The sequence below is a fragment of the Triticum aestivum genome, chromosome 5A, assembly GCF_018294505.1.
Source record: "Triticum aestivum cultivar Chinese Spring chromosome 5A, IWGSC CS RefSeq v2.1, whole genome shotgun sequence".
NCBI classification, from domain to species: domain Eukaryota; kingdom Viridiplantae; phylum Streptophyta; class Magnoliopsida; order Poales; family Poaceae; genus Triticum; species Triticum aestivum.
The window spans coordinates 36,481,844-36,553,932 of NC_057806.1; the positions used below are offsets into that span (position 1 = coordinate 36,481,844).

Consider the following 72,089-nt stretch of genomic DNA (forward strand, 5'->3'; position numbering starts at 1 on the left):
CTCCTGGATTTCCATTCCGCGGGTCTTGAGGTTGATCAGGAACATGGTGAGGAACTAGGCGATTCTCTCCTCCGGATCGGACAAGGACAAGTTGATGAGCTTCATGGAAACCCTAACAAGATCCCTCCAGAAACCGTTGGCAATCACTTGTGGCTGAACAAGGCTCGACCTGCTCTGGGGCTGGACCCGTGGGCTCGTCTCAAGATCTCTGATGAAGATGGTGGGCACCTGGCGCCGAAAAAGAGGGACATCCACCATGCTACGCCTTCCAGCCCGGTGTCTCCGCTTGCTTACTGGTCGCCGCAGGCTGACACGGCCCCTCGGCTGAAGACCATGAAGGCTTCGCTGGACCCTCCTTGTGTCATTTGAGTGCTCTATCCGCTCTGCCTTTGGCACCGCTCGGGTGATTTGTGTTATTCAGAGAACTTATTCATCCACCCCCCTAGTCTGTAGCTTTTCTACCTTTGCTTTCGAACTGCTCTTTGAGCTGCTGTATCAGAATATGTTGTGGTTTCGTTCTCAGCAATGGAACCGGGGAGATGTTCCCTGTTTTTCTAAAAAAATATTTTATATGTTATTATATATTATTTTTATCGTCATCATATATTTAACAGATACTTACATATGTAAGAAAACAATATCCCACATCTTATTAACTTATAAAAATAATTTCTTAACAAATAAAATCCTGGATTGTTTTGGCACGAAAATCCTAGTGACTGTGTATAAAAGCTTGGTAAGATTTAAGGACGAATGTAATAATATCACTTATTATTTAAATATATTTATAACAAAATGCTCAGCCCCTTTTTATTTTTTGATAACATTGCTGGCCCAACCCAACATTATAATTAGAATCAGCCCAGCAAAATCGTGTATTTTGAGAAAGTGCAAATGGCCTGTAATTTTTTAGGAAATAAAATAAACGGGTCGCATGGACGCTACATTATTTGTTCACCTAGCCCAGCTAATGGCTGTAATTCAAAAAAAAAGATCAAATTGACAGTAAATTCTACCGCGCAAAAAAAGACTGTAAATTCTAAAAAAATGGGTTAAATACGTGCCACATTTTTGAAGGTTGAAATGTGGGCCAATAGGTCGACGCCAACGCAAGTCGTTGTCAATTTAGTCAACAAATGATTCTGACATGTTAGCTGTTGGATTTACATCCAACGACCGACATCCATCTTCAATCTCTCGTCTTCTTCCTCCAGCGCCGCCCGGACCACCTCCCGCCTCCTGCTGCTAGCAGATCTGCTTAGCACGCTTCTCTATGAAGCGCTACTCCACCGTTGGCCAGGCCATCCCGCCACCCCTCCACACCTCATGTTCTTCTCCACCGACTACCTAACCACACTGCACTAGAACTAGTTAACCCTCGTACACCTCTCTGTCTGCGACTCTACTCCCGCATCTTCCCATCTCCGGCTCATTGTTGTCCGGGGCCTCGCCGTCGTCCACCACCTTGGATGCGCTTGGTGTGGCGTGGTCAACGTGGTCAACGAATGACACCATCAGAAGTAGACTGTGCGTGGAGAGGCGGACAGCTGGGTCCACGGACGCACACAAGGAAATGCCTCCTTATTATGCGCAAAATAATGATTCCTCCACCTGACATCTGGGACCCACCGGAAGGGCCTATGTATTTCATGAAAATATGCCCCCCGCTGACATGTCGGACCCACCAGCTATCTTCGCACGCAAGGAAGTGCCTCCTTATGAAGCACAAAAAAATGAACATTCCCCCTGCCAGCTGGAACACAGCATAGAGGGAGGCTGACTTGTGGGCCTACCAAGTTGACGGGGACGGAGCGCTTTGTCAACTTAGTCAATATGAACGATTCTAGCTCCTGTTACCATACGATGTTCATCCAACGGCCGTAGTGCTTCTTCAACCTCTGGTCTAATTGCTCCAGCCGCCCAAACCAGCGCCGGTCGTGCCGCGTGCTCCTGCCTCCCGTGGCCGGCTGTGATGTCGCGGAGGCCTCACCGCCCCCTACTACTCCCACCGTTGGCCAGGCCATCCCTCTACTCACCCACACCCCCTGTTATTCTGCGGCGACAGCAGCCTCACACCGCAGCCGAACCAGTGAACCCTCATACTCCTCTTCGCGTGGGCATCCACTGCTGCGTCTTCCCCGGCTCCGAGTCATCCCCTTCCTAGTCCTTGCCGTCGTCCACCGCTGTGGTGCTCTCGGCGTGGCGTGGTCAACGTGGTCAAGGAACGACTTCCATCGGACGTGGACTGTACATGGAGAGGCTGACAGCTGGGTCCATGGCCGCAGCAAGGAAGTGCCTCCTTATTACGCGCAAAATAATGATTCCTCCACCTGATAGCGGGGACCCACCGGACGGGCCACCATATTTCACGAAAAAACGTTTCCCCCTGACTGCTGGGACCCACAAGCTACATCTTCGCACGCAAGGAAGTGCTTCCAAAAAAAACGGTTCGCCCCCCTGACTGCTGGGACCCACCAGCTACATCTTCGCGCGCAAGGAAGTGCGTCCGACAAAAAGATTGGCCCCCTGACTGCTGGGACCCACCAGCTACATCTTCGCACGCAAGGAAGTGCGTCGAGGCAAAAAAAAAACAATTCCCCCCTGACCGCTGGGACCCAGCAGCTACATCTTCGCATGCAAGGAAGTGCGTCCGGGCAAAAAAATGATTCGCCCCCCTGACTGCTGGGACCCACCAGCTACATCTTCGCAGGCAAGGAAGTGCCTGACAGTCGGGACCCATCTGGTCGAAGCGTACGTAGCGTTGTCATTCTGGCCGCGAACGTGTACGTACATATATACTGGTCGATGTAGAGGCGCGCACGTGTCATAGTAGAGGCACGCACGTAGCATGTACACATACGTACAGCGGCCAGAGTGCAAGAAAGAAAATACGGCCACGTACGTACATACGGGCAGGGTCTCGAACGTGTACTCGCGCATACGTACGGGCGGGGCTCGTGTACATGGCTGGGTCGGAATGGAGAAACAGCGTCGTCGTCGTGTTCATGGGGAGGCAACGGAATGCGTCATGTTCATGGGGAGGCAACGGAATGCGTCGTGTTCATCCGGAGGCAACGGAACGTGTGGGAGCCAATCGGCTGGGACGGAACGGAATGCGTGGTCGTGTTCATCGGGAGGGCTTGGATGGAACAGGTGATGGAAAGGAGGCCTGGCGTACCGCACAATGGAGGAAACGGACCTCCTATGTTCGGAACGGGGTCCTGTTGATCGGGAGGGGTGTGGCGTACCGCAAAACGGAGGAAACAGACCTCCTACGGTCGAAACGGGGGTCCTGTTGATTGGGAGGGGTGTGGCATACCGCAAAACGGGACTCCACGGGATATTGTTCATCTCCACCGTCGACCTCCTCCAGCCTCCACGGGCTCCTGTTCATCCAGCCTCCACCGCGCGCTACTCCACCGGCTACTGTTCAACCACCCCTCCACCATCTACTGTTCTTCCAGCCATCCACACCACGGGGTCCTGTTCAACCACCCCTCCACCGTCTACTGTTCATCCAGCCCTCCACACCACGGGGTATTGTTCATCCACCCCTTCACGGGCACCCCTCCATCGTCTACTGTTCATCCAGCCCTCCACCACACCACGGGGTCTTGTTCATCCAGAGGCAACGCCACCGCTCACTGTTCATCCAACCCCCCCCCCCCCCCCCCCCGCAACGCTCACTGTTCATCCCAGAGGTAGCATCGATCGGCTTCAGTTAGCAGCAGTAGTGAAGGAATCGCTCGATCGGGTTCAGTTAACAGCCATCGATCGATCGCTCGGGTTCAGTAATGCGTAGCCTGCAGTGCAATCACTCGGGTTTAGTTAGAGCCCAACGCCTCGCTCGGGTTCAGTTAGAGCCAACGCCTCGCACACACACGCGTACGTGTACGAGAGAAACGCGCATCGCTCGGCCCCCGACCTCCCACCGTAACCGGGAACTCCCTGAAATTTTCCTCCCCCTTGCTTCTACCACAGTTTTTTTCGTCATGGCGGCCCAAAGAATGTCATGCAGCTACGCCTCCGGCCCGCCCAGGACGAAAAGCCCATTTTCTGTCATGATTTTTTGTCATAGAAGTAGGAGCCCACCACATCTATGATGATACCGGGTTTTGTCACAATTATCGTCATAGAAGTGTCATATGTATGACAAAAAAAAATTTCGTTCGGCCCAAAATGTCACGGATGTGTCTTTTTTTTGTAGTGTTCGATGGTCCATCAATCATCTACAGCAATGTTGTTTAGGTAGAGGCCTTCCTCCCCGGACAGATCTTTGTATTCGGCGGCTTCGCACTGTGGGCCAACTCGCTTGGCCATCTAGAGCAGATCGATAGCTGCGCCCCTGGCCATCAAGTCAGATTTGGAAGCTTGAACTACGTCGCTGATATCCATAGAGACTTGATCGTCGATGGATTAGCGCCCACAGCAGTCACTCCCTGCCACCGCGATGAACATGACTTAAATCTGTCATCGGACCACGTTCAGGGGATAGCGCCTGTAACCGCTTTGGCCCTAGATCCGGAGCAGATCGCACCATCCGAGGACCAGAAGCTCAACCCCGCCATGGAGGCTGCAGACTCAGCGGCGTTGGAGCCGCACACAGACCCAACCTCAAACGGGGTCAGTGTCACTAGAACCTCGGATTCATCTCTGGCCATAGGTTTCGAACCATGTGCATCGATCCGCGGTCATTGAGCCTGATCAGGCGCCGATGTTGAATTCAATGCCATGGACATCTTTTGGCACTCGCCTTTAGGTGATGTGCTAAACTCATTAAAAACCCTCTCCTTAGCAGGGGACGCACAGCCGAATTATGTCTAGTTCGAACTGGAGGCTGATGATGGAGAATTTTGCTTCCCACCTACCCCCACCTAATAGCCACTGTCGAAGACTTAACCAACATGCTCGATTACAACTCCGAAGACATCGACGGTATGGATGACGATGCTGGAGAGGAGCAGGCCGAAAACCTGCCGTTCACCGGACGTTGGATGGCCACCTCCTCATACGACGTATACATGGTGGATGCACCAAAAGAGAATAGCGGCGATGACAAGGAAGGTCCAGTTGAGGATGAACCTCCTGAGATACAACCAAAGCGCCGGCGTCGGCGGTGCCGCTCTAAATCACGCCGCAGAAATGACAGCAATACCAGCACAGGAGACGATAACACTCCGGACGGTGCCGAAGACAGAGAAGACCCCGACGAGCAAACTGCCGAACAGGATGATCGGGAAGATGGGCAAGTTAGCCCTGATGAACAGGCCATACACGAAGACTCGGAGGACAGTAATTATCTTCCGCTCTCCAAGGATGAGGTGAGCCTCGGCAACGAGGATTTTATCATGCCTGAGGAACCTCTCGAGCAGGAGCGCTTTAAGCGCCGGCTAATAGACACTGCAAGGAGCCTGAAAAAGAAGCAGCATCAGCTTCAAGATGATCAAGATCTGCTCAATCATAGATGGACTGATGTCCTGGCAGCCAAGGAATACGGCCTCAAGCGCCCAGCCGAAAGTTACCCGAAGTGCAAATTGCTACCTCAGTTCGATGATGAGGCACTGGAGCCCGTACCATCATCATGCAATGCGGCTGACCGACCACCACGTGGTCGGGACAAAGCGGCAACTCAAGCCGAACACTAGCCCGCCCCACCTCACCGTAAAGACAGAGATAAAACAGCTCGGGGACATACATATGACCTACAGCAGGACTTGGACAGTAGAGCAGGTCAGAACAGATCGATCTATGGATCACGGGGACGTGCCCCGACACGCGACAACGACTACCTAGCCGGACGCGGCAATCATACTCATGCCCGGGCCGAGAACCATAGACGGACTCCATCCGAGCTACATCGTGACGTGGCCCTATATAGAGGCGCCGCACACCCCCTTTGCTTCACTGACGAGGTAATGGAGCAAGAATCCCTGGAAGGGTTTAAACTCGTAAACATTGAATCATATGATGGGACAACAGACCCCGTGGTATGGATCGAGGATTTTCTTCTTCACATTCATATGGCCTGCGGTGATGATCTCCATGCCATCAAACACCTCCCACTAAAACTCAAAGGACCAGCCCAGCACTGGTTGAACACTCAGCCTGAAAACTCCATCGGTAGCTGGGAGGACTTGGAAGGGGCCTTCCTTGACAACTTACAAGGTACATATGTTCGACCACCGGATGCTGATGACTTACAGCCTGGAGAGTTAGCCAGGAAACTCTGGACTAGGTTCTTAACTAAAAAGAACCAGATCGTCGACTGTCCGGATGCTGAAGCCCTGGTGGCCTTTAAACACAACATCCAGGATGAATGGTTCGCCCGACACCTCGGCCAAGAGAAGCCGAAGTCCATGGCAGCCCTTACGACACTTATGACCCGCTTTTGCGCAGGCGAAGATAGCTTGCTAGCCCGTAGCAATAATAATACAAGCGAACCTGGCACTGTGGAGGCCAGAAAGAGCAACGGCAAGCCCCGACGCAACAGACACAAGCGTCGAAACAACGGTGATAATACCGACGACACGGCGGTCAACGCCAGATTCAGTGGCTCCAAGTCCGGCCAGCAGAAGAAGCCGTTCAAAAGGAACAATTCGAGCTCATCCAACTTGGACCGCATACTCGATCGTCCATGCCAGATTCATGGCACCCCAGACAAACCAGCCAATCATACCAACAGAGACTGATGGGTTTTTAAACAGGCCAGCAAGTTAAATGCCGAGAACAAGGAGAAGGGGTCGCAAAGCAAGGACGATGACGAGGAGCCCCGACCACCGAACACAGGGGGACAAAAGAAGTTTCCCCGCCAAGTTAAAACGGTGAACATGATATACGCTACCCACATCCCCAAGAGGGAGCGCAAGCGCGCGCTCGGGGACGTCTACACGATGGAGCCAGTCGCCCCAAAGTTCAACCCATGGTCTTCCTGTTCGATCACTTTTGATCACAGGGACCATCCGACCAGTATCCGTCATGGCGGTTCAGCCACACTGGTCCTTGACCCAATCATTGATGTATTCCACCTCACGTGAGTCCTCATGGACGGCGGTAGCAGCCTGAACTTGCTCTATCAGGATACAACACGCAAAATGGGCATTAATCCCTCAAGAATTAAGCCCACAAAGACTACCTTTAAAGGAGTTATACCAGGTGTAGAGGCCCGCTGTACGGGCTCAATCACACTAGAGGTTGTCTTCGGATCCTCGGACAACTTCCGAAGCGAAGAGCTGATCTTCGATATCGTCCCCTTTCGCAGTGGCTATCACGCACTGCTCGGACGAACCGCATTTTCTCGATTCAACGCGGTGCCACACTACGCTTATCTCAAGCTCAAGATGACCACGCGGCGTCATCACAGTCAATGGAAATACGGAACCCTCCCTCCGTACCAAGGAGCACACCGCTGCTTTAGCAGCAGAAGTACAGACCGACCTTCTCAAGTAGAACCTTAATTCGGCGGCCGAGCTCCTGGACACTGTAAAATGAGTTCGGACTACTTCCAAATAACACAGCACAGCTCATCAAGAGATCGACTAGCAATTCGTCCTCCGTCCCAGTCCCGACCAAGTGGCGGCGTTCGTACCACGTGTACATAATTACACACTCAAAATACCATGGGCATAGACGGAGGCATAACTAGATTGTAATCCATAATACGGCTCGACTCCTCCCTGGACACACATACTTTCACTTTTTCCCTTTTCCCCTTTTTCAGATTTCTTTTCCACAGGCCTTTCCTGATAGCCTGCTCACCGGTCCTTTTGAAAGGATAGGTACGCCAAGACGGCAAGAAGCACTCACGTATAAGGGAATTCCTGGGTGGTCTCTTTAACAATCACTCTACCTATTTTTAGGACCCGACGTAGCTCTCCCTTGGTTGGGGCATGTTAAATTGCCCTGTTGCTTATTGCACTACTTGTATAAAAACGCTTTGACGTATTAATCAAACTATGATGGAAACGGTTTGTGGCCCAACTTCTGCGGCACCAGCTTACTACCCCCTTTCCCCCTTTTTGATATTCTTATCAAATTTCACCCGTACATTTTGGTACGCTTTAATCTGCTAGGGGCTTCATTGCGCCCCATAATACGGCAACAAAGTCCGAAGACTTTTTATAGTATAGTTCGGCACCCCGAATTTAGCATTATATGCATTGGCTCCGAATCATGTCTTTGGCCAATAGTTGGGTTGCCCGGCTCCTGTGCTTACTACCTTACGTTCCGCTATATCGGCTAGGGTAGTAAAGGGAGAACTACTACGATTGTGTACTGGTTCATCCGGATGAGCACCTCAGTAAGCCGAAAACTGACTGTCATGATGCGGCGTGAGCCGGTTAGCTCTTCGGAGCTTTCAAATCTTTAGCAATTTTTTCTGCATTATGCAATGAATCGGTTCTTATCCGATCAGGTGTTTACAACACCCTAGTCCGGAGTAAATGCTAACTAGGGGTTGCGCCTATATTTTTACTGTCAAACTCCTATGGCTAAGTGAGGATGATAAAGCCATATAATCCGATTGCCTAGTTCGTTGTGCTAATCACCTCCTTCAAGGACCAAACACTTGGATCAAGAGTGTTTGGATTCCATCCCGAACACCCCCGTACTACCTATGTGGGGGCTGAAGCTGACGAGTGGCCAATTCTTAGATTTCATAAAAACGGTCGCACAGGAGGTAAAATTATAATAAGCACTATATTACATAATTGACTTTGTTCCACAATACAGGGCGAGATAATATGAATGTATTCATTCAAATATTACATCTTTCGTACATTGCTCCGCCACAATGCGGGTGTTGGTGTCAAAACCGGCGGATCTCGGGTAGGGGGTCCCAAACTGTGCGTCTAGAATCGATGGTAATAGGAGACGGGGACACGATGTTTACCCAGGTTCGGGCCCTCCCTATGGAGGTAATACCCTACTTCCTGCTTGATTGATCTTGATGAATATGAGTGTTACAAGAGTTGATCTACCACGAGATCGTAATGGCTAAACCCTAGAAGTCTAGCCTGTATGACTATGGTAATGAGTATATCCAATCCGGACTACGCCCTCTGGTTTATATAGACACTGGAGAGACCTAGGGTTACATAGAGTCGGTTACATAAGAAGGAATCTTCATACTTGATCGCCAAGCTTGCCTTCCACACCAAGGAGAGTCCTATCCGGACACGGGTACAGTCTTCGGTCTTCATGTCTTCATAGCCCATCAGTCCGGTCCATGGATAACAGGCCGGACGCCCAAGGACCCCTTAGTCCAGGACTCCCTCAGTAGCCCCCGAACCAATCTTCAATAACAGAGTGTTCGGCACACAAATTGTCTTCGGCATTGCAAGGCGGGTTCCTCCTCCGATGACCTCCAAGTATTGTATTCGGCCGTTGATCAATGTCGCTCCCCTTGGCTTCTGCACGTCAAATAACTTCGTCTTCCACGTGTCGAGCGAATGCAGAAGGTCAGGGTATTTTTGCAAATAGCACCCCATCCAGGCAAGGAAGAGCACCTATTTAAAGAGATCGGATCTAAGATCCATTCAACTGTTGGAAATATGCCCTAGAGGCAATAATAAAAGATTATTATATTTCCTTGTTCATGATAATTGTCTATTGTTCATGCTATAATTGTATTGTCCGGAAATCGTAATACATGTGTGAATACATAGACCACAATGTGTCCCTAGTGAGCCTCTAGTTGACTAGCTCGTTAATCAACAGATAGTCATGGTTTCCTGGCTATGGACATGGGGATGTCATTGATAACGGGGTCACATCATTAGGAGAATGATGTGATGGACAAGACCCAAACCTAAGCATAGCATAAAGATCGTGTAGTTCGTTTGCTAGAGCTTTTGCAATGTCAAGTATCATTTCCTTAGACCATGAGGTTGTGCAACTCCCGGATACCGTATGAGTGCTTTGGGTGTGCCAAACGTCACAACGTAACTGGGTGGCTATAAAGGTACACTACGGGTATCTCCGAAAGTGTCTGTTGGGTTGGCATGAACCGAGACTGGGATTTGTCACTCCGTATGACGGAGAGGTATCTCTTGGGCCCACTCGGTAATGCATCATCATAATGAGCTCAATGTGACCAAGGGGTTTGTCACGGGATCATGCATTATGGTACGAGTAAAGTGACTTGCCGGCAACGAGATTGAACAAGGTATTGGGATACCGACGATCGAGTCTCGGGCAAGTAATGTACCGATTGACAAAGGGAATTGAATACAGGATTGATTAAGTCCACGACATCGTGGTTCATCCGATGAGATCATCGAGGAGCATGTGGGAGCCAACATGGGTATCCAGATCCTGCTGTTGGTTATTGACCGGAGAGGCGTCTCGGTCATGTCTGCATGTCTCCCGAACCCGTAGGGTCTACACACATAAGGTTCGGTGACGCTAGGGTTGTAAAGATATGTATATGAAGTAATCCAAAAGTTGTTCGGAGTCCCGGATGAGATCCCGGACGTCACAAGGAGTTCCGGAATGGCCCGGAGGTAAAGAATTATATATAGGAAGTGCAGTTTCGGCCATCAGGAGAGATTCGGGGGTCACCGGTATTGTACCGGGACCACCGGATGGGTCCCGGGGGTCCACTGGCTGGGGCCACCTATCCCGGAGGGCCCCATGGGATGAAGTGGGAAGGGGAACCAGCCCATAGTGGGCTAGTGCACCCCCCTTGGCCCACCCCCTTGCGCCCACTTGCCTTGGGGGGCACTCCACCCCCCCTTGGCCGCCGCCCCCCTTGAGAGATCCAATCTCCAAGGGCCGGTGCCCCCCCCAGGGGCCTATATAAAGGGGGGGATGGAGGGGGCAGCCGCACCCTTGCATCTTGGCGCCTCCCTCTCCCGTGCTACACCTCTCCCTCTCGCGCAGACGCTTGGCGAAGCCCTGCTGCGGTGACAACTGCATCCACCACCACACCGTCGTGCTACTGGATCTTCATCAACCTCTCCTTCCCCCTTGCTGGATCAAGAAGGAGGAGACGTCATCCGCTCCGTACGTGTGTTGAACGCGAAGGTGCCATCCGTTCGGCGCTTGGTCATCGGTGATTTGGATCACGGCGAGTACGACTCCATCATCCACGTTCTAGTGAACGCTTCCGCTCGCGATCTACAAAGGTATGTAGTTGCATCCGATCACTCGTTGCTAGATGAACTCATAGATGGATCTTTGTGAAACCATAGGAAATTTTTTATTTTCTGCAACGTTCCACAACAGTGGCATCATGAGCTAGGTCTATGCGTAGTTCTCTTTGCACGAGTAGAACACAATTGTTGTGGGCGTAGATGTTGTCAACTTTCTTGCCGCTACTAGTCTTATTTTCCTTCAGCGGTATTGTGGGATGAAGCGGCCCGGACCAACCTTACACGTACGCTTACGTGAGACCGGTTCCACCGACTGACATGCACTAGTTGCATAAGGTGGCTGGCGGGTGTCTGTCTCTCCCACTTTAGTTGGAGCAGATTCGACGAAAAGGGTCCTTATGAAGGGTAAATAGAAGTTGACAAATCATGTTGTGGCTTTTACGTAGGTAAGAAAACGTTCTTGCTAGAACCCTATTGCAGCCACGTAAAACTTGCAACAACAATTAGAGGACGTCTAACTTGATTTTGCAGCAAGTGCTTTGTGATATGATATGGCCAAAGTTGTGATGAATGATGAATGAAATATATGTGATGTATGAGATCATGTTCATGTAATAGGAATCACGACTTGCATGTCGATGAGTATGACAACCGGCAGGAGCCATAGGAGTTGTCATTATTTTTGTATGACCTGCGTGTCATTGGAAACGCCATGTAAATTACTTTACTTTATTGCTAAACGTGTTAGCCATAGTAGTAGAAGTAATAGTTGGCGAGCAACTTCATGGAGACACGATGATGGAGATCATGGTGTCATGCCGGTGACAAGATGATCATGGAGCCCCAAGATGGAGATCAAAGGAGCTATATGATATTGGCCATATCATGTCACTATTATTATTTGATTGCATGTGATGTTTATCATGTTTTGCATCTTGTTTACTTAGAACGACGGTAGTAATAAGATGATCCCTCATAATAATTTCAAGGAAGTGTTCCCCCTAACTGTGCACCATTGCGACAGTTCGTTGTTTCGAAGCACCACGTGATGATCGGGTGTGATAGATTCAAACGTTCACATACAACGGGTGTAAGACAAATTTACACATGCAAACACTTAGGTTATCTTGACGAGCCTAGCATGTACAGACATGGCCTCGGAACACGAAGGACTGAAAGGTCGAGCATGAGTCGTATAGAAGATACGATCAACATGGAGATGTTCACCGATGTTGACTAGTCCGTCTCACGTGATGATCGGACACGACCTAGTTGCCTCAGATCATGTTTCACTTAGATGACTAGAGGGATGTCTGTCTGAGTGGGAGTTCATTAATAATTTGATTAGATGAACTTAATTATCATGAACTTAGTCTAAAATCTTTACAATGTGTCTTGTAGATCAAATGGCCCACGCTAATGTTGCCCTCAACTTCAACGCGTTCCTAGAGAAAACCAAGCTGAAAGATGATGGCAGCAACTATACGGACTGGGTCCGGAACTTGAGGATCATCCTCATAGCCGCCAAGAAAGATTATGTCCTAGAAGCACCGCTAGGTGAAGCACCATTCGCAGCAAACCAAGACGTTATGAACGCCTATCAGTCACGTGCTAATGATTACTCCCTCGTTCAGTGCGGCATGCTTTACAGCTTAAAACCGGGGCTCCAAAAGCGTTTTGAGCAACACGGAGCATATGAGATGTTCGAGGAGCTGAAAATGGTTTTCCAAGCTCATGCCCGGGTCGAGAGATATGAAGTCTCCGACAAGTTCTTTAGTTGTAAGATGGAGGAAAATAGCTCTGTCAATGAACACATACTCAAGATGTCTGGGTTGCACAACCGCTTGACTCAGCTGGGAGTTAATCTCCCGGATGACGTGGTCATTGACAGAATCCTTCAGTCGCTCCCACCAAGCTACAAGAGCTTTGTGATGAACTTCAATATGCAAGGGATGGAAAATACCATTCCCGAGGTATATTCAATGCTGAAATCAGCGGAGGTGGAGATCAAAAAGGAACATCAAGTGTTGATGGTCAATAAAACCACCAAGTTCAAGAAAGTCAAGGGCAATAAGAACTTCAAGAAAGACGGCAAGGATGTTGCCGCGCCCGGTAAGCAAGTTGCCGGGAAGAAGCCAAAGTATGGACCCAAGCCTGAGACTGAGTGCTTTTATTGCAAAGGGAAGGGTCACTGGAAGCGGAACTGCCCTAAATACTTAGCAGACAAGAAGGCCGGCAACACTAAAGGTATATGTGATATACATGTAATTGATGTGTACCTTACCAGTGCTCGTAGTAGCTCCTAGGTATTTGATACCGGTGCTGTTGCTCATATTTGTAACTCAAAGCAAGAGCTGCGGAATAAGCGGAGACTGGCGAAGGACGAGGTGACGATGCGCGTCGGGAATGGTTCCAAGGTCGATGTGATCGCCGTCGGCACGCTACCTCTACATTTACCTACGGGATTAGTTTTGCACCTCAATAATTGTTATTTAGTGCCAAGTTTGAGCATGAACATTGTATCAGGATCTCGTTTAATTCGAGATGGCTACTCATTTAAATCCGAGAATATTGGTTGTTCTATTTATATGAGTGATATGTTTTATGGTCATGCTCCGATGGTCAATGGTTTATTCTTAATGAATCTCGAACGTGATGTTACACATATTAATAGTGTGAATACCAAAAGAATTAAAGTTGATAACGATAGTCCCACATACTTGTGGCACTGCCGCCTTGGTCACATTGGTGTCAAGCACATGAAGAAGCTCCATGCTGATGGACTTTTAGGTCTCTCGATTATGAATCATTTGACACATGCGAACCATGCCTCATGGGCAAAATGATCAATACTCCATTCTCCGGAACAATGGAGCGAGCAACCAACTTATTGGAAATCATACATACTGATGTGTGCGGTCCAATGAGTGTTGAGGCTCGTGGAGGATATCGTTATGTTCTCACTCTCACCGATGACTTGAGTAGATATGGGTATGTCTACTTGATGAAACACAAGTCTGAGACCTTTGAAAAGTTCTTATGATCAGATCGTGGAGGAGAATATTTAAGTCACGAATTTGGCACACACTTAAGGAAATATGGAATCGTTTCACAACTCACGCCGCCTGGAACACCTCAACGTAACGGTGTGTCCGAACGTCGTAATCGCACTCTATTGGATATGGTGCGATCTATGATGTCTCTTACTGATTTACCACTATCATTTTGGGGATACGCTCTAGAGACAGCCGCATTCACTTTAAATAGGGCACCGTCTAAATCCGTTGAGACGACACCGTATGAATTATGGTTTGGGAAGAAACCTAAGCTGTTGTTTCTAAAAGTTTGGGGATGCGATGCTTATGTCAAGAAACTTCAATCTGAAAAGCTCGAACCCAAGTCGGAAAAATGCGTCTTCATAGGATACCCTAAGGAAACCATTGGGTATACCTTCTACCTCAGATCCGAAGGCAAGATCTTTGTTGCCAGGAATGGATCCTTTCTAGAGAAAGAGTTTCTCTCGAAAGAAGTAAGTGGGCGGAAAGTGGAACTTGATGAAGTATTACCTCTTGAAACGGAGAGTAGCGCAGCTCAAGAAAATGTTCCTGTGGTGCCTGCACCGATTAGAGAGGAGGTTAATGATGATGATCATGAAACTTCAGATCAAGTTCCTACTGAACTTCGTAGGTCCACAAGGACACGTTCCGCACTAGAGTGGTACGGCAACCCTGTCCTGGAAATCATGTTGTTAGACAATGGTGAACCTTCGAACTATGTAGAAGCGATGGCGGGCCCAGATTCCAACAAATGGCTGGAAGCCATGAAATCCGAGATAGGATCCATGTATGAAAACAAAGTATGGACTTTGACTGACTTGCCCGATGATCGGCGAGCGATAGAAAATAAATGGATCTTTAAGAGGAAGACGGACGTGGATGGTAATGTTACCATCTATAAAGCTCGACTTGTCGCTAAGGGTTATCGGCAAGTTCAAGGGGTTGACTACGATGAGACTTTCTCTCCTGTAGTGAAACTGAAGTCCATCCGAATCATGTTAGCAATTGCCGCATACTATGATTATGAGATGTGGCAAATGGACGTCAAAACGGCATTACTTAACGGCTATCTTAAGGAAGAACTATATATGATGCAGCCGGAAGGTTTTGTCGACCCTAAGAATGCTAACAAGGTATGCAAGCTCCAGCGATCCATTTATGGGCTGGTGCAAGCATCTCGGAGTTGGAACATTCGCTTTGATGAGATGATCAAGGCGTTTGGGTTTATGCAGACTTATGGAGAAGCCTGCGTTTACAAGAAAGTGAGTGGGAGCTCTGTAGCATTTCTCATATTATAGACATACTTTTGATGGGAAATGATATAGAACTTTTGGACAGCATTAACGCCTACTTGAATAAGAGTTTTTCAATGAAGGGCCTTGGAGAAGCTGCTTATATATTAGGCATCAAGATCTATAGAGATAGATCAAGATGCCTCATCGGTCTTTCACAAAGTACGTACCTTGACAAGATATTAAAGAAGTTTAATATGGATCAGTCCAAGAAGGGGTTCTTGCCTGTGTTGCAAGGTGTGCGATTGAGCGCGGCTCAATGCCCGACCACGGCAGAAGATATAGAAGAGATGAGTGTCATCCCCTATGCCTCAGCCATAGGTTCTATTATGTATGCCATGCTGTGTACCAGACCTGATGTAAACCTTGCTGTAAGTTTGGTAGGTAGGTACCAAAGTAATCCCGGCAAGGAACACTGGACAGCGGTCAAAAACATCCTGAAGTTCCTGAAGAGGACCAAGGATATGTTTCTCGTTTATGGAGGTGCCGAAGAGCTCGTCGTAAAGGGTTACGTCGACGCTAGCTTCGACACAGATCTGGATGACTCTAAGTCACAAACCGGATACGTGTATATTTTGAATGGTGGGGCAGTAAGCTGGTGCAGTTGCAAGCAAAGCGTCGTGGCGGGATCTACATGTGAAGCAGAGTATATGGCAGCCTCGGAGGCAGCATAAGAAGTAGTCTGGATGAAGGAGTTCATTACTGACCTAGGAGTCATACGCAATGCGTCGGACCCGATGACTCTCTTCTGTGACAACACTGGAGCTATTGTCCTTGCGAAGGAGCCCAGGTTTCACAGGAAGACCAGGCATATCAAGCATCGCTTCAACTCCATTCGTGAAAGTGTTCAAAATGGAGACATAGAGATTTGTAAAGTACATACGGACCTGAATGTGGCAGATCCGTTGACTAAACCTCTCCCTAGAGCAAAACATGATCAACACCAAAATTCCATGGGTGTTCGATTCCTCACAATGTAACTACACTATTGTCTCTAGTGCAAGTGGGAGACTGTTGGAAATATGCCCTAGAGGCAATAATAAAAGATTATTATATTTCCTTGTTCATGATAATTGTCTATTATTCATGCTATAATTGTATTGTCCGGAAATCGTAATACATGTGTGAATACATAGACCACAATGTGTCCCTAGTGAGCCTCTAGTTGACTAGCTCGTTAATCAACAGATAGTCATGGTTTCCTGGCTATGGACATGGGGATGTCATTGATAACGGGGTCACATCATTAGGAGAATGATGTGATGGCCAAGACCCAAACCTAAGCATAGCATAAAGATCGTGTAGTTCGTTTGCTAGAGCTTTTGCAATGTCAAGTATCATTTCCTTAGACCATGAGGTTGTGCAACTCCCAAATACCGTACGAGTGCTTTGGGTGTGCCAAACGTCACAACGTAACTGGGTGGCTATAAAGGTACACTACGGGTATCTCCGAAAGTGTCTGTTGGGTTGGCACGAACCGAGACTGGGATTTGTCACTCCGTATGACGGAGAGGTATCTCTTGGGCCCACTCAGTAATGCATCATCATAATGAGCTCAATGTGACCAAGGGGTTGGTCACGGGATCATGCATTACGGTACGAGTAAAGTGACTTGCCGGCAACGAGATTGAACAAGGTATTGGGATACCGACGATCGAGTCTCGGGCAAGTAATGTACCAATTAACAAAGGGAATTGAATACGGGATTGATTAAGTCCATGACATCGTGGTTCATCCGATGAGATCATCGAGGAGCATGTGGGAGCCAACATGGGTATCCAGATCCCACTGTTGGTTATTGACCGGAGAGGCATCTCGTTCATGTCTGCATGTCTCCTGAACCCGTAGGGTCTACACACTTAAGGTTCGGTGACGCTAGGGTTGTAAAGATATGTATATGCAGTAATCCGAAAGTTGTTAGGAGTCCCGGATGGGATCCCAGACGCCACAAGGAGTTCCGAAATGGTCCGGAGGTAAAGAATTATATATAGGAAGTGCAGTTTCGGCCATCGGGAGAGATTCGGGGGTCACCGGTATTGTACCGGGACCACCGGATGGGTCCCGGGGGTCCACTGGGTGGGGCCACCTATCCCGGAGGGCCCCATGGGCTGAAGTAGGAAGGGGAACCAGCCCATAGTGGGCTGGTGCACCCCCCTTGGCCCACCCCCTTGCGCCTAGGGTTGAAACCCTAGGGTGGGGGGGGCGCCCACTTGCCTTGGGGGGCACTCCACCCCCCCTTGGCCGCCGCCCCCCTTGAGAGATCCAATCTCCAAGGGCCGCCCCTCCAGGGGCCTATATAAAGGGGGGAGGGAGGGGGCAGCCGCACCCTTGCATCTTGGCGCCTCCCTCTCCCCTGCTACACCTCTCCCTCTCGCGTAGACGCTCGGCGAAGCCCTGCTGCGGTGACAACTGCATCCACCACCACACCGTCGTGCTGCTGGATCTTCATCAACCTCTCCTTCCCCCTTGCTGGATCAAGAAGGAGGAGGTGGCATCCGCTCCGTACGTGTGTTGAACGCGGAGGTGCCGTCCGTTCGGTGCTTGGTCATCGGTGATTTGGATCACGGCAAGTACGACTCCATCATCCACGTTCTAGTGAACGCTTCCGCTCGCGATCTACAAAGGTATGTAGATGCATCCGATCACTCGTTGCTAGATGAACTCATATATGGATCTTGGTGAAACCGTAGGAAAATTTTTATTTTCTGCAACGTTCCCCAACATCAACATCCCGTGGAGAAAAATCCCCAAAGACCACTAGGAGAAACCATTCCAACATGGCTAGCATTCCTAGTTCCTCCTTCGACTCAGAGAGAGGAAAGTGGGAGAGGTGCTCAGTGGCCCACAGCCAATTAGATAAGCTGCAAACGCAGGGATTTCTTCCCCCTGCAGATCTGGTCCCTGTTCGAGCAGGGCTAGCCTCCCTTAATGGTGAGACCCAAGCGGGGGACTTTCCCAATCCATCCGGGGGGAGCGAGTTTGTTTCGTCCCTTATTTGCTAAGGGGAGTTGGGTTTCCAATCCATCCATTCCTCTGGGGGCTTCTGGAATACTATGGCCTTCAGCCGCATAATTTTACTCCTGCCTCCATTCTGCATATTGCGGGATACGTCGCTTTGTGCGACCTGTTCTTGGGCATTGAGGCCCATTTCGAATTATGGAGAAAGTTGTTCTGTCTGGTCCCGCGCAATCACCAGGGGTCAATATTTGAAGTGGGCGGAGCCCAAGTATGGCGCGTCGCTGGTACCGGATACCTGTCCAGTACACCAAGGAAGGCATCTAGAGAATGGCCTTCCGAATGGTTCTATATAGAAGACGTCGCTCTTCCCGACCCAGTTCGCAAGGGTCTCCCGGAATTTGCAAGCGTTCCATTGAAGAAACATCATGATATGTCTCCAACGTATCTATAATTTTTGATTGCTCCATGCTATATTATCTACTGTTTTGGACTATATTGGGCTTTATTTTCCACTTTTATATTATTTTTGGGACTAACATATTAACCGGAGGCCCAGCTCAGAATTGCTGTTTTTTTGCCTATTTCAGTGTTTCAAACAAACGGAATATCAAACGGAGTCCAAACGGAATGAAACCTTCGGGAACATGATTTTCTCACCGAACGTGATCCAGGAGACTTGGTCCCTACTCCAAGGGATCCAAGAGGCGGTCACGAGGGTGGGGGTGCCCCCCCTAGGGCGCGCCCCCCTGCCTCATGGGCCCCTCGGTGCTCCACCGACGTACTCCTTCCTCCTATATATACCTACGTACCCCCAAACGATCAGATACGGAGCCAAAAACCTAATTCCACTGCCGCAAATTTCTGTATCCACGAGATCCCATCTTGGGGCCTGTTTCGGAGCTCCGCCGGAGAGGGCCATCATCATGGAGGGTTTCTACATCATCATAGCCCCTCCGATGAAGTGTGAGTAGTTTACCTTAGACCTTCGGGTTCATAGTTAGTAGCTAGATGGCTTCTTCTCTCTTTTTGGATCTCAATACAATGTTCTCCCCCTCTCTTGTGGAGATATATTCGATGTAATCTTCTTTTTGCGGTGTGTTTGTTGAGACTGATGAATTGTGGGTTTATGATCAAGTCTATCTATGAATAATATTTGAATCTTCTCTGTATTATTTTATGTATGATTGGTTATCTTTGCAAGTCTCTTCGAATTATCAGTTTGGTTTGGCCTACTAGATTGGTTTTTCTTGCCATGGGAGAAGTGCTTAGCTTTGGGTTCGATCTTGCGGTGTCCTTTCCCAGTGACACAAGGGGCAGCAAGGCACATATTGTATCGTTGCCATCAAGGATAACAAGATGGGGTTTATTTCATATTGCATGAATTTATCTCTCTACATCATGTCATCTTGCTTAAGGCGTTACTCTGTTTTTAACTTAATACTCTAGATGCATGCTGGATAGCGGTCGATGAGTGGAGTAATAATAGTAGATGCAGGCAGGAGTCGGTCTACTTGTCTCGGACGTGATGCCTATATACATGATCATACCTAGATATTCTCATAACTATGCTCAATTTTGTCAATTGCTCAACAGTAATTTGTTCACCCACCGTAGAATACTTATGCTCTTGAGAGAAGCCACTAGTGAAACCTATGGCCCCCGGGTCTATTCTCATCATATCAATCTCCATCACTTTATTATTGCTTTGCTTTTTTACTTTGCCTTTTACTTTTCACTTTGCATCTCTATATCAAAAATACCAAAAATATTATCTATCATCTCTATCAGATCTCACTCTCGTAAGTGACCGTGAAGGGATTGACAACCCCTAATCGCGTTGGTTGCGAGGAGCTATTGTTTTTGTGTAGGTACGAGGGACTTGCGTGTAGCCTCCTACTGGATTGATACCTTGGTTCTCAAAAACTGAGGGAAATACTTATGCTACTTTGCTGCATCATCCTCTCCTCTTCGGGGAAATCCAACGCAGTGCTCAAGAGGTAGCAAGAAGAATTTCTGGCGCCGTTGCCGGGGAGTCTGCACAAAAGTCAACATACCAAGTACCCACCACAATGCCTATCTCCCGCATTACATTAGTTGCCATTTGCCTCTCATTTTCCTCTCCCCCACTTCACCCTTGCCGTTTTATTCGCCCTCTCTTTCCCAATCACCTTCTCTTTTTCCGTTTGCCTTTTTATCGCTTGCCTTTTGTTTGCTCGTGTGTTGCGTTGCTTGTTTGTCGCGATGGCTCAAGATACTACCAAATTGTGTGACTTCACCAATACCAATAATAATGATCTCCGATTGCTCCTCTTGCTAATACTGAATCTTGTGAAATCAATACTGCTTTGTTGAATCTTGTTATGAAAGATCAATTCGCCGGCCTTCCTAGTGAAGATGCCGCTACTCATCTAAATATCTTCGTTGATTTATGTGATATGCAAAAAAAGAAAGATGTCGATAATGACGTTGTTAAATTTAAGCTATTTCCTTTTTCGCTTAGAGATCGTGCTAAAGCTTGGTTTTCGTCTTTACCTAAAAATAGTATTGATTCTTGGAACAAGTGCAAAGATGCTTTTATCTCTAAGTATTTTCCTCCCGCTAAGATCATCTCTCTTAGAAATGACATTATGACTTTTAAGCAACTTGATCATGAACATGTTGCACAAGCTTGGGAGAGAATGAAATTAATGATACGTAATTGCCCTACTCATGGTTTGAACTTGTGGATGATTATACAAAAAAATTATGCCGTATTGAATTTTGCTTCTAGAAATCTTTTAGATTCGGCCGCGGGAGGCACTTTCATGGAAATAACTTTAGGAGATGCTACTAAACTCCTAGACAATATTATGGTTAATTATTCTCAATGGCATACTGAAAGATCTACTAATAAAAAAGTGCATGCGATAGAAGAAATCAATGTTTTGAGTGGAAAGATGGATGAACTTATGAAATTATTTGCTAATAAGAGTGTTTCTTCTGATCCTAATGATATGCCTTTGTCTACTTTGATTGAGAATAATAATGAATCTATGGATGTGAATTATGTTGGTAGGAATAATTTTGGTAACAACGCGTATAGAGGGAATTTTAATCCTAGGCCTTATCCTAGTAATCCTTCTAATAATTATGGAAATTTCTACAAGAACTCTTATGGAAATTTTAATAAGATGCCCTCTGAATTTGAGAGTAGTGTTAAAGAGTTTAAGAATTCACAAAAGAATTTTAATGCTTTGATTGAAGAGAAATTGCTTAAAGTTGATGATTTGGCAAGGAACGTTGATAGGATTTCACTTGAGGTTGATTCTTTAAAGCTTAGATATATTCCTCCTAAGCATGATATCAATGAGTCTCTCAAAGCCATGAGAATTTCCATTGATGAGTGCAAGGAAAGAACCGCTAGGATGCATGCTACAAAAGATGCCTTTATTAAAGCGTGTTCTTCCAATTCCTATGAAAATCAATATGAAGATCTAAAAGTTATTGATGTGTCTCCTATCCAATCTTTGTTTTGCAATATGAATCTTGATGAAACTGAATATGATCTTCCTTTACCTAGAAGGCGTTCCAAAAATTCGGAGTATTTAGATCTTTATGATGAAATTGATGAAAGTGGGATTGAAAGAAATAAAACACTAGATTTTGCTAAACCCACTATATTGAATTTCAAGGAATTTGATTATGAAAGTTCCTCTTTAATTGATTGTATTTCTTTGTTGCAATCCGTGCTAAATTCTCCTCATGCTTATAGTCAAAAGAAAGCCGTTACCGAACATATTGTTGATGCCTTGATGCAATCTTATGAAGAAAAACTTGAGTTGAAAGTTTCTATCCCTAGAAAACTCTATGATGAGTGGGAACCAACTATTAAAATTAAAATTAAAGATCATGAGTTTTATGCTTCGTTTGATTTGGGTGCTAGTGTCTCCACTATCCCCAAAACTTTGTGTGATTTGCTAGATTTCCGTGAGTTTGAGGATTGCTCTCTAAACTTGCATCTTGCGGATTCCACTATTTAGAAACCTATGGGAAGAACTAATGATGTTCTTATTGTTGCAAATAGGAATTATGTGCCCGTAGATTTTATCGTTCTTGATTTAGATTGCAATCCTTCTTGCCCTATTATTCTTGGTAGACCTTTCCTTTGAACGGTTGGTGCGATTATTGATATGAAGGAAGGGAATATTATATTTCAATTTCCACTAAAAAAATGGCATGGAACACTTTCCTAGACAGAAAATAAAATTGCCATATGAAACTATCATGAGAGCCACTTATGGATTGCCTACCAAAGATGGCAATACCTAGATCTATCCTCGCTTCTATGCCTAGCTAGGGGCGTTAAACGATAGCGCTTGTTGGGAGGCAACCCAATTTTATTTTTAGTTTTTAGTTTTTTGTTTCTTTTTAGGAATAAATAATCCATCTATCTTCTGTTTGGATGTAGTTTTGTGTTTTAATTAGTGTTTGTGCCAAGTTAAACCTATAGGATCTTTTTGGATGATAGTTATTTGATCTTGCTGTAATTTCCAGAAACTTTTTGCTGAGTGCCCAATTATTAATCACCAGAACGTGATAAAATACTGATTCCAATTTCTGCTGATCAATAAACAAATTTCCTAGGTCTTCCTATTTTGGCTGAATTTTTGGAGTTCCATAAGTTTGCGTTAGTTACAGATTACTACAGACTGTTATGTTTTTGACAGATTCTGTTTTTCGTGTGTTGTTTGCTTATTTTGATGAATCTATGGGTAGTAAAATATTTTATAATCCATAGAGAAGTTGGAATACAGTAGGTTTAGCACCAATATAAATAAATAATGAGTTCATTACAGTACCTTGAAGTGGTCTTTTGTTTTCTTTCTCTAACAGAGCTCACGAGATTTCTGTTGAGTTTTGTGTTGTGAAGTTTTCAAGTTTTGGGTGAAATCTTTTGATGGATTATGGAACAAGGAGTGGCAAGAGCCTAAGCTTGGGGATGCCCATGGCACCCCCAAGATAATCCAAGGACACCAAAAAGTCAAAGCTTGGGGATGCCCCGGAAGGCATCCCCTCTTTCGTCTACTTCCATCACTTGGAGCTTTATTTTTATTCACCACATGATATGTGTTTTGCTTGGAGCATCTTGTATTATTTGTGTCTTTGTTTGTTAGTGTGCCACAATCATCCTTGCTGTACACACCTTTTGAGAGACCCATACATGAATTGGAATTTGATAGAATACTCTATGTGCTTCATTTATATCTTTTGAGCGTTATAATTTTGCTCTATGTGCTTCACTTAGATCTTTTAGAGCACGGTGGTGGATTTGTTTTAAAGAAACTATTGATCTCTCATGCTTCACTTAGATTATTTTGAGAGTCTTAATAGCATGGTAATTTTCTTAATAATAATATGCTTGGTGCTCAAGATCTGTGAAACTTTCTTTTGAGTGCGTTGAATACTAAGAAAAGATTGATGCTTGATAATTGTTTTGAGATATGAAGATGGTGATATTAGAGTCATGCTAGTTGAGTAGTTGTGAATTTGAGAAATACTTGTGTTAAAGTTTGTGATTCCCGTAGCGTGCACGTATGGTGAACCATTATGTGATGAAGTCGGAGCATGATTTAGTTATTGATTGTCTTCCTTATGAGTGGCGGTCAGGGACGAGCGATGGTCTTTTCCTACCAGTCTATCCCCCTAGGAGCATGCGCGTAATACTTTGCTTTGATAACTTCTTGCAATAAGTATATGAGTTCTTTATGACTAATGTTGAGTCCGTGGATTATACGCACTTTTTCCCATCCTTCCACCATTGCTAGCCTCTCTAATACCGCGCACCTTTTCCCGGTATCATACACCCACCATATACCTTCCTCAAAACAGCCACCATACCTACCTATCATGGAATTTCCATAGCCATTCCGAGATATATTGCCATGCAACTTTCCACCGTTCCATTTATTATGACGTGCTCCATCATTGTCATATTGCTAGCATGATCATGTAGTTGACATCGTATTTGTGGCAAAGCCACCGTTCATAATTCTTTCATACATGTCACTCTTGATTCATTGCATATCCCGGTACACCGCCGGAGGCATTCATATAGAGTCATATTTGTTCTAAGTGTTGAGTTGTAATTGTTGAGTTGTAAGAAAAATAGAAGTGTGATGATCATCCTTTTTAGAGCATTGTCCCAAGTGAGGAAAGGATGATGGAGACTATGATTCCCCCATAAGTCGGGATGAGACTCCGGACGAAAAATAATAGTAAAAAAAGAGGCCATAAAAAAAGAGAAAAGGCCCAAATACAAAAATGAGAGAAAAAGAGAGAAGGGACAATGTTACTATCCTTTTACCACACTTGTGCTTCAAAATAGTCACCATAATCTTCATGATAGAGAGTCTCTCATTTTGTCACTTTCATATACTCACTACTAGGGAAAACCTTATATACAGAATCTTAGCAGCAGCGCGGCATAAAAAGAGGCGGTGCTGCTAATTAGTAGCAGCGCGGTTACGGAAAGCGCACTACTGGTGCAAATTTAGCAGTACCACGTGATGATTAAACCGCGCTGCTACAAAAATCCACCGACAGTACACAATGACCTAAGATTACCAGTAGCGCGGCGTCAGGAAGCGCGCTGCTGCTAATTTCATAGTAGTAGCGCGCTTTTTTGTCACATCGCTGCTGCTAATTTTGAAATTGTGCACACAGTTGGCCCGTTTAGCAGTAGCGCGGGAGAAAAAGCGCGCTGCTGCTACGCTCTTAGCAGCAGCGCGCTTTTGCTCCCGCGCTACTGCTACGACGCAGCACCCACCACCTTTTTCCACCTCCCCCTCCCCATCTCCTCTCCTCCCTTTCCCCTACCTCCCACATCCTCCCTCTCTCACTCTTCTTCTTCCTCAATTCTTCTCCCCCCATTACTCTCCCTCTTCTACCTACCTTTCTCTCTCTTCATTACTCCTAGCTATAACTACACCACCTCCATTAATGCATCTCCTTTCTCTTTTTCCTTCCCCCTCCACTAGTTGAAGTTGTCTCCTCCCAAATTAGCTAGCTAGGTAGATGTAGCATTTAGTTAAGTGACGTATTTGCCCCCTAACTAGATCTTTCTTTGTCAAGAAGAGCTTTGTGCACTTTTGACCTCCCTACATCATCATCTCCACCGTGTGCTCCATCTCGAGATAGAGGTGATTAAAATTTCATGCTTTTGCAAAATGGAAATATGTTTATGTGTGTGTGATATGTTTATGGAAATTGTGTGTGTGGCATGAGTTGACGCCAAATTGTGCTTTTGAGTTGCCTATGTTTTGCCAAAATGTCGATTTATTTCCGTTTCGGCGAATTCCGGGAAAACTCTAGATCTATATGTCCTATTTTTAAGGAAGGTCATGCCGAATTTTTGTATGACTTTGATGAATGCACGCATTTTTATAATCAATTTGTTTATTATTACCGTGCAGAGTTGACGATGGTCAGGGGAACGATGGTGGACAGGTGGTTGCGGTCGGCGGTGCAGGACATGAAGGAAAATAACCGGACATAGGTTTTATGTCTGTGTCGAAAATGCAAAGGAATAGTTTGGCTTGACCCCCATGACGATGGTCGTGTCGAAGCACACCTGCTCATGACTTGTTTCATGGATGGCTATACTCGGTGGATAATTGAAGATGAGGATGACGATGTTGAGGATGCCGACGGGGCAGGCAATGATGACACGGGGCAAGACGAAGAGATGATCGATAATGGTCGCGGGGAAGAGGCCGGACATGGCGGCGGAGAAGGGGCCGGACATGGCGGTGGAGAAGGGGCCGGACATGGCGGTGGAGAAGGGGGCGTACATGGCGCCGGAGAGAACGACATGGACTCCACGCAGCAGAGTTCATCGGTACTAAGTTCAATCGTGCGGGACCCTCATGTTCAAGCATTGCTTTGCAAGGAGACGAGTACTGAGAGAGCTGCTTCTAGAGAGGAGGCTAAGCTGGAGAAACTGGTGGTAGACTCGAACACTCCATTGTATGATGGTTGCAATCATGAGGTGACCCGCTTGAGTTTCACGCTCCAACTCCTGAAGACGAAGGCTAAAAACAAATGGACCGACACTAGCCTCGATGAGCATCTCAAGTACCTAAAGGATGTTCTTCCCGCGGGTAATCTATGTCCTAGTACTATTGATGAGGCCAAGAAGATCGTGTGCCCTCTTGATCTGCCACACGTTAGATACCATGCATGCATCAACGATTGCATAATTTATCGGAAGGAGAACGCGAAAAAAAAACAAGTTGTCCGGTGTGCAATGCTTCTCGATACAAGAAGGCTGGGAAGAAATGTCCCCAGAAAGTGGTACGGTACTTACCGATCACTCCCCGTCTCCAGAGGTATTTTGTAGATCCCAAGGAAGCAAAGCTAATGCGCTGGCACGCGGAGAGGAAGAAGCCCGACGATGGAGATGATTCGAAGCTGAGACACGTCAAGGATGAAAGCCAGTGGAGAGCGTTGAACAGCTTCTACCGGTATTTTGGATGTGATGCAAGGAACATGGTGCTCGGCGTGTGTACCGATGGCATGAATCCATTAGGCAATTAGAACACCAACCATAGCACATGGCCCATGTTTGTATGGATGTACAACCTCCCCCCCTATTTGTGCATGAAATCGAAGTACATTCACATGATCATGCTTATTCAAGGGCCGAAACAACCAGGAAATAATATTGATTTGTATCTGAGGCTACTTCAAGAGGAGTTAGACACGTTATGGAAAACACCGGCCAAGACATGGGACGCCAGCAAAGGCGAGTATTTCAACATGAGAGCCGCGCTGATCACGACAGTGCAGGACTATCTCGGTTACGGATATGTGGCAGGCCAGGTGTGCCATGGATATTGTGGATGCATACGGTGCATGGATGATACAGCGTCTCAGCAGCTAACGTCAAGGAAAGATGGCGGGTCTGGGAAAATCGTGTACATGGGGCATCGAAGATGGCTCGGACAGGACGACCCATGGAGAAACCGTGGAGATCTATTCAATGGTCACGCTGAGCATCGAGGACCTCCACGTAAGCGGAGCGGTGCCGAAATCGATGAGCTGTTGAAAACTGGAAGGAGTGCCCCGCGTCGGGAAAGACGATGAGAATGGCGCCGGAGCCGCTGCTGAAGGTATGGAAGACGAGGTCTGTGTTCTGGGACTTGGAGTACTGGCACAAACTCGATACACCTCATTGCCTTGATCAAATGCATATATGTAAGAATGTCCCTGAGAGCTTGCTCGCAACACTGATGAACATGCCGGATAAGACCAAGGATGGGCCGAAGGCAAGAAAAGACTTGCAAGATTTGTAAATCAGGGAAGATCTGCACATGCCGCCCCGTAAAATCTCAGACGAGACAGAGATGGAGACAGAGGCACGGGAGAAGAAGGGCAAGAAAATAAAGAAAGAGGATTATTGCCCCCCTTCTTGCTTCACCTTAAGTCAGGCTGAGATCCATCAATTCTTTAAGTGCCTTATCGGAGTCAAAGTTAGTTCCGGTTACTGTGGCAAGATAAGCAGATATCTAGACACGGACAAGAAAAGGTTCAGCGGGATGAAGTCCCATGACTGTCAGGTGATGATGACGCAGATACTACATGTTGCCATTAGAGGGATAATGGACAAGCACATACGTGACACGCTTATTGGTCTCTGCAACTTTTTCGACGTCATCTCTCGAAAGTCGATCAGTGTGAAGCAGCTCCGAAGGCTACAAGAAGAGATCGTTGTGATACTGAATGAGCTTGAGATGTACTTCCCGCCCGCGTTCTTTGACGTCATGGTGCATCTGTGTGTCCATATTGTGGATGACATAATAGACCTGGGGCCGTCATTCCTGCACAACATGATGTCGTTTGAGAGGATGAATGGGATCATCAAAGGATTCATTCATAACATGTCCAAACCAGATGGAAGCATCGTCCAAGGCTATTTGACACAAGAGTGCATCTCTTTCTGTGAGAATTTTCTATATGGCGCAGACCAGCCGCCTGGTGTTAGTGTTGGTTTGCCCGTTAACAAGCATGATGGGAGGTTCGAAGGAGAAGGTCACTGCAACGGTCGCAGGGAATTGCACCTGGCATACTCAGATCGACGCAGCGACTTTGACAGAGCAAACTCGGTAGTGCTACAACATCTAGACGAGGTAGATCCTTTCGTGGCACTGCACAAAGAAATTATCGCAAAGAAGTATCGTGACCGGGGGGTATGCAAGACAGACACCGAAGTTACTAGAGAGCACAACTCCACTTTCCTGCATTGGTTCAAAGAGCACATTATTGCTAATCCCCCGGAGGAGGGCTCTAAGGACGGATTGCTCATATACGCCTTAGCACATGGCCCCTCGCCCAACCTCGTAACCTATCAGGAATATGATATCAACGGATACATGTTCTACACGGAGGCCAAAGATATGGACAGTGATGATCAGAACTCAGGGGTGATGATGGAATGCATGACTGGCAGCGACAACGGCGCAACTGAACGATTTTATGGAAGGGTCGAGGAGATCTGGGAGCTTGACTACTCTGGACTGCACAACACGACGATGTTCCATGTCAGATGGGCTAAGAATGTCGAAAGAGAAAACCGGATTTTCACTACCATGACTATACCCGACGCCAAGAGCGCTACCGTGAACGCTATCACAAAAAACGAGCCATGGGTACACGCTAAGCACGTGACACGATGCTTCTTCATAACCGACCCATGCAATCCCAGTCGTGTTGTCGTGAGGAGAGGCAAAAGGAATATCATTGGAATGGATGGAGTCGCCAACGAGGAAGACTATGATCAGTACGGCAACCCAATGAGGGAAGATGACGATGATGATGAAGTATACGTCAAAAGAAGAATCAATACTACATTACCAAAGAAAATCGTACTCCATGGAAAAGGCAAAGTCACAATGGGGGGCTCAATTATTCTTCGACGAACAAGAAGGGAAAGAAGCTGACTTAAAAACGAAAACGTCAGCGCTGAGGAATCGGTCAAATGATGTAATATATATGTTCCTATTTTGTATACACACTTAGCCATTATTATGCATGGGTCAAATGATGTAATATATATGTTCCTATTTTGCATACATATTTAACCGTCAAATGATGCAATATATATCGCCTTCCCTTCGTTCACTTCTCTCGGAAATAAAAAAAGTGAGAAAAATAAAGGAAAAGAAAAAGGGAAACTGGTTATAGCAGTAGCGCTTTACTGAACAAGAGCTACAGCTAGTCAAGGTAGCAGTAGCGGTTTCTATAAAAAACCGCTATAGCTGCCCATAATAGTAGTAGCGCGCTTCGTGTAAACGCGCTACTGCTACGTCCACTTAACCCAAAATTCTCACTCTCCCTGCTTCATCCCGCCTCTTTCCCCCAAATCCCCACTCTCTTCCCCGGCCCCGTCGCACCGCCACGCCCGACCCAGGCGCGCTCGCCCCGACCCCGCCGCGCCCGACCCAGGCGCGCTCGCCCCCGGCGCCGGCGCTCGCCCCCGACGCTGGCGCGCTCGCCCCCGACCCGTCGGCCCTCGCCTCCCTCCTCTGCTTCCTCCCCTCCCTACCTCGGCCGTCGTCGGGCCTGCCTCCTCGCCCCTGCACCCTCTGTAAACCACCCCCCTCTCTCTCTGCTAGCTAGGGTTCTTCGGTTAATTTACTTAGGTTTTAGTTATGTTAATTAAGTTATCTATTTAGTTATGAATTTAGATAGGTTTCAAAATTAGCTGAATTTATATGCAAATTTGAACTGGACATGTGATATGTGGATATGTCATGTTTTGGACATGTCATGTTTTGATAAATGATCCGAGTGGCCTATGTTATGCCAGAATGTTGATTCATTTCCATTCCGGTGAATTTCAGGCGCTCGATATGTCCATTTTTTTAGCAAAGGTCATGCCGAAATTTCCCGTGAATAAAGGCATGATTTGTGCTACATAGTTGGCATATCGAGTGCCGGCACATAGATTTCTTTTTTATGTCATTTCTCATTTATTCATACTTTTAGAATAAATGAGGACACTTAATCATAGGAATCATGTCGAACAACGAAGAAACTGGGCCTTCTGACCAAGATGCATACGAGATGGATTATCAGGGTGAACAAGACTACCTCGACTTTTTGACTGCTAAGCAAGGTTTGTAGGTCCGCCTCGATGATGGTACTGACGCCGACATCGACACCGACAGCGACGGCACCGATGGCGGCGCCGAGACCGGTGGGGAAGGTACCGGCGGGGAAGGTACCGGCGCCGATGCCGCTACCGAAAAGAGGAAGCATAAGAAGCATAGGATACGAAAACCTAACAAACTAGGGATTGGATGACTTGTGATCACAAAGATGGCACCTAGCAAGTTTGAGCCGTTAGAGCCGGAAGAACCTCGCAAGTGCTATGGGAACCAAGTAGGATGCATCCTACGGGAATGTGCGAGCATCAACGACGATGACTTAAGGAGTAAAGAACATTTGACGCAGTTGCTCCTAACGAAGTTGCACAAGAGATTCAAGTTCCCCGACCGGGATGATAACATAGAACAACCGTGGGATGATCCAAAGATGAAAAAGATTAACAATCACACCATGGGCATGTTCAGCAATGATTTGGCCTCCTGGAAAGGGAGGGTGAAACGAGCTATTGAGGCTGAGGAACCCCTGTCCAAGATTCTGGAGGAAAATCCGACACTTACGGAAGAGGAGTTCGAAAAGTTCAAGGACACTTGCGCTACCAAGGATGCCAAGGCTAAGGCTGCGAAATTCAAGAGCCTTCAGCAAAGGAACACGGGGAAGCATCGTCTCGGAAGCCGTGGCTACCTCGGTAAAAGGCCCATATGGGATAAGGAGGACACGGAACGTGAAGCCGCGGGTCTCCCTGACCCCTTCACGAAGTTCACCAACCCCTTGGAGCGTGACTTCATCAGGGCCCGCTACAAGTGGGACATGGAGAAAAAGGTTTTTTACACGGACCAGATCACGAGGAAATTGATTAGACTACTGGAGAAGCAACACCAGCTTGCAGCCGAAAGCCCTACTTCTCCGATGAGGCCCAAGTGGGACACCCCTCTCAACCGGGCCTTGAACGAACTTAAGGGACTCCCTTTGGGCCAGCGTCCGCAATATGGTCGTGTGCACGGCGCTGAAGACGGCGCCACATGGAAGGTGTTTTACAACGAGGGCCCGGAGGCCAAGAAGCAGAAAAAGAAGTTTAGTCAGGCGGACATCAACGCGAAGGTGAAGCTTGCGGTCGAGAAAAAAGCAGCTGAGGACGCAAAAAAAGAAGCCGAGGACAAATATGAGTTGTTACAGCAGGCAGTCAATGCATAACTGCATGCAGAAATAATTTCGCTACTAACTTGGTTCCAGTTATCATCAACTGGACGAAGGAAAATCCACACAATACGGTACATGATTTCCCGTTGCCCAGTTTCATCGGGAGCAACTCCATGAACAACAACATCATCGCACCATCACTTGCCCACGCAACCAGGCCTCCTCTCGCAGCCGCTCCCGCTCAGAGCAGCCCGTCCTCAATCTCTGGCGCGCTCGGTGGGCCTTCTTCTTTGGCTGAGCTCGACGCCATCACGGTAAATACATGTCGCACCACCATATATATATATATATAATATTCCATTTTGTTGCCTTTCGGATGTTTTACGCCACAGACATATGTGTTTGCAGGCAAAAGAAACCTCGTGCACCATACTCTACTTGATCAAAGGCCAGAAGGTGGACGTGGGAAAGGGGATGATAATGGACCCCTTGCAACCCACGTTCCACAACCAGCCGATCCCTGCTGGGCACTTCAGGGTTAGCTTGTCCAGTGTGAAATCGGGGCACAAGGATTTGCCTCCTCCAGTACAGCATGTGGGAGCGGACGACGAGACCCCGCCGCGGATTGGAAGCTGCAAGGGTTGGGTGCTGCTATGGGCGAAGAATCTTATTCGTCTGGAGCCGGCCGAGAGCACACCAATAACCACACATCAACAAGCATGTGCGGAGACCACCACCCCGCCTACGCAATTACCAGCTCCTGTAGTGCCGGGTGAGAGCGGCGGACGACATGATGAAGGGGGTGCCATAGTGTCGGCTGATGTAATTTGTCCTGTAGAACAGAGAATGGATGATGAGACGAAGGTCGACCCTATGGATTTCCTCAATACAAACGCGTATGACTGTGACATAGAATTGATGAGTCAACCATATGAATCGGGCTATCATCTTGCTAATGAGGATATGGATGATATGCCCGGGCAGGAAGGTCGTAGCTGGGATTGCAAAAAGTCCCTCTTCATGAAATCCTCACAGGACACGCCTGAAGATGCCGCCTCAACACAGGCTCAACTAGCCGTCCGTGAGGGTCATAAAATACTTAGCCCGGGAACACTAGGGCAGGGGTTAAGGAAGGGTCTAGAAGGTGTGCCCAAGAAAAAGGAGAGAAAGAGATCGGGGAAGATAGCTGCCTCCAAACAAGCCAGAGCACATAGCAGCCAGACGATGCATTCTGAAGAGCGTGTACCTGTGAAAGGTGTGGCCATGTTCCATCTCACGGGCCAGCCGATGCTACCGCCGAAACCGCTGGAGGCACTATCAGGGGATCTTAGGAGACTGCACGACCATGTGTTGTCGACTGAGAAAAGCCTACTAGCCTCAAAGGATCCAGGATATCCGACATATGCGGCTCGTGTGCCTGAGGGGAAGTGCTACGTCGAGACACGTCCCGCGGAGGTGTTCTTCCTGCGGTTTGACCATATCTTTGAGATGTTTCTGACAAGGCAGCTCGATTTTACAATCATCCGCCTTTTTGCGCTACATATGAGCTCCATCATGAAGAGTGAAGAAGTCTCGCAAATCTGTGTGGTGGATCCATACTACATGCACGAGTCTTTCTTGAGTCTTGGCGACTTTCAGCGTGAAACTGCTAGGGACTACCTCCAAAACTTCATGGTACAGAATAAGGACCGGGAAATTGTCCTCGTGCCTTATCATCCAAAGTAAGTCAGTTCCGAACAACCCTTTCATACATTTCAATCATTCCTTCTCTCTCTATGGGGAATAATTTGAGGTGTCTTTTCCCCGCAGCAACGGGCGCGCCGTCCTTATCGTTCTTTACCCGCAAGTCTCCCACGCCGTGTATTTTGACCCTTCTAGTGACTACGAGAAAAAAAGACTACACCCACATAATGAATATTCTAGATGATGCTCTCCAAGGCTTCAGCATTAGAGGTGGCCACATGCAGATCAGGAAACAAAGGAACAAGAAGATGGGTTTCGCGCATAAAACTAACTTCTTCTGCATCCATGTCCCGAAACCAAGCAAGAAGGATGGATTCTACATCGTCCATCTCATGATTCAGTTCAACACGGATCACCAAAAGCTTCGCATTAGAAACAGAAATGATGATCATATCCACAAGTGGCTAGAATCTCATGGAGAATCGGATTATAAACTTAGAGATGACTTCTTTCGCATCCAAAGCGACATTGCGACGATCATCATGAAAGAAGTCGTCGATGTAAAGGGGATGTTCCACCACGGCCCTATATCATGAGCTAACATCCGAACTCGCATAGGCATGCAACGTCTAGACCTCACGCCATTCAAGGAGCTAGGGTCCATCCTCGATGATATGGAAGGATGGAACTTCTAGTGATTTATGATGCCGATGATGATGATATGTGTCGGTTGAACTTGTATACTTTTTGTAGCGATGAAACTTTGTGATGTCCACGGTCCCTGCCGAACTTGTGTAACGCTACTTTGTTAGTTTGTGTATGATGACTTGCGTACCTCTAGTTAACTAATTTGTGTACTGTATGATGCATCTAGTTGCTAACCCTTTCTTTCTCGGTGTTGCTCTAGTATATTTTGTTGCATATATATGATTGTACATCCTCTTCATGAACATGCATCTCTAACAGGTACCTAGTTTCTTGATGGCGAGATGGAAGTGCTATGTCGTGTACAAAGGGAAGGTTCCAGGGGTGTGCAACGAGTGGCATGAGTGTCAGGCGCAAGTGAATGGGTTCTCGGGCGCCAGCCATAAAGGCTTCAAAAGCAGACAAGAAGGAGAAGCTAGTTACTTGAGGTTCACGCTAGCGCGAGAAAGGACTCGTAACCGCCACCTCATGTACTGCATAGTTCTGCTCTCACTCATAGTGATAGCTCTTCTCACGTATACCTTTGTTTAGATGGATGACGTTCTAGTTGCAAGTATTCGAGACTTGCATGTATCGCTATTTTCGAGATGATGACAAGATACCACTTTGTGTTGGATGATGATTATGATGAGACTATTTGTATGTATATGCTATGATTACATTTCTGGTCTCGCAGACATTTGTATGTGTATCATGATGACATTTGTATGTGCTAAAGATTCTTCTATAAAGCCTGTTCAAATACAAAACAAATATGCCAAAAAACTACTAAAATTAGCAGTAGCGAGTGGAGAAAAGTTAGCAGCAGCACGGTAGTAGCAGTAGTGCGTACAGGAGAAGCACACTATAGCTATTAGCAGCAGCGAGCTTCCACTAAGAGCGCTGCTGCTACACTTGTGTAGCAGTAGCGCTGGTGAGCACGCGCTACTGCTACGTGTTAGCTGTAGCGCCTTATTAGTAGCACCGGTCCCCGCGCTACTGATAGACCTAAAACCCGCGCTGCTGCTAGCCTTTTCCCTAGTAGTGACTAGTGGGAATTTTTCATTATAGAACTTGGCTTGTATATTCCAATGATGTGCTTCCTCAAATTACCCTAGGTCTTCGTGAGCAAGCGAGTTGGATGCACACCCACTTAGTTTCTTTTGATGAGCTATCATATACTTATAGCTCTATGATAACCCACAAGTATAGGGGATTGCAACAGTTTTCGAGGATAGAGTATTCAACCCAAATTTATTGATTCGACACAAGGGGAGCCAAAGAATATTCTCAAGTATTAGCAGCTGAGTTGTCAATTCAACCACACATGGAAACTTAGTATCTGCAGCAAAGTGTTTAGTAGCACAGTAATATGATAGTGGTGGTAACGATAACAAAAGTAAAGACAACAAAAGTAATGTTTTTGGTATTTTGTAGTGATTGTAACAGTAGCATCGGGAAAGTAAATAAGCGAGAACCAGTATATGGAAAACTCGTAGGCACCGGATCAGTGATGGATAATTATGCCGGATGCGGTTCATCATGTAACAGTCATAACATAGGGTGACACAGAACTCGCTCCAATTCATCAATGTAATGTAGGCATGTATTCCGTAAATAGTCATACGTGCTTATGGAAAAGAACTTGCATGACATCTTTTGTCCTACCCTCCCGTGGCAGCGGGGTCCTATTGGAAACTAAGGGATATTAAGGCCTCCTTTTAATAGAGAACCGGAACAAAGCATTAGCACATAGTGAATACATGAACTCCTCAAACTATGGTCATCACCGGGAGTGGTCCTGATTATTGTCACTTCGGGGTTGCCGGATCATAACACATAGTAGGTGAATATACACTTGCAAGATAGGATCAAGAACTCACATATATTCATGAAAACATAATAGGTTCAGATCTGAAATCATGGCACTCGGGACCTAGTGACAAGCATTAAGCATAGCAAAGTCATAACAACATCAATCTCAGAACATAGTGGATACTAGGGATTAAACCCTATCAAAACTAACTCGATTACATGATAAATCTCATCCAACCCATCACCGTCCAGCAAGCCTACGATGGAATTACTCACGCACGGCGGTGAGCATCATGAAATTGGTGATGGAGGATGGTTGATGATGACGACGGCGACGAATCCCCCTCTCCGGAGCCCCGAACGGACTCCAGATCAGCCCCCCCGAGAGGTTTTAGGGCTTGGCGGCGGCTCCGTATCGTAAAACACGATGATTTCTTCTCTCTGATTTTTTTCTCTTCAGAAGCGAATATATAGAGTTGGAATTGGCGTCGGAGGGCATCCAGGGGGCCCACGAGGTAGGGGGCGCGCCCCCCACCCTCGTGGACAGGGTGTGGGCTCCCTGGTCTTCATCTTTGGTGAGGTTTTTTATTATTTTTTCTAAGGTGTTCCGTGGAGTTTCAGGTCATTTCGAGAATATTTGTTTTCTGCACATAAAACAACACCATGGCAATTCTGCTGAAAACAGCGTCAGTCCGGGTTCGTTCCATTCAAATCATACAAGTTAGAGTCCAAAACAAGGGCAAAAGTGTTTGGAAAAGTAGATACGACAGAGACGTATCAACTCCCCCAAGCTTAAACCCTTGCTTGTCCTCAAGCAATTCAGTTGACAAACTGAAAGAAAGAAAGAAAAACTTTTACAAACTCTGTTTGGTCTTGTTGTTGTAACTATGCCAAACCAGCATTCAAGTTTTCAGCAAAGATCATAACTAACCACATTTGCAATAATTCTCAGGTCTCACAATTACTCATATCAATAGCATAATCAACTAGCAAGCCATAATAATAAATCTCGGATGACAACACTTTCTCAAAACAACCATAATATGATATAACAAGATGGTATCTCGCTAGCCCTTTCTGAGACCACAAAACATAAATGCAGAGCACCTTCAAAGCTCAAGGACTGACTAGACATTGTAATTCATGGTAAAAGAGATCCAATCATAGTCATACCCAATATAAATTAACAATGATGAATGCAAATGACAGCTGTGCTCTCCAGCTAGTGCTTTTTAATAAGAAGATGATGACTCAACATAGAAGTAAATGGATAGGCCCTTCGCAGAGGCAAGCATGAATTTGTAGAGGTGCCAGAGCTCGGTTTTGAAATAGAGATAAATTGTATTTTGAGCGGTATACTTTCATTGTCAACATAGCAACTAAGAGATGGCGATATCTTCCATGCTAAACACATTATAGGCGGTTCCCAAACAGAATGGTAAAGTTTATACTCCCCCTCCACCAACAAGCATCAATCCATGGCTTGCTCGAAACAACGAGTGCCTCCAACATACATCAGGTCCCGGCGGGAGTTTTGTTTGCAATTAATTTTGATTTAGTTTGCATAAAGCATGGGACTGGGCATCCCGATGACCAGCCACTTTCTTGTGAGTGAGGAGCGGAGTCCACTCCTCTTGAGAATAACCCACCTAACATGGAAGATAAGGACAGCCTTGGTTGATACATGAGCTATTCGAGCATACAAAACAGAATATTTATTTGAAGGTTTAGAGTTTGGCACATACAAATTTACTTGGAACGGTAGGTAGATACCGCATATAGGAAGGTATAGTGGACTCATGTGGAATAACTTTGGGGTTTTAAGGGATTGGATGCACAAGCAGTATTCCCGCTTAGTACAGGTGAAGGCTAGCAAAAGACTGGGAAGCGACCAACTAGAGAGCGACAACAGCCATGTACATGCATTAAAATTAATAAACATTGGATGCAAGCATGAGTAGGATATAATCCACCATGAACATAAATATCGTGAAGGCTATGTTGATTTGTTTCAACTACATGCGTGAACATGTGCCAAGTCAAGTCACTTAATCATTCAAAGGAGGATACCACCCCATCATACCACATCATAATCATCTCAATAGCATGTTGGCACGCAAGGTAAATCATTATAACTCATAGCTAATCAAGCATGGCACAAGCAACTATGATCTCTAATTGTCATTGCAAACATGTTTATTCACAATAAGCTGAATTAGGAACGACGGGCTCATCATATTTACAAAAACAAAAGAGGTCAAGTTCATACCAGCTTTTCTCATCTCAGTCAGTCCATCATGTATGTCATCATAATTGCCTTTCACTTGCACAACCAAATGGTGTGAATAATAATAAGAGTGCACGTGCATTGGACTAAGCTGGAATCTGGGAGCAATCAATAGACAGGAGAAGACAAGGCGATATGGGCTCTGGGTTAAATCAACAATAATGCATATAAGAGCCACTACAACAATTTAATCATGGTCTTGTCCTATCGACCCCCAAAGAAAGAATAAAAACTATTTACACGGGAAAGCTCCCAACAAGCAAAAGAAGAACGGGAAATATTTTTGGGTTTTCTTTTTAATTACTACTGCTACAACGGTAAAGAAAACTACTACTAATTTTTTTGGTTTTTCTTAAGGTTTAACAAGCACACAAGAAGAAAGCAGGAAAAAGAAAATAAACTAGCATGGATATTACAGTGAAAGAGTATGAGCACCGACATCTAGCAATGAGTGTGTGAACATAAATGTAATGTCGGTGAGAAATACGTACTACCCCAAGCTTAGGCTTTTGGCCTAAGTTGGTCTATTGCCAGGGATAGCCTGGCGGATACCCGTAGGTGTAGTTGGGGTCGTACTGCGATGAAGAATAGTTGGGATCATACTGATGTGCGGCAGTTATAGCCTGCTGAGCTGCAGCGTGGAGTCGGGCTGCCTCTGCTCTCCTCTCGTGCTCATCTGCCTCCTCTCTAGTAATAGTGTATCTTCGTTTTGTCTGTGCATCAAAGAGGGCAGGAGCCGGGAGAGTAATACGGACAACATGCCGTTTGTTAAAAATTAAGCGATATAAAAGAGGTGATTCGGGTCTTTCGACAAAATGATGTGAAGCCATGGAGTCATAATCTAAATATGCAGTGGGAAACTCCGTATCACCCTCACGGATGTCTATCTCAAGAAAATTAGCTAAGCGGGTTGCATAAATTCCTCCAAAGAAATCTCCGTTATATCTATTATGATGCAACCTACGAGCTACAATGGCTCCCGTATGATAAGATTGGTCTCCTAACACAGCATCCCTGAGAGTGCTGAGATCAGGGAAATACATGTGACATGCTTCATCCTTAGCATTTATGCATCTACCGATAAAGAGAGCAAAATAATGTATAGCAGGAAAGTGAATGCTCCCTATGGTAGCCTGTGTTATATCTCTGGATTCCCCTACAGTTATACTAGCAAGAAAGTTTCTAAATTCAGATTTAGGGGGATCCCTAATACTGCCCCATGATGGAAGTTTGCAAGCAAGAGTGAAATCCTCTAAGTCCATTCTATAAGATTTGTCATAAAGATCAAATATGACTGAAGGAGAATTACGCGAAGATGAATACTCAAACCTCCTCACAAATGAACTTGTGAGATCATGATACTGGGGGCATTTGTTAGCCTCAAAATCCTCGAGACCGGCATTGCGCAAATATGCCTTGAATTCTTCTTTAATTCCCGCATGGTCCATAAAATTTTCCGACGGCCATTCGCAAGGCCGTACTGGAGCGTCTCTTGGTGGATCCTCATCAGCATCGCACATAGCAATCCTGGGTCCTTGCTTCTTAGAGGAACCACCTTGGAACATCTTCCTAAGCATATTGTTTTTCTCTGAAAAATTCTTAAATTTTTAGTAACTTCAAACAAAAGTGAACCAACTTGAATAAAACTGATAGCAACTACTCCTGCAAGTGCCTAGAGCCTATATCAAGCATTAGAACTACTTGGAACCATATAAATTTGATATGCAAGCTCAAGAACATGGTCACCTATGCAGCACGAATTTGCAAAGAATAGAGCACTAGAACAAAAACTAATTGGACCAATGGAGGAGTCACATACCAAGGAACAATCTCCCCAAGAAGTTTTACGAGAGGTGCTTTGAGCAAGGAGATCGAAAATCACAGCAAAAGTGGCTGGAACTCATGCTTGAGTTGGTTTTTCGGGTTTGTGTGAGACAGAGGAAGAAGATGGGTGCTGGGATAAGTGGAGGAGGGCCACCGTGGGCTCACGAGGTAGGGGGCGCGCCCTAGAGGGGGGGGGCGCCCACCACCCTCGTGGCCAGGTGGCAGCTCCTCCCGCGGTAATTTTTGCACAGTAAATCCTCAAATATTCCCGAAAAAATCATATTAAATTGGCATGGCATTCTGAGGACTTTTATTTTCGGGATATTTTTATATTGCACGGATAAGCCAGGAAACAGACAGAAAAATAATATTTTTACTTTATTTCTACTAAATTACAAAAAGTATAAAGAGGGTACAGAAGTTTGTGCTTCCAGTTTCATCCATCTCATGCTCATCAAAAATAATCCACTAACAAGGTTGATCAAGTCTTGTTAACAAACTCATTCCGATAACATGAAACCGGAGAAATTTCGAATAACACTAAGTTACCTCAACGGGGATATGCACATCCCCTATAATAAGTATATCATATTTCTTTTTGATGGTAGGAAGAGGAAATTCAAAACCTCCAAATTTGATCGATGGAATTTTTCCAATGGAGTTGATACTATGAACTTGAGGTTGTTTCCTCGGAAAGTGTACCGTATGCTCATTAACATTAACATGAAAAGTGACATTGCCTTTGTTGCAATCAATAACAGCCCCTGCAGTATTAAGAAAAGGTCTTCCAAGAATAATAGACATACTATCATCCTCGGGAATATCAAGAATAACAAAGTCCGTCAAAATAGTAACATTTGCAACCACAACAGACACATCCTCACAAATACCGACAGGTATAGCAGTTGATTTATCAGCCATTTGCAAAGATATTTCAGTAGGTGTCAACTTATTCAAGTCAAGTCTACGATATAAAGAGAGGCATAACACTAACACCGGCTCCAAGATCACATAAAGCAGTTTTAATATAATTTCTTTTAATGGAGCAAGGTATAGTAGGTACTCCGGGGTCTCCAAGTTTCTTTGGTATTCCACCCTTAAAAGTATAATTAGCAAGCATGGTGGAAATTTCAGCTTTCGGTATCTTTCTTTTATTAGTAATGATATCCTTCATATATTTAGCATAAGGATTCGTTTTGAGCACATCAGTTAATCGCATGCGTAAAAAGATGGGCCTAATCATTTCAGCAAAGCGCTCAAAATCCTCATCATCCTTTTTCTTGGATGGTTTGGGAGGAAAAGGCATGGGTTTCTGAACCCAAGGTTCCCTTTCTTTACCATGTTCCTAGCGACAAAGTCTCTTTTATCATAACATTGATTCTTTGATTGTGGGTTATCAAGATCAATAGCGGGTTCAACTTCTACATCATTATCATTACTAGGTTAAGCATCATCATGAAAATCATCATTAGTATTTTCATTAGGTTCACGTTCATTACCAGATTGTGTTTCAGCATCAGACATAGATATATCATTTGGATTATCAGGTGGTTCAGCAATAGGTTCACTAGAAGTTTGCATAGTTCTATCATTTTTCCTTTTCTTCTTTTTAGAAGAACTAGGAACATCAATATTATTTCTCTCAGAATCTTGCTTGATTCTCTTAGGGTGTCCTTCAGGATACAAAGGTTCCTGAGTCATTCTACCAGTTCTAGTAGCCACTCTAGCAGCATAATCATTTTTCTTACTATTCATTTCGTCAAGCACTTCTTTTTGAGCCTTAAGTACTTGTTCTACTTGAGTGGTAACCATAGAAGCATGTTTGCTAACAAGTTTAAGTTCACCTTTAATATTAGCCATATAATCACCCGAGTATTTAAGCATATCGGAATCATATTTCAATTGTCTACCAAAATGAGCATTAAAATTTTCTTGTTTGACAATAAAATTATCAAACTCATCAAAGCATTGCCTAGCAGACTTATAGTGAGGGATATCACCTTCATCAAATCTATAGAGAGAATTTACCTTTACTACCTGTGTCGGGATATCGGGAGGTTCTTCAATAAATAAAGGATTACGATCATATACTTCTTCAACAGGCGGTATATTAAGACCATGTATTTCTTCAATAGGAGGTAAATTCTTAACGTCTTTAGCTTTAATACCTTTTTCTTTCATAGATTTCTTTGCCTCTTGCATATCTTCAGGACTGAGAAATAGAACACCTCTCTTTTTTGGAGTTGGTTTAGGAATAGGATCAGTAATTGGAGCAGGAGCTGGCTCAGGAGGTGCCCAATTATTTTCATTTGTCAACATATTATTCAATAGAATTTCAGCTTCATCCGGTGTTCTTTCCCTAAAAAGAGAACTAGCACAACTATCCAGGTAATCTCTGGAAGCATCGGTTAGTCCATTATAAAAGATATCAAGTATTTCAGGTTTCTTAAGAGATGATCAGGAAAAGCATTAAGTAGCTCGAGAAGCCTTCCCCAAGCTTGTGGGAGACTCTCTTCTTTGATTTGCACAAAGTTGTATATTTCCCTCAAGGCAGCTTGTTTCTTATGAGCAGGGAAATATTTAGCAGAGAAGTAATAAATCATATCCTGGGGACTACGCACACAACCAGGATCAAGAGAATTAAACCATATCTTAGCATCACCCTTTAATGAGAACGGAAATATCTTAAGTATATAAAAGTAACGCGATCTCTCATCATTTGTAAACAGGGCAGCTATATCATTTAACTTAGTAAGATGTGCCACAACAGTTTCAGATTCATAGCCATAAAAAGGATCGGATTCAACCAAAGTAATTATATTAGGATCAAAAGAGAATTCATAATCCTTATCAGGAACACATATAGGTGAAGTAGCAAAAGTGGGGTCAGGTTTCATTTTATCTCTAAGTGATTCTTTGCTCCATTTAATCAATAACCTCTTAAGCTCATATCTATCTTTGCAAGCTAAAATAGTTAAAGAAGACTCTTTGTCAAAAAGATAACCTTCAGGAATACCAGGCATATTTTCATCATCACTATCATCATTGTATTCAGATTCATCAATTTCTATTTCTCTAGCCCTAGCAATTTGTTCTTCCAGAAATTCACTAAGGGGCACGGTAGTATCAGGCATAGAAGCAGTTTCATCATAAGTATCATGCATAGCAGAAGTGGCATCATCAATAACATGCGACATATCGGAACGAATAGCAGAAGCAGGTTTAGGTGTCGCTAGCTTACTCATAACAGAAGGTGAATCAAGTGCAGAGCTAGATGGCAGTTCCTTACCTCCCCTCGTAGTTGAGGGATAAATTGTTGTCTTAGCGTCTTTTAAGTTCTTCATAGTGTCCAGCAGATATAAATCCTAAGTGACTCAAAGAATAGAGCTATACTCCCCGGCAACGGCGCCAGAAAAAGGTCTTGATAACCCACAAGTATAGGGGGTCGCAACAGTTTTCGAGGGTAGAGTATTCAACCCAAATTTATTGATTCGACACAAGGGGAGCCAAAGAATCTTCTCAAGTATTAGCAGCTGAGTTGTCAATTCAACCACACCTGGAAACTTAGTATGTGCAGCAAAGTGTTTAGTAGCACAGTAATATGATAGTGGTGGTAACGGTAACAAAAGTAAAGACAACAAAAGTAATGTTTTTGGTATTTTGTAGTGATTGTAACAGTAGCAGCGGGAAAGTAAATAAGCGAGAACGAGTATATGGAAAACTCATAGGCACCGGATCAGTGATGGATAATTATGCCAGATGCGGTTCATCATGTAACAGTCATAACATAGGGTGACACAGAACTAGCTCCAATTCATCAATGTAAAGTAGGCATGTATTCCGTAAATAGTCATACGTGCTTATGGAAAAGAACTTGCATGACATCTTTTGTCCTACCCTCCCGTGGCAGCGGGGTCCTATTGGAAACTAAGGGATATTAAGGCCTCCTTTTAATAGAGAACCGGAACAAAGCATTAGCACATAGTGAATACAAGAACTCCTCAAACTATGGTCATCACCGGGAGTGGTCCAGATTATTGTCACTTCGGGGTTGCCGGATCATAACACATAGTAGGTGACTATAGACTTGTAAGATAGGATCAAGAACTCACATTTGTTCATGAAAACATAATAAGTTCAGATCTGAAATCATGGCACTCGGGCCCTAGTGACAAGCATTAAGCATAGCAAAGTCATAGCAACATCAATCTCAGAACATAGTGGATACTAGGGATCAAACCCTAACAAAACTAACTCGATTACATGATAAATCTCATCCAACCCATCACCGTCCAGCAAGCCTACGATGAAATTACTCACGCACGGCGGTGAGCATCATGAAATTGGTGATGGAGGATGGTTGATGATGACGACGGCGACGAATCCCCCTCTCCGGAGCCCCGAACGGACTCTAGATCAGCCCTCCCGAGAGGTTTTAGGGCTTGGCGGCGGCTCCGTATCGTAAAACGCAATGGTTTCTTCTCTCTGATTTTTTTCTCTCCGGAAGCGAATATATAGAGTTGGAATTGGCGTCGGAGGGCATCCAGGGGGGCCCACGAGGTAGGGGGAGCGCCCTAGAGGGGGGGGCGCCCCCCACCCTCGTGGACAGGGTGTGGGCCCCCTGGTCTTCATCTTTGGCGAGGATTTTTTATTATTTTTTCTAAGGTGTTCCGTGGAGTTTCATGTCATTTCGAGAATATTTGTTTTCTGCACATAAAACAACACCATGGCAATTCTGCTGAAAACAGCGTCAGTCCGGGTTAGTTCCATTCAAATCATACAAGTTAGAGTCCAAAACAAGGGAAAAAGTGTTTGGAAAAGTAGATAGGACGGAGACGTATCACTCTAGTGCATCCGTTGCATGGCAATCCCTACTCACTCACATTGATATCTATTGATGGGCATCTCCATAGCCCGTTGATACGCCTAGTTGATGTGAGACTATCTTCCCCTCCTTTTGTCTTCTCCACAACCACCATTCTATTCCACATATAGTGCTATATCCATGGCTCACGCTCATGTATTGCGTGAGGATCGAAAAAGTTTTGAAAATGTTAAAGTATGAAACAATTGCTTGGCTTGTCATCGGGGTTGTGCATGATTTAAGTACTTTGTGTGGTGAAGATAGAGCATAGCCAGACTATATGATTTTGTAGGGATAACTTTCTTTGGCCATGTTATTTTGAGAAGACATAATTGCTTTGTTAGTATGCTTGAAGTATTATTATTTTTATGTCAATATAAACTTTTGTATCGAATCTTTCGAATCTGAATATTCATACCACAATTAAGAAGATTTACATTGAAATTATGCCAAGTAGCACTCCGCATCAAAAATTCTCTTTTTATCATTTACCTACTCGAGGACGAGCAGGAATTAAGCTTGGGGATGCCTGATACGTCTCCAACGTATCTATAATTTTTTATTGCTCCATGCTATATTATCTACTGTTTTGGACTATATTGGGCTTTAGTTTCCACTTTTATATTATTTTTGGGACTAACCTATTAACTGGAGGCCCAGCCCAGAATTGCAGTTTTTTGCCTATTTCAGTGTTTCGAAGAAATGGAATATCAAACGGAGTCCAAACGGAATGAAACCTTTGGGACGTGATTTTCTCATCGAACGTGATCTAGGAGACTTGGACCCTACTCCAAGGGAGCCAAGAGGTGGTCATGAGGGTGGGGGGCGCCCCCCCTAGGGCGCGCCCACCTGCCTCGTGGGCCCCTCGGAGCTCCACCGATGTACTCCTTCCTCCTATATATACCTACGTACCCCCAAATGATCAGATACGGAGCCAAAAACCTAATCCCACCGCCGCAACTTTCTGTATCCACGAGATCCCATCTTGGGGCCTGTTCCGGAGCTCCGCCGGAGAGGGTCGTCATCACGGAGGGCTTCTACATCATCATAGCCCCTCCGATGAAGTGTGAGTAGTTTACCTCAGACCTTCGGGTCCATAGTTAGTACCTAGATGGCTTCTTCTCTCTTTTTGGATCTCAATACAATGTTCTCCCCCTCTCTTGTGGAGATCTATTCGATGTAATCTTCTTTTTGCGGTGTGTTTGTTGAGATCGATGAATTGTGGGTTTATGATCAAGTCTATCTATGAATAATATTTGAATCTTCTCTGAATTCTTTTATGTATGATTGGTTATCTTTGCAAGTCTCTTCGAATTATCAGTTTGGTTTGGCCTACTAGATTGGTTTTTCTTGCCATGTGAGAAGTGCTTAGCTTTGGGTTCGATCTTGCGGTGTCCTTTCCCAGTGACAGAAGGGGCAGCAAGGCATGTATTGTATCATTTCCATCGAGGATAACAAGATGGGGTTTATTTCATATTACACGAATTTATCTCTCTACATCATGTCATATTGCTTAAGGCATTACTCTGTTTTTAACTTAATACTCTAGATGCATGCTGGATAGCGGTCGATGAGTGGAGTAATAGTAGTAGATCCAGGCAGGAGTCGGTCTACTTGTCTCGGACGTGATGCCTATATACATGATCATACCAAGATATTCTCATAACTATGCTCAATTCTGTCAATTGCTCAACAGTAATTTGTTCACCCACCATAGAATACTTATGCTCTTGAGAGAAGCCACTAGTGAAACCTATGGCCCCCGGGTCTATTCTCATCATATCAATATCCATCACTTTATTATTGCTTTGCTTTTTTACTTTGCCTTTTACTTTTCACTTTGCATCTCTATATCAAAAATACCAAAAATATTATCTATCATCTCTATCAGATCTCACTCTCGTAAGTGACCGTGAAGGGATTGACAACCCCTAATCGCGTTGGTTGCGAGGAGCTATTGTTTTTGTGTAGGTACGAGGGACTTGCGTGTAGCCTCCTACTGGATTGATACCTTGGTTCTCAAAAACTGAGGGAAAGACTTACGCTACTTTGCTGCATCATCCTCTCCTCTTCGGGGAAATCCAACGCAGTGCTCAAGAGGTAGCACGTCACAGCTGGCGTCCCCGAAGTCTTGAAGAGGAGGATAGTGCGGAGGTTCGTCAGCTCCTGGGCAAGATAAGGATGCTTGCCCAGTCTGGTTTTACAATAGTAGAGGTAATGGTGACCTCCATAGTGTGAGGGGTTCAGCCACTTCAATACAGAGGGCTCCCAATGTGGCACTACAATGGGGAGGATGATGCCTCTCGTTATGATCGGAAAGGTCCGGACACCCCCGCCGCTCTAGCCAAGATACTGGTCAAGCTGTTTAAAGGGGAGGAAGAAGAATTTCTCCGCATCAACCGCAGAGACGGGTACTCCATGTACAACCCTCCCAGCTGGGTGAGTCCCAACCCCTTAGCTTTTATTCACTCTGCTTTCTTAGCCATCTTTAATGAATTCCAGATCCGTCTATTTTGAAACAGCACTGGCGGAAGGTAACCGAGGGGCTTAATAGCCCTGCCCCACAACTGGAGAACCACGACCGGGAGCTTGATCCTGGGTTCGAAGAAGACCCGGATATATTCGTGGTACTCGCGGAAGGTTTTTTTTACCAAGCGAGCTATGATGGCACGGAAGTGGCCATCGTCGTCGATTATCCTGGTCTTCTTCTAGCTTCCCATGTAAGTAATCAAGAGACACCTCCTCTAAAAGAGTGCTCCTATTCTGCCTCACCCACCGCATTGTTTCGTGCTCCACAGGGGAGGCGTTTGTCGATTCCGAAGAGATTGGTTCCCACGCCGGGCAGGCCCTCGAAGAGGAAGGCCGGTGAAGACACCGCCAGGCCGTCATCGAAGAGGTATGGATTTATAAATATGTTTTCCAGCGGCGGAACCCAACTGTGACTTATGCATTTGACTTGTTACAGGAAAAAGGTTCGTCGAACTGTGTCCGAGGGCCGGGCCCGTCGTGCTCCCAACAACCGGGATTTAGATCCTGTCGGAGAGACGGGGGCCGGTGTGGGAACAACATCGGACTGTCCTTCAGCCGAGGGTTCGGAAGATATGTCCGTCACCAACTCGGAAGTAGAGAGCGCCATGAATCATCGGTGCTGCAGGGCTGTGTTAAGAGACCCCAAGTTCTCGGAAGAGGCGTTTAATGCCTTCAACTCGGGTGACGCATACATCCAAGTTGGTCGAGATGGGCTTAGAAAAGCCACGAAGCAATATTTGACAAATGTGCAAGTAAGTTTTCTTTGTCCCAAAAAAGGATAACCGTATGCCTGTAGCCCCCGAGACTGAAAGCAGTTGGTACAACTGATTTAGGGATCGTTGTATAACCAGGTCCTTACAGAGAAGAATGGTCTGCTAGCCAAAGAGCTGGAGCAGTGTCGGGCGCAGCTAAATGCTACCACCACCGAACTGGAAAACTTCAAGAAGGCGTCTTCTGGTAACATTCCCCTCCATCGAGGAACAATAATTGTATACCAACTGTACTGATATTGTTGCTGATTGCATAATAGGATCGCCCGATCAATTTGAGGAGAAGTTGAAGATCGCCCAAGAGGGGGAAAACAGGCGAAAAGGCTATGCGCTGCAGGCGAGACTGTGCAGACCCAGGTCAGAGGGGAGAAAAACAAGCTACAGGATTCCAACACCGCCTTGGGCGAAGAGTTGAAAGATGTGCGAGCCCAGCTAGCCGACTCCGTGAAGGAGATATCTTCAGTATGTGTCTGAACTATTTTGAAAGTAGTTCGGAGATAAATGGAACTGATATAATTGCGATTGCAGGTATATTGACGGGTCGTCCTGAAGAGGAGGTGTCCGGATCATCAAATGATCTGCTGCAAAGACTGTCACAAGTGCGCGAGCATGCTCGGCTGGCCATGCGGAGTGTTGCCAAGGCCTTATGGCCATCCACCTCCCCTCCAGGAAGTATGGAGGAGCTTGTAGAGCTGTTCAAGGGAGTGCGGCGGCGTATCCGGCTATGGAAGATATCGGCTGCCGAGAGGGTGCGCGAGAGGCCTGGGACATGGTGAAAACACGATATACCAAGCTGGATCCTAATCACATGGCCTGGGTTGGACCGCTAGGGTCAAATGGGGAAGAAATTCCCGTTACTTTAGTATATGACCAAGTAGAAGTGGCCGCCAAATATTCCCAACAGGATTGTAAGTTAGACTGCCTATTGGACGGTGTAGAGGAAGAAGTGTTTGAGTCCAAGTGACTATGTACTTTCCTCGTCATGTGGAACTCTAGCTGAATTGTATATCATTTTTCATGGCAGACCTTTTCGCTTCAACCTCCGGACCCGAAGGTACGGAGTGTTTCCGAATACCGTCACGGCTGAATAGACCGGGGTATGCATGGAAAACTAGGCGTAGGGGTCATAGTTGCTTGAACAGACAAGTTGTATCCAGCTAGCTATGTTATATTGCATTGAGATTGTAAGAAACATCTTCCAGAGAGAATAGTTCTATTAAGGGTTCCTTTCCCTGGGTGTGCATGCATTTAATGTACATGTCCTAATTGTGATGGAAAAAATCACAGTGTGTATAGCTTCTGGGGGTTCACAGTGGAGGGAGTGCAAAAAACATCTTTAATTCACCGACCGAATATTCCCTTAAGAACGCTAGCTTTCGGCTTCACCCAGTCTGAGGTACACATCCGGATGACCCGGCAGTAACAATCACAGACGTGCTCCCTTTATGCCCTAGCTGAACTAACGGGAACGTAGGGCATAAACACAGGAACCAGGCAACCCAACTTGGCCAAAACTTAAGTCATATCGATGCATATAGTGGCGAAGAAAAGGTACATATGGAAAAACTCATATGTGAGGAGCCTGATGCTCAAGGAATAATAATGAAAAGCTTCTGTCCAAGAAGCCCTCGGGTATAGTGGACGTACATATTTAAAGATGTATGCGTCAGGGGTGTGCAGTCGAGCCGTATGAAAGCTTTAAAGCGAGGAAGAAAAATAGTAATCGAAAAAGAGAGTAAAAAATAATGGAAACTACCAGGGAGGAGATGAATAAGGAGTCCGGTGCTAGGCATAGAATCTTTGGAGTCTGGCCGCGTTCCAAGGGTTCGGCTCGAGGCGATTGTCTGATGCATCGTGAAGACAGTACTCCTCTCCGGTGAGAACTTCGTCAATTATGAAGGGACCCTCCCATTTGGGCTTGAGTTTGTCCTTTTTCTTCTCCGGCAGGCGTAGAATGAGTTCACCAATGTTGTAGGTCTTGGCCCGTACTTCTCTACTTTGATATCTTCGAGCCTGCTGTTGGTAAAATGCTCAACGGGCTTTGGCGACGTCGCGCTCCTCCTCCAAGGCATCTAGGCGTCCTGCCGATCTAGCTCGGCTTCTCTCTCTTCATACATACACACTCGAGGTGAGTCATGAATAATACCGCAGGGCAACACAGCCTCTGCACCATACACCATGAAGAAAGCTGTGTATCCGGTAGTACGGTTGGGCGTGGTCCGCAACCCCCATAGTACGGAGTCGAGCTCCTCAACCCAGTTCTTGTCAGATTCTTTCAAAGACCGCACTAGTCTGGGTTTGATGCCGCTCATAATAAGACCATTGGCTCGTTCGACTTGACCGTTTGTTTGTGGGTGGTAGACAGAGGCGTAATCAAGCTTAATGCCCAGATTAGCACACCAAATTTTTACCTCATTGGCTATGAAATTGGAGCCGTTGTCGGTGATGATGATGTGTGGGACACCGTAACGATGCACAACGTCGGATATGAATGTTATCACCGGTCCGGACTCGGCCACTTTGACTGGTTTAGCCTCTATCCACCTGGTGAATTTATCCATCATCACCAGCAGATATCTTTTCTTATGGCTTCCCCCTTTAAGGGGTCCAACCATGTCCAGTCCCTAGACCGCGAAAGGCCAAGTAATGGGGATTGTCTGTAAGGCAGTTGGGGGCATATGGCTTTGGTTGGCGAAGAGTTGGCATCCGACGCAGTGTTGGACAAGGTCCTGCGCGTCTGCTAGGGCCGTCGGCCAATAAAACCCTGTGTGGAAGGCCTTGCTAACAAGGGCCCAGGCTGCAGCGTGGTGTCTGCCTAGACCAGCATGAATTTCCGCCAAAAGCTGCCGCCCCTCTTCCTCGGAGATACATCTTTGAAGTACTCTGGTAGTACTTTTTTGTAGAGCTCTCCGTCGTAAACCTTGTAGGCCTTCGAACGCCAGACAATGTGGCGGGCCTCATTCTAGTCTTCGGGGAGCTCCTTCCTATTAATTTAGGCCAAGAAGGGTTCGGTCCATGGGGCAATGACTGCCATAATGAGATGGGCCGACAGTGTAGTTTCGGCGGCTGAGCCCCCGATGATATCGGTGTGTTCAGGATCTAGGGTTGTGTTTGGATCCAGACTGTTGCCTTGCCACACCATGGATGGCATAAAAAGCCTTTCCAGGAAGATGTTAGGTGGGACGGGGTCGCGCTTACTGCCAATGCGAGCAAGGACGTCCGCCGCCTGGTTACTTTCTCGGGCAACGTGATGAAATTCAAGCCCCTCAAACCGAGCCGACATTTGTAAGACGACATTGCGATAAGCTGCCATCTTTGGATCTTTGGCATCAAAGTCTCAATTTATTTGAGATATTGTGAGGTTTGAGTCCCCGCGCACCTCCAGGCGTTGTATGCCCATGGATACGGCCATCCGAAGACCGTGTAATAAGGCCTCGTATTCGGCTGCGTTGTTGGAGTCTGTGTATAATATTTGGAGTACATATGGGACGACATCTCCAGTTGGGGACGTTAACACGATGCCCGCTCCCAAACCCGCCAACATTTTGGAGCCGTCGAAATACATAACCCAATTGGAATATGTGTCGTACTCTTTAGGGAGTTCGGCCTCTGTCCATTCGGCGACGAAGTCAGACAATACTTGGGATTTGATGGCTCGACGTGGCTTGTATGTTATGTCGAATGGAAGTAGCTCGATAGCCCATTTGGCAATCCGGCCCGTGGCATCGCGGTTGTTTATTATATCATTCAGTGGTACTTCAGAGGCCACCGTGATTGAACACTCTTGAAAGTAGTGTCGTAGCTTTCGGGATGTCATGAAGACCGCGTATGCTATCTTTTGATAATGGGGGTACCGGGATTTGCATGGTGTGAGAATAGTAGATACGTAGTATACTGGTTTTTGAAGTGGGAATTTGTGCCCGTCCTGCTCTCGTTCGACGACGAGCACGGCGCTCACCACCTGATGTGTTGCCGATATGTATAGCAACATGGGTTCGCCAGCGTTTGGTGCGGCCAGGATTGGGTTGCTTGCTAGGAGGGCCTTTATTTCCTCCAGTCCGGCAGTCGCCGCGTCTGTCCATTCGAAGTTATCGGTGCGCCGTAAAAGGCGATAGAGTGGTAGTGCCTTTTCTCCTAATCTGGAGATAAAGCGACTTAATGCTGCCACGCAACCAGCTAGTTTTTGGACTTGTTTGAGGTCTATTAGCATAGCCAACTATGACAGAGCTCGAATTTTAGCTGGATTTGCTTCTATTCCTCTATTGGAAACGATGAAGCCCAGCAGTTTGCCAGCAGGGACGCCAAAGACACATTTTTCCAAGTTGAGCTTAATGTCATACGCACGGAGGTTGTCGAATGTAAGGCGTAAGTCGTCTATTAGTGTTTCGACGTGCCTAGTTTTGATGATGATGTCATCCACGTAAGCTTCGACTGTCTTGCCGATCTGCTTCTCCAGGCATGTTTGGATCATGCGTTGGTATGTGGCGCCGGCATTCTTGAGCCCAAAGGGCATGGTGTTGAAGCAGAATGGCCCATATGGGGTAATATATGCTGTTGCAGCTTGATCGGACTCCTTCATCTTGATTTGATGGTATCCGGAATATGCATCGAGGAAACACAGTGAGTCGTGTCCTGCGGTGGCGTCAATGATTTGATCGATGCGGGGGAGGGGGAAGGGATCCTTAGGGCAGGCCTTGTTGAGGTCTTTGAAATCGACACACATGCGCCAGGATTTGTCCTTCTTTGGTACTATCACCAGGTTTGCCAGCCAGTCCGGATGTTTGATTTCTCTAATGAATCCGGCTTCGATAAGCTTGGCCAGCTCCTCCCCCATGGCTTGTCGCTTGGGTTCGGAGAAGCGTCGCAGTGTTTGCTTGACCGGTTTGAATCCCTTTAATATATTGAGGCTATGTTCGGCCAGCTTGCGTGGGATCCCTGGCATATCTGAAGGGTGCCAGGCAAATATGTCCCAGTTTTTGCGCAGGAATTCTCGTAGTGTTGCGTCAACTGTTGGGTTCAATTGTGCTCCGATAGATGCTGTCCTCTTGGGGTCCGTCGGGCGGACCTGAAATTTGACTATTTCTTCTGCTGGTTTGAAGGAGGTGGATTTGGGGCGTTTGTCGAGGATCACATCGTCCCTGTCTACCGTGGAGCGCAGCACGGTTAATTCTTCGGCCGCGAGGGCTTCGGATAGTGCCTCAAGGGCCAGGGATGCGGTTTTGTTTTCAGCGCGGAGTGCTATGTCCGGATCACTAAGTAGTTGCACCTCTAATCCTCTGGTAAGTACCTCGAACCCAATTGGTCAGAGTGCACTAGTTTATGTCGTCCGTGCAGATGCTCAATGACCAAAATCACAATGTGAATTCGAAAGAACTTCATCAAGATGGCTACTGCTATTTGTGTTGCTGGATTAAATTTCCTAGAAAAAGAACAAAACGTCACATCTCTGTTTACATCAGTACTCTTTGGGTTGAGCCTGTGGTGACTCCCCTTCTTGATGTATCCTCCTAGGAAACAGAAGCTCGTGTATTTGCTTCTCTGCGCTGAACTCCGAACTAGCCTACAGTGCAAAATATTCAGAACCACAAGAGCATGAAATGCAAATATCTTCTTACAGACTAATGTTTCTCCACCGTCGATCTATTGTTTATCATACTGTACATGGCCCATAAGTACAAATTTGTAGGCAAAAGCTGAACCACTGACCTTTGTAGGGAAAGCAAATCTCAGTGTCTGCACTTGTGTTCCTGAGCACAGTCTCAAGTCAAACCCAAGGCAGTCGACGCCGATGATTGCTGCTTCCTGAAGAATTATAGCCGGCATGGTGGTTTAATACCCAACTTCGAGATGCTCAATGTATCTATTCCCTAATTTTCAATGTTAACAAAATGCCCATGAAGGAATATTACCTCTACTTGAATGGCCTTGCACCTCCAACAGAGTGATTTCAGAGCTTGTGTTATCTTGTCTCCACCGGCTCTCAAGCGTGATATTATGTTTGGTGCAGAGTGCGCGATGATGTCGGGTCTAGATTTCCGGTATTCTTCTATCTTTACCTTGGGCTACAAGGAAAAGACACGAAGAAAACATTACTAGCGCTCAAGATTGTACAACGACAATTCTGCAGTCACATAAGATATTATATTGTTAATTCACCATGTTTTTAAGCATGTATCCTTCCTTGCCTAGCATTGTCCTTGCCAAGATTAAGTATGAGACTTTCTTTGTAAGTGGTGACCTTGTAATTAGTATAGTTCTTCTATTTTAATGAGATGGAGGGCAAGGCTTTAGCCTCGGTTTCAAAAAGAATATTGTTAATTCTTCTATTTTTGTGGGTCTCCGAGCTACAGGACGTATCCCTACGTGGTCCTTACCACAGCATGAGGAAGTGCACGAGTTTATGGTGTCTGGTTGCAACCAATGGTAGCACATGATACATACAACTGGTTTGGATGTGGGTCCAATAGTAGGTTGGCATATTTTCCTATTTTCGCCGGTTGTGACTCTTTTACACGGTTGATTTGTTTACTTAAACTACTTCTAATAATTGAGATGTGCATGGAAATGATGCAGAGGCCGGGGCTAATACTCTTTTTCTAAAAAAAAGACTTACGTAGTAGGCATGAGCTTACACAGATTCGGCCCTCTTGGAAAATTAGTATGGCTTATCAAATTGAATAGACATACCTCTGTACCATATGCAGTGATCAGCTCAATGCTCAGAACTTCAACCTTGAAAAATGTAGCCCCACTTCCCTTTTTGTCGTCTTTGAGTGGTTCATCACCTACCGAAATTCCGGGAGCTGATAAGATTAGTCCTATGTTTCAGGAAAGCAATATCTGATGAATGGAAGGTTCATTGCAACAACCATTTAATAAATGCCTGGAAACCATGGTGCTCTCTTCAGCAAACGCAGGTCTCAGCTGACCCTCAACAACAAGGCTTGCAGGTGGTCGGTCCAACCAATCTATACTTGATTTGCTCGCATTCTGACAGTAAAAGTTAAGAGCATAGTGGCTAAGAAAGCGATTCAGAGTGAGTGGTACATAAGCTGATGGATGCTAATTGAGTTTCAATCATCTACCTCCACAATCATCCTCGCAAAGTATAGTGGATGACAGGAATTTACGGTTTCAAGGTTGGACCAGTTAGGTGCATCGTCATCTTCTTCATCATCATCGCCGTCGTCATCCCCGTCTTCTTCATCAACAGCATATATACCCTCCTACATGTTTTCAGACACACAGCATAAGGTAAATCACTAAACTATTTTGCTGTTGACCAGTTGCCCAGCTGTGCAGAATTTTAGTACCTCCTCATATTCATCGTCAGAATCGTTGGAATCATCGTCCTCTTCCTCCTCCTCTTCTTCTTCTTGTGCAAATGAAGTCGATGACGCCGCTGCTAGATCCAAGTCAGCAAAGACATCTGTGTTATCGAGTCCAATGATAACATGCTGCAGATACCAAACAACATATTAACTCAAGTGTAGGCACAAGCCACAAGACACAAAAACACATAATTGACCTTTTCATGAAGAGAACTGTTTTTTTTTTGGGATTGAAGAGTGGAGAATTATAACAGAATTGTTAACCTTCAAATATCAAAAAAATAACAGAATTGTTACCGCAATCTTGTCGTCGCCCATAATGTTTTCCATGACCACGTCGTCGTTGTCGACCTCGAAGTAAATATCTGAGAGTAGATTGCCACACGTACAGAAGATTAAAGGAAGAAAAATGACAATTGCACAAATTATGGACCCGAGTACGCAGCCGCATATATACCTCCATTCTCGTCAGTCAAGTAGGGGAACTCCGGCAAGATGATCCTCTCGTGCACACCGTCATCGATGAGCGTGGAGATCATCACCGTTGCATTGTTGTTCACCTGTGCATGCATATTGCAAGATTCAGCACTGCAGACTAAAAAAGAATTTGACCGAAAACAGTAGGAAAATCCCATTTTTGTATTTTCTTTATGGGATTGTTCTCAAGTACAAAAAAAAAAGGAAGGAAAACAGATAAATCAAATAAAAGAATAACAAGGCTTCCCTGAGGTGGGGAAACACAAATCAGCTACAAGACTATCTACACTGAGGTGGGGAAATACATATCAGCTAGAAGGCTATTATTCATAGAGCAATCTTGTCTATCTGAAGTTAAAGACCGATGGTTCAAAAGCGTGATAAGGTTTCCTCACTGCTCTATGAATGACCCAATTGAGCTCCTCTTTCAGTTTCCTCAGGCAAGAATAAAGATTTGTCTGGTCCCTTTGAAAATATAGTCGGCCAGATAGCCCAGGTCGTGAGAATGAAAATCTCAGGGAAAAAAGGCACTTGCATTTCAGCTCTGAAGCTGCCAATCCTTCTCTGAATGTCAGTCTCCTGGGGAAAATCTCCATTGATCTGGTTGTTCAGAGATATGTAATTCCACAACCAAAGCTGTCGTAGCCTGAAATTCAGAGTATGCTTCACCAGACCGGGGGAGATAGAATAATTCCTGAGGGTCATTGCACTGCTGAACACTTCTGACCGTAATCTCGTCGCACTTAACAGAACAGCACTGCAGAGGACTCAATGGACGGAGCAATCTTTCTAACCTCGACGATTGTTCGGGCGGATTCGGCGTCGGTGAGGCGCGCCGGCTCTCCGTCGTCGAGCTGAAGCGTCTCGGCGATGTCCTCCCAAGGATGGTAACGGCCGCCTCTCCCCGACGACGGCGGCTCGTCCGGGTGGTCCGGCGTCGCACTGGCACTGCATCGTCCACCGAGCTGAATTCAGCAATTGTACTGACAAAAGACAGAAGAAGCGCGTACGTACACATTCAATCATACCGGCATTGGCTGCTCCGGCGTGCGTGCGGGGTGCTGCTCCAGGAGCAGTGACAGCGACAGTGCGAGGAGTGATGGCTCTGACCGCTGCCACACAGCGGCGGGAGGGCGGAGCGGCCGGCTTTGAACAGGCTAGGCGGCTGCGTGGGGCGGCGGGAGCGGGAGAAGAAGGATTGGTCCGGCGCTGCTGCAGCGGCGGCCGCCATCAGCGTCAGCATGGCACACCATGGAACGGAGGTGACTTGGCTGAGAAGTCAGTAGGATAGTTTTGTGTGACTCCCCGCCCCGCCTCTCGTTTCCTATCCGAGACCGACCCGAATACTGCCAGGGATACGGCACAGCTGTGCAAACACGAGGTGGCTCCAAGCAACTGTTGAGTCATCGACCTCGCTGCTCCGACGCCCACCACCTGCTCGACGGGGTGCTCGTCACCTCCTCCGCCTTCATCAGTGACCGCCGACGACCTGAGGCTGCCATACCTGTGGTAGGTGATGAGGACTGCAACGTCGACACCACGGCTGCTGTTGCTCCGGTGCGCGCCATATGCTCGGCGGGTGGCCTGGGCAACAACACCGAGGGAGACGACCCCGTGGCGTCGTGCCGCCTGCTGATTCATCGGAGTGCGCATGTACCCTTCGCCATGCCGCAGGAGGAGGCGTCACCAGCACGGGTCTCACGCTGGCTGTTGGCCGCCCTCGAGGTGGACGCATGGGCGCCGGCCCGCAAGGTGTTCGGTGAAAGTTCCTGTCAAGGGCGCATCTGCCATGGCCCTCAAGTTCATTCAAGGCACTATTCCGGAGACCCGCTAGGCTAGACTATCACGCCGTGGGGCGCCGTGCACTCCGGGCCTAGGCTGCTGCCGTGGCCATTGCCACCCCTCGCGCGCGGGCAAGGTATGTGCATTGCTGCCGCTGGAAGAGCTCAGTAGCCTCACAGAAACTACTTCAGCTGGTACTGAGCATGCAATGCGTTGACAATATGTAATTACACAAGGACTGAAGAGGATGCAGTTGAGCCCAACCTGAAATCATGTTGTATTTCTGTGCGTGCTGTCCTTTCCTTAGTCTGCTAGATTTTGGGACCGAGGGAGTTTCTCCTTAATTTGGCCAGTTGTTGCTTGCTTGCTTAATGGGAGTACAAGTAAAGCTAGCCCGTCTCTCACGGCTATGAGCATAACGTCTCATTGTCAAATTTCGAATTCTTTTTTCCTTAGGAAAGCCACAAGCAGCATCCGAATTTAAATTAATACTCTCTCTGTTTCAAAATAACTGAAGTTCTAGGATTGTCATAAGTCAAACTCCAATAAGTCTGAGTGTTTGACCAAGTTGGTATGAACCAGGACTGGGCCGAGTATCCAAGTAGAGGAAGTTATCCCAATAGAAACCAATTAGCTCCCAACTTGGTGCACGCGCAAAGCACTGTCACGGGCCATCACGGTCTTCTCCCCAAGTTGCCAGCAGCCTAACAGGCTCTTCGCAACAGTTAGCAATAGAACTAGTGAACTCCCGTGAAATATCACTATTTCATTGTTTCCACTGTAAGAGCAAAATATGTCCCTATCACCTCCCATTTCTAGGTAAAATACATTTGAGCAGCAAAAGAAGAACGAGAAAAGTGCTGGGAACAGATATCATATGAAGCCACTAGAGCTCATGTGGAGCATCAAAGGAGAATATGTTGTTGTGGCGTGAAGATTGATGCATGAGAGGCTTTCGTCGTGATATATAGGGTGGCACTAGGAGTACATAGTGGGTGAAAGATGACCCTACTCATTATTGTGATTGGGTTTTGCATCACAGGACAACTAAGGTAGTCCTATGACATGCAAAAAGTGAACAATGAGCGATTGTTACTTATCACGGTTTTTTTTTTGTTTTTCTTGAGAAATAATGTCTAAGATTTATGTTTATCTAGAGAGAAAAGGTCCAAGGACAAAGCCCTATAGCATGCTAAAAAGGGGTTCGACGGTAATAGCGTTTTACAAAACCGGATATTCGCGTTATATCAATACAAACAGAACACACATAATCACTGCCACAACCAAAACCAAAACAAATGCCGATCAAATGATAGAAAAGTAGATATCATCGAAATTAGCTCCCAGACTGGATCGAGTATTCAAGAACATCAAGTTTAGCATGCATGTCCTGCACCTCTCCCCTTTGTTTGAATAACACATGCTTCGATGAACTAGTAAATGTGATGGGACCTACAATAGCAAACCAGTCCATTTCAATGCACAACCATCGGGATCAATTACTAGGAGCTAGTTCACCTAATTAAGAAGGATTGTCTATAGCTTGTTGGATTGAACAAGGATATAAACAGTTTAGCAATCATCAACCACTGTTTGTGTAAACTTGCCAATGGCTTCCATGCCCAACAATTGATCAATGAGTACCTTAGCAAGAAAGCGAATGAGTAGGGTATGAGCATGAAGGGGAAAACAGTTATACACATAGTGGGAGAAATGTATTGATTCATTCCTCCCAAGTTTAGTAAAGTTTAGTATGATTAAGATGTCATTCATGCACGAATAAACATCTTCAAATAACCACCGAGAAAGGATGTCGAAGTATTTTTCTACAATAAACAGAGACGACACAAACACACACTGGGAGAATACTCTGATCTAAAATCATAACATCACTGGCTAGTCTGTCAGACTAGCTTAGCAAGGAACCATCGTACATTTCATACAAAAAGGTTACATACATCATACTCCCTCATGCTGTTGCCTGTGCATATTTCACATTGCCCAACACATGCCTCTAGCACAAACATATGGACTCCTTCGAGTGGGTTGCTTTTACAACTCCATCCACTTGTTGTTTTCCTACCAAGATAGATTTCTAATGGCGAGATGAGCAATTAATGTTCAAGCCATGAGACTGATTCTCCTAGAGATCTCATCGGCGTTATAAGGTTTGGTTTCCATATGATATCGTCGTTATCACCAATCCCATTGTTGTAATCTTCCAAATGCCTTTCATGCCAAAGTAAGTTGCACAAACCAAACTAGACAAGGCATCATGAGGGCAAAGGTTTGGGATAAGTGTGGATGCATAAAGTTATGGTGAAGGAGGAGTTCAATGGTACAATATATAAAGAAATGATCCCCGTGCTTAGCTATCAACAGATAATAAGGGAGGAGGCATATGGAGAAGTACACATTAGGTGGGTGACATATACCATGGATAAGATCACAAAACGTACAATGATAATGACAACTCCAAGACTTGAGCACTATCTACACTCATATGGCGATCTAAATGCCTTTTCTGAAAAGGAGGAATACCCCCGGTCTCTAGATCGAAATGATGCATACAGCCATATTATAATATTTAAGTGTCGTAAAGTAACGCTTACATGTATATAGTGCTCTGTCCTATCACTTAAATTAACCTCGAGGTCCTTGTTTTGCAAATTTTGATAATTTTTGTTTTATTTTTTGAACACATGTTAATTGGCTTGAAGAAGGTCTATCGCGTTACTTTACGCCATATTTTCAAAAAATGTGATATGACTTCACTTAAGTTATAAGTCATGTCTCCAAGTACTTGTTCTCAAAATTTTGAGAATGATTTTTTGGTCAACTTTTTAGTCATGTATATCAAATTAACCTCCAAGTCATTGTTTTCACAATTTTGACAATGATTTTTTGGTGTTTCAAGACATGTTTACCGGATTCTAGAAGGTTTAGTTGTGGCATTACTTTAAGACATGTTTTCAAAAATGTCATATGAGTTTGGTCAATTTTTGAAGAATGTATGTGGCATTCTAATAGGTGTTATATGTCCGATTGACAACCAATATCAGCAAGGTGCATCTTCCCTTTTGGTACCTCATTCCGAAAAGAACATGAGCGTCAAGCTTGTTATGGCTTGAGTAGTCTGAGGATAGGTGACCGACTGGGAAGTGGCTATACCTCGAGATTGATTTAATCGATGTGATAATTCTTTATAAACATTGTCTAAATGTTTATAAAGGCCCGTCACATCCTTTAAAATAATTTCGAAGTCCGTCTTTTCATTTTTTTTGGGAATGTTCTTCATTTATTTTATTGACTTTCCGTACATGACATTGATGAAAATGTCCCACAAAGTCTGCCCCATTTTGATTTTATTTCAATTGCAAAAGTTAAAAAGAATAAAAGGTTTTTCACACATGATATGTTATTTTACATGTATTTTCCTTATCACTTGATTACAAAATTTATGTTGCAGTTTTATCCTAATATTTCTATGCTACAACTAACAAGTGGGCCCAAAACCAGAGAGACGCCCATGTATAGTCTCATCAGCTTCGCTATCTCTGTTCATCTCCTTCACTTAAAAACCCCAGTCACCCGTGTATAGTCCCAAATCCAGTCTCTCGCCACCTGGCGCCGGTCGCGGCCATACTTCACCGCAGCTTCATCTACGCCGACAAGGATTGCTGCCATCTTTCCCCCTCGATCTATCACACCGACTAGGGTAGCCTCCTGTCGCTGACGCTTCCTATGGTTCAGGACTTCCCGTACCAGAAAAAACCCTACGCCGTCGGGTTCAATCAGACTAAATGAAGGTAAGTCTTCATATACATCTACATATCCGATGCAAATCACTTCAATCCACTACAAAACCCCTCCAGATGTTATTTTTTGAAATAATCAAGGGTTTCGATATGCAGTGCAGGAAGTGTTTCGACACCAGGAATCTCTGCAGTCTCCCCTATGTTCAGAAGGACAAGTACCCCCGCATCACACTTCCGCAAGGATTCAAAGAAATTAGGGTATGGTTCTCAGATTTAAAGTGTATCAAATATACATGTCGTTCAAGTGTTTGGTTAAGGTGTGAAGATTCTCTGCATGTTGATTTTAACATAAATGTTGATGGATTTCATGATTGGGTCATAAGTAGAAAAGTCTGCTCATGAGTTGAACAGAAACCATGCTTATGATTGGAAGAATCTAAAAATAGATAGACCTAACTAAATTTGGTAAAGTGCCAACCGCACCCCCTTGGTACCACTTGCTTCTACATTCCCTCTTTAGATGTTAGAATTAACCTACGTGTAATCTGAAAAAAATATGATTATTATGATATAGGAAATTCCAGATTTATAATGCAACACTGCCATTTTCATAAATCATTCTCAAACTAACAAATTTACAAACTAATTTATGATATTCAATGTTCCTAAATTCTAGTAAGCACTGTTGGAAATGGTATTTACCCCTCTCATAAACGGTACCTGTTTCATAAATAGCCTAAATAATTTTGAGCAATCTCTGAATTTTGCTCAGTGCATCCCCTGCTTTGCAAGACAAACTTCTGAAGAAGCTGAGTATAAACAGATCTATCAGGATCACCGTACATGTCCAACTGGAGATAAGAGAGGGCTTCTGTTTTCTATGCAGGATCAGGAACGAAAGAAGATATGATTTTTTTCACATGACGTACTTGAAAAGAATTTGCCAAAGTGTACCAGTTGGATGTACGCATGGAAATGTCCCTCAGACTAGGTGGAAAACCTAAACGTCACCTCCCAGTACATTTGAGCACTGATCCAATAACTCACCCGTGTTAGTATTCTGGCAAATATCAAGCAATTTTAACTAACAACATTTCATCGGGCTGCTATATTTCACAAATTTTTTTACAAATATTTTCATAGCTTATTACCGAGTGGATATTGTAACAAAATAATTTATAGACAACATGGAGGTTACTGAAGGGAGTAGAGTAACCTAGGAAGAGATGTGGTCTGTCGTCGGCTTTGTTGATCAAATTTGGATGCTCGCTGATGGTTACAATGCTAGACCAAGACGTAATTCCTACGTGCCCCTGCTGCACACTTTGAACAAGACCAACATTGACGACAGAATCATAGTTAGAATTGTATCTACTCTCATTATCTTCAGCTAGTCCAGGTACTCAAATTGTGTTATGCTACTTCGGCAACGTGTTGTGCTTAAGGAGATGGGTGCAAATGGAGAGCTGGCCGTTGTTCTCCATCCTAGAGTGAACATCAGTTCCACTTCATACTCGATCAGGACAAGGAGATGGAACCATCCTCCTTAATGCGTGGAGCAGAGTAGTCGACGTGTACGACATGGATCTTGGAGACAGGGTGATCTTTGTGCTACACCATGGACGTGCAGGGACCATTCTCTTCCTCGGTTGCATTGCTGCTAAACCAAATGGGGAGTAGTTCTGACTCTTTGTCATGTTGCCTCAGTGATCGTCCATCTCTATATGTCATGTTTTATGCTATTGTTGGTACTGATGTGATGATGATTCATATGAACATGTATGTTCTATGAAGAAACACTCAATGGACATGCCTAGTGATGCCCAAAAGTGTCGCACAATTGCAGGCCAGAACGTCGCCGAAGTTGGCTAGGGTGCTGCCCCGCGAGGAAAACACCTTGTGACGATGGACCGCCACAGAAAATGATTTCAGGTGACATTTTATGTTTCATCGTGAGGGTTTTTGTCACTAAATAGACGAAATTTTGTAGTGACGGCTTGAGTAGAACCTTCGTGTTGGGACTATCATCGGCCTTGACCCAGCCATCTTCATCGGTGCCGACCTGGTTGTCGATAACACTCCCCTCCCCATTGGAAATCAATTTGTTCCCAAGCTGGTGCACGCGTGAAGCACAACCCGGGATCATCGAGGTCTTCCCAAGTTTCCAGCAGCCTAGCAGGCTCTCAATAGTAGTTAGATGTAGATCCAGTGAACAACATAGAAATATATGTCCTTCATCGTTTGTACTGTAAGTGCATGATATATCCCTAACACCTCCCATTTCTAGGTAAATATGCATTTGTTCAGCAAAGAAGAATGCAAAAGGTACCAAGCAAAAGAGATCATATGAAGCCTAGCTAGAGCTTCTGTGGAGCATCAAAGGAGAAGACATTGTCGCATGAGAAGCTTGTGCTAAGATATATAGAGTGCAATTGGGAGTACGTAGTGGGTGAAAGATGACCCTACTCATTGATGAGAAGGTCTTTGGGATCAGATGATAACTACGGTGGTCACATGACGTGAGAAAAGTGAACAATGAGCCATTGTTACTTATCACGGTTGGTTTCTCATTTTTCTTGAGAGAAAAGGTCTAAGATTTTTTACCTAGGGAGAAAAGGTCCAACGACAAAGTCCTACATAATGCTTTAATGATTCGACAGTAATACAGTTTTACAAATCCGGATTTCGTACATCATTACAACCAAAACACGGAGGATCATAGCCACAACACCAAAATGAAAACAAATGCCAATCAAAAGATATGAAAATATATATCACTAGAATTTTCTCCAAGAATGGATCGAGTATTCGAGAACATCAAGTTTAACATGTATGTCCTGCACCTACCCCCTTTCTTTTAATAGCATATGCTTCGATGAACTAGTATAAATGGGACGGGGCACACAATAGCAAACCGGTCCATTTCAATACACATTCATTGTGATCAATTACGCACTAGGAGCTAGATCGCCTAATTACGAAGGATCCTCTACTTGTTGGATCGAACAAAGATATATATGGTTTAGCAATCATCATGCATTTTTTGTGCAAACTTGCCAATGGCTTCCATGCCCAACAATTGATCAACGAGTATTCTTAGCAGCAAAGCCAACTAGACTACTGTCGGCGTTCTGGGAATGGGGGTCCCCAGACTTGCCTGCCTGCGGCCTGCGGCGTGGCTCAAGTGGGGGCCCAACGTGGCCCATCTTCATCAGCACAAGACTCAAGACCCTCGCGAGGGGCCAAGCCTCGCGAGGCGGACGACACGGCACTTCCTCAGGTGAAGCCTCATCAGGCAGGCTCGCGAGGAGGCGAAGACATCAAGGCGGGATACCTCGCGAGGTGCCCATGACGTGAGCCATGACGACTCAGGGCACCAGGCGGGTGCCAGTGCGCGCAGCGTCCTTCTTTCCTCTTCGGTGCAAAGGGGACAAGCGCAGCCGCGGGGTACCGAGGCATCAGGCAAAGGTTGCCACTTCGGTGCAACAAGACCAAGACCAGGGCCGAGCGGACTACGAGATGTAGGTCACCATGGAGCCCAGCGTGGCGTCATCACCAGAGCCTTTGGCAGGCGAAGACTGCTTTTGTCAGGATAGATGTACTAGCTGTCCCCCTTCAAATTAGCCCGCCATTGTTGGATCCCTTCCCGCTCAATATTTGGGGAGAGGACCAGGGCCTCTATGAATAGGACTAGCCACCCACATTGCAAGGGTGGAGACGGCTCAAGAGAGAGAGAGAGAGAGAGAGTGAGAGAGAGTGAAGGGTGGCTGCACTCCCCTAGCAGTTCATCCACCAGCCAAGAACAGACCCTCGCGAGGCTGTTCTTCCTTGTATTGTTCATCCTCACCAGCCCCAAGAGGCAATCCCCAAACCACACACTGGAGTAGGGTACTACACCACAACGGTGGCCCAAACCAGTATAAATCTCGTGTCTCTTGTGCATTTTTTTCAGTAGCTTAGATCCTTGTGAGACGGAGAGGTTGAAGGCGTAATCTCCGCGCGCACCCCAGTGTTTGAACCTTAAGGGTCTGCCGGAACCCGAAATCTGACATTTGGCGCGCCAGGTAGGGGGCGCCGGAATTCGCCTTCCATCGCTCTGTTCTCCTCCGACCGATACAGCCATGTCTGACGCTCGTCGGGCCCGCGCCGAGCGCCGGGCCACCGTCGCTTCTCGCACCGCCCAGGCGGCCCCCGTTGGTGGGCGTCCTCGTCGTCCCCCGTCGCCCACCGTCAACACCGCCACCGGCCCGGCGGGGAACGAGCAGCGAACGCCAACCCAGCTTCTGCCCGCGCGACGGAGTAACTGCGCCGCAACATCGACGCCTCCGGTCGTTGCGACCCTCCTGGGCGGCTCGCAGGCGCCGCCCACGAGTCGCCACGTCAAGCCTTTTACCCGCCGGGTTAACACCGTCTCTGCGCGGCAGGGGGCTTCCCCGGATCGGGCGACGCATGAGGTCGGCTTGACCTTCGGTTCGGAAGACCACCCCGCCAACCCGGTCGGTTCGGGCGCGCTCCCACTGTTGTGTACCCCCACTATCTGCCAGGTGGCCGTCAGCAGGACCCTCGTTGACGGTGGCGCGGGCCTTAGCGTGCTCTCGGTCGAGGCTTTCGGCCTCCTCTGCATACCTCGGGAGCGGCTGCGACCCAGTCGATCTTTCTCAGGTGTCGGGGGCGGATCGACCGACTCCCTGGGACAGATCGGCTCCCGGTAACCTTCGGCACCTACGACAACTTCCGCACGGAGACGGTCGACTTCGACATCGCCCCCATCGGCCTCCCCTACAACGCCATCCTCGGCTACCCGGCGCTGGCTCAGTTCATGGCCGCCACGCACCCAGCGTACAACCTCATGAAGATGCCTGGGAGCAGCGGCCCCCTCGTCATGCGCGGGGACGCCGGGAGCGCCCTGCAAGTGCTCCAGCTCGCCTTCAAGATAGCGGCATTAGCACGGCCCGTCGACGCGGAGACCCCTGAGCCCAAGGGGGCTGCGCCCGCCAAGAAGAAGCAGCTGTTCACCTAGGACAAAGCAGAAACCAAGCAGATACCAGTCGACGAGGATGGGTCCTCCAGTGCCACCTTCACCATAGGCGCCAACCTCGAGCCCGAGCAGGAGGAGGCCTTGGTCAAGTTCCTGCGCGCGAACAAGAAGGTATTTTCTTGGGAGCCAGATCAGCTGGCGGGGATCCCCAGGAGTGTCATCGAGCACCACCTCAACGTATGCCCAAATGTGCGCCCGGTGAAGCAGAAGGCCAGGCGGCAGTCCATGGAGAAGCAGGCCTTCATTGCCCAAGAGACCCGCAAGCTCGAGGCTGTCGGGGTCATTCGCGAGGTCCGGTACCCGGATTGGTTGGCCAACCCTGTCGTTGTGCCCAAGAAGGGGGGGAAGGAGTGCATGTGTGTCGACTTCACCAACCTCAACAAGGCATGCCCGCAAGATCCGTTCCCACTCCCCCGCATCGACCAGATTGTCGATTCCACTGCGGAATGCGACCTGCTGTGCTTCCTGGACGCCTTCTCCGGGTATCACCAGATCAAGATGGCCGTGGAAGACGTAGAGAAGACCGCCTTCTTGACCCCGTGCGGGGTATATTGCTATACATGCATGCCATTCGGGCTGCGTAACGCAGGGGCAACCTTTCAGCGGCTGATGCACATCACCTTGGGCCAGCAACTCAGAAAGAATGTCGAGGCCTACATTGACGACATTGTGGTGAAATCTCGGGAGGCCAATACCCTGATACAAGACCTGGAGGAGACCTTCACGAGCCTCGACGCAGTAAACCTGCGGCTCAACCCAGAGAAATGTGTGTTTGGCGTCCCCTCGGGCAAGCTCTTGGGATTCCTCGTGTCCCTTGTGGCATCGAGGCCAACCCCGAGAAGGTCAAGGCTGTCGAGGACATGAGTCCCCCAAAGACCCTCAGAGAAATGCAGAAGCTCACTGGGCGTGTGACCGCGCTAGGGCGCTTCATCTCCAAACTAGGGGAGCGGGCGCTGCCTTTCTTCCAGCTGATGAAGAAAAAGGGGCCCTTTGAATGGACTGAAGAGGCAGATAAGGCGTTTCAAGACCTGAAGAGGTACCTGACCAGTCCCCCAGTCATGGTGGCTCCGCGCCCTCAGGAGCCCCTGCTGCTGTACCTCGCCGCCACACCCTACTCCGCCAGCGCGGCCTTGGTGGCGGTTAGGGAGGAGCGCCAAATCAAGACCACAGCGGCGGCACGAAGCAGGACAAAACGGGAGCAAGGAAAGCCTGCGGAAGCCACGACCACAGCTGAGGAGGGGCAGCTGCCGAGGAATGCACCGAAGGTAGGAGAGGCAGCCCGATCAAATGGTCCACCTCTGGAGGCCACATCGCCTCGTGAGGCGCCCTTACCTCCCGATGGTGCAGCGATTCCAGATGCTCCCGGCCTTGTCGAGCACCCGGTTTACTTCATTAGCACGGTACTGCGGGACGAGAGGGCACGGTACCCAATGCCTCAGAAGCTCCTCCTAGCACTACTGGCGGCCTCGCGCAAGCTACGTCACCACTTCCAGGCTCATCCCATCAAGGTCGTCTCATCATACCCCCTGGAGAGAGTGCTCAGGAGCCCTAACTCAGCCGGAAGAGTCGCTGAGTGGAACATAGAGCTGCAGGCGTTTCAGATTGAGTTTAGCACAACCAGGGTCATCAAAGGAGCAGCGTTGGCGGATTTTGTGGCGGAATGGACGGAGGCACCGGGCCTCGAGGCCGGTGAGGATCGGTCCCTCTCCCTCGAAAGCGAGGCGCCGGACGGCTGGGTAATGCACTTCGACGGGGCGTTCTCCAGGCATGGCGCTGGGGCTGGGGCGGTGCTCATATCGCCCACTCAGGACAAGCTCTACTACGCGGTACAACTCTGTTTCCAGCATGGCGAAAAGGTCTCCAACAACATAGCGGAGTATGAAGGTTTGATAGCTGGCTTGAAGGCCGCAGCTGCCCTGGGGGTGAAGCGCCTGACCATCAAGGGCGATTCGCAGCTCCTCGTCAACTTCTCCAACAAGGTATATGAGCCGAAGGACGAGCACATGGAAGCCTACCACGCGGAGGTCCGCAGGATGGAGAAGCAGTTCTGGGGGCTGGAGTTGCAGCACGTACCCCGTGGCACCAATCAGGAGGCCGACAACATCGCCAAACGGGCGTCCAGGCAGTTACCTCAGGAGCCTGGCGTCTTCGAGGAGCGGCTCTTCAAGCCCTCAGCCCAGCCGTTACTATCAAATACGGCTCAGCCTCGGGAGGAGCTCCCCCCGCCGCCTGCCTCGGGAGCCCCGGTCTGTGGCTCGGCCTCGGGGGCTCGACTGCTCCTGACGATGGAACCACAGGAGGGTGCTGGATCACGGAGCTCCAGAGCTACTTGACACAGGGGACTTTGCCGGAGAAGGAGGAGGAAGCGGAGCGTGTGGCGCGGCAGGCCACGACATACTGCATCAGGGATGGAGAGCTCTATCGGAAGCGGCCAAACGATGTATCCCTGCGCTGCATTTCCAGGGAGGAGGGAAAGGAACTGCTGGAAGATATACACGGCGGGGACTGTGGGCATCACTCATCGTCACGGACCCTCGTCGGCAAGGCGTTCCGCAGTGGGTTTTATTGGCCCACCGCACTCAATGACGTCGTCGAACTAGTGAAAGCTTGTGAGGCCTGCCAGTTCCACGCCAAGCAAATCCATCAGCCGGTGGGAGGCCTGCAGACTATACCCCTCTCGTGGCCGTTCGTGGTCTGGGGGCTGGACATCCTAGGCCCGTTCCCTCGGGCGCCAGGGGGCTACCACTTCCTCTACGTCGCCGTGGACAAGTTCACCAAGTGGGCTGAAGTAGAGGCCGTCCGCACCATCCCCGCAGGTTCCGCGGTCAAGTTCGTCAGGGGCATCGTGAGCCGGTTCGGGGTGCCGAACCGCATCATCACAGACAACGGTTCGCAGTTCACCAGTAACCTCTTCAAAACATACTGTGCTAACCTTGGAACGCAGATATGCTACGCTTCGGTGGCGCACCCTCGAAGCAACGGCTAGGCCGAGCGAGCCAACGCAGAGGTCCTGAGGGGCCTCAAGACCAGGACGTTTAAGAAGAAGCTAGAGGCCTGCGGCAGAGGTTGGTACGATGAGCTTCCGTCCGTGCTGTGGTCCATCCGCACCACCACGACCAAGCCAACTGGGGAGACCCCGTTCTTCCTGGTCTACGGAGCGGAAGCAGTCCTCCCTCACGAGGTCAGATGCCGCTCCGCGCGGGTCCTGGCGTTCGACGAGGCGCAGCAGGACGCCATGCGGGGGGTGGACCTCGTGTTGGGGGAGGAACGTCGCCGGGAGGCCGCGTTGCGAGCAGCAAGGTATGAGCAAGCGCTGCGGCGATATCACTGCCGCAATATCCGCCCCAGGACTCTCGAGGTAGGAGACCTCGTGCTCAGGCAGGTCCTCTCCAGGGAGGGACTGCACAAACTCTCTCCCATGTGGGAGGGCCCGTTCAAGGTTGTTCATGTTTCCAGGCCCGGCTCCGCGCGCTTGGAGACTCAGGAGGGAGTGCCAGTCCAGAATGCGTGGAACATCCAGCACCTCCGGAGGTTCTACCCCTGAAAAGGCCCGGAGCCTGTGAAGCAAGGCGAGTGCCTGTGAAGATCACCTCTTTTTGTAAGGCCCAGAGCCTGTGAAGCAAGGCGAGTGCCTGTGAAGATCACCTCTTTTTGTAAGGCCCGGAGCCTGTGAAGCAAGGCGAGTGCCTGTGAAGATCACCTCTTTTTGTAAGGCCCAGAGCCTGTGAAGCAAGGCGAGTGCCTATGAAGATCACCTCTTTTTGTAAGGCCCAGAGCCTGTGAAGCAAGGCGAGTGCCTGTGAAGATCACCTCTTTTTGTAAGGCCCAGAGCCTGTGAAGCAAGGCGAGTGCCTGTGAAGATCACCTCTTTTTGTAAGGCCCAGAGCCTGTGAAGCAAGGCGAGTGCCTGTGAAGATCACCTCTTTTTGTAAGGCCCGGAGCCTGTGAAGCAAGGCCAGTGCCTGTGAAGATCACCTCTTTTTGTAAGGCCCAGAGCCTGTGAAGCAAGGCGAGTGCCTGTGAAGATCACCTCTTTCTGTAAGGCCCGGAGCCTGTGAAGCAAGGCGAGTGCCTGTGAAGATCACCTCTTTTTGTAAGGCCCGAAGCCTGTGAAGCAAGGCGAGTGCCTGTGAAGATCACCTCTTTTTGTAAGGCCCAGAGCCTGTGAAGCAAGGCGAGTGCCTGTGAAGATCACCTCTTTTTGTAAGGCCCGGAGCCTGTGAAGCAAGGCGAGTGCCTGTGAAGATCACCTCTTTTTGCAAGGCCCAGAGCCCGTGAAGCAAGGCGAGTGCCTGTGAAGATCACCTCTTTTTGTAAGGCCCGGAGCCTGTGAAGCAAGGAGAGTGCCTGTGAAGCTGTCGCGCTTTGGAAAAAGGCCCGGAGCCTGTGAAGCAAGGCCAATGCCTGTGAAGCTCGCCGCCCCGTGACACTCTCGCGTAATAATGAGTGGGGCTGTACACGCCCCGGAGTCTCAGGAGCGCCGGCCTCAGGCCCTGGGGCTCCCTCCCACGCCCAGTGGCAGCACTTAGCTCCGCGCTAGTGAGAAGACATCGAAGACTAGATTAGGTGCCGGACGCGGCTTTTTCATTTGCTTTCCGCAGTTGACGTGTTTGGTTGCATTTGAAGTCTTATTTAAGTTATCGCTATTGCTGATTTATGGTTCGTCGATTTTTGCTCCTCGCTTTGGTTCCTCTCTTGAACGACCTCGCGAGGGATGGTGTTCAGGCGTCCTCGCGAGCGTTTCTGCCCTAGCCGCCAGAAGGTTTTCATGGCCCTAGCGCATTACAGGAGCACCCCTCCTAGTCCGTGTCCCTCGGGCACCGCGACGCGCACACAGGGCCTGGGTCGGTCGCCCCCCCGGCAGGGGTCGAGAACTATCTACGTACGGGCGAGTAATTAAGAGACGCAAAAGAAAGATCAAGGTAACGACTGAAGCGACAATATTTCCAACACGCCCCAGCGGGGCTCCATGCGACTGTCTGTCTGATGCAGGAAACAAAGGGAAAGGAAAAAAAAGACGAGCCCGGCGCAACCCTCCTCACATCGGCTCGTGGAGACGGCGCGGGCTGCCTCAGGACCTCAAGCGGACTCCCTCTCGCGCTTCACCGGGGCGCGACGGCGGGCGGACGAACCGCCACCTCCCAGGCAAGCTCGACGGCGCAATGGAGGACCGCAGCCACCGCTGGAGGAGTCGCTTGAGGAGGAGCTGACGAAGCTTGGGGAGTCGCGGACGCCGCCATCCGCGCGGGCGCTGTCTCCTTCATCGCCGTCGGGGCGGGGCCCGCGGACGCGGTCGTCATCCTCCGGGCAGCACCCTGCGCGGCGACCATCTTCCCCAAACACCCTCACGTAGAGGGTAGCGTCGCCGTCGAACCTGAAGTGCAAAGTGCACCCACGCTCCAGGTCGCGGGTGCGGGTGAACGCCTGCCAGCCACGGGTGAAGGCCAAGCCCCCGCTGGCGGAGACCTCCAGCGTGACCCATGAAGACCTGCTGCAGCAGCCCTCCGCCTGGAGCCAGAGGCCACCAGGAGCGCCGGCCGGGAGTTCACCGAGAAGGGAGCGAGGGA

The 72,089-nt window shown here is 47.1% G+C and overlaps 1 protein-coding gene across 1 annotated transcript; it reads right to left on the reverse strand.

The window, feature by feature from the left end:
• Nucleotides 1–53,478: 53,478 nt before the first annotated feature.
• On the reverse strand, nucleotides 53,479–57,271 carry LOC123102154 (uncharacterized protein At3g49140). The gene is made up of 11 exons (XM_044523450.1): nucleotides 56,973–57,271; nucleotides 56,739–56,892; nucleotides 55,925–56,027; nucleotides 55,765–55,832; nucleotides 55,450–55,593; nucleotides 55,222–55,362; nucleotides 55,006–55,126; nucleotides 54,824–54,921; nucleotides 54,046–54,198; nucleotides 53,843–53,938; nucleotides 53,479–53,696 (listed from the first exon to the last, which is right to left on the reverse strand). The coding sequence occupies exons 1-11, from the start codon at nucleotides 57,185–57,187 to the stop codon at nucleotides 53,592–53,594; spliced, it is 1,398 nt and encodes a 465-aa protein (XP_044379385.1). The 5' UTR covers nucleotides 57,188–57,271; the 3' UTR covers nucleotides 53,479–53,591.
• Nucleotides 57,272–72,089: the final 14,818 nt, after the last annotated feature.

What these genes read in the sequence shown, in the direction of transcription:
- LOC123102154 (XM_044523450.1), bottom strand. Translation starts at nt 57,187, where the DNA reads ATGCTGACGCTGATGGCGGCCGCCGCTGCAGCAGCGCCGGACCAATCC. An exon ending in CTGACGATGAATATGAGGAG is followed by an intron (nt 55,363 to 55,449) that starts GTACTAAAATTC and finishes GAAAACATGTAG; the next exon opens with GAGGGTATATATGCTGTTGA. An exon ending in GCAAGGCCATTCAAGTAGAG is followed by an intron (nt 53,939 to 54,045) that starts GTAATATTCCTT and finishes ATAATTCTTCAG; the next exon opens with GAAGCAGCAATCATCGGCGT.